The sequence below is a fragment of the Sphaerodactylus townsendi genome, linkage group LG03 (genome assembly GCF_021028975.2).
Source record: "Sphaerodactylus townsendi isolate TG3544 linkage group LG03, MPM_Stown_v2.3, whole genome shotgun sequence".
Lineage (NCBI taxonomy): Eukaryota > Metazoa > Chordata > Lepidosauria > Squamata > Sphaerodactylidae > Sphaerodactylus > Sphaerodactylus townsendi.
In genome coordinates, this window is record NC_059427.1 from 20,455,492 (window position 1) to 20,525,152 (window position 69,661).

Genomic DNA, 69,661 nt, shown 5'->3' on the forward strand with positions numbered 1-69,661 from the left:
ACCAAAGTTAGAGATCGAACCTCTTCTCCCTCTACTGGGCAGATTTGGTTTTGGGAAAGGCCCAACTATGTCAATGCACCTACCCTCTGGAATCACTGCCTCTCCCATGATGGGGAGGGGCTGTAACGGGGTGCCTTTGCCTTGCACCCACTCTTGCCCACTCTCTGCTGACAGATGGGACCAGGAGTTGCAATGGCCATGCCCCCACATCCTGTGTGCTAACTAGCTAGGCCAGTAGAAGTTCAACAAAGAAGCCTCTGTCTAGATGCTTGTTGGGATACCTAGATGATGCCCTGCACACATGGGATGTCATGTATAGCCAACTTTCTTCATAAGTCTCCTCCTCCTCCTCCTCCCTCCCTCTCCTCCCCCCCCCCCCCTCATGCCAACCTATAGCCTTGTCCGCACTACCGGCTGCCTGATGGCATCCCCGGGTTACCTGTCTGCCCTGGGTGGCAAACAAAGTCTATACAACCTTCCCCTGCTTCCAGACAACTCTGTCTGCCGACAGGGCCCCTCAGAGAATTTGCACCTCTTGATCTATAGCCACATTTGGCGAAGAGTGTTCCAGACTCAGGATCACACTTGAACCTCTTTCAAGAAACCGCTTCTGGTGCACTCCCAGATCATTCCACTTATCTGCCTCCTCTGAGCTAAAGCTATCCTCAAGCGCCCTCTAGTTCTTGCCTTTCCCTGGAAACTCCTCAGCTTCCTGCTGCACCTGGGGAGCTGCCCCCTCTACTCTGTTACCTCTGTCTCCCCAGTCTGCACACTCACCAGGAACCCAAGACAGATACTACTTCCTTGCCAGAAAAGATCCCACAGCTCTCCCAGCTGTGGTCAGGGGGGGGGAGAACTGCCACCTCTCACTGCTTTTGTGCTTTGTAGGATAATTCCCACCCCTCAGTTTTCTGAGATGGGTTTTGCCCTCTCCTTCCTGGAGTTATCCTAGGCTCCCCCTTCCCCTGCCAATTTACCTGGGGTCCCAACCTCCCCTAGCAGGTGGAGTCCTGGTCTCCTCAGAGACCCCCTTTTCCCTTCTGAATTCCACCCACTCAGGGTCCTGGCTGCTGGTTACCACATTTACTGAGTACTGGCCTCCCAGAAGGTCCAGCCAATCAACACAGGGGTAGAGGCTGGTCCTTCATAACTCCCATTTCCATGAGGAGCTCCACTCAACCCTCTCCATTCCACAGGCATCCGTGCCACAGGGAACAGCTCAGGGGGCTCCCACTCACAATCCCCTGGGATTTTAAAATGATAATGTTGGGCATAATATCAGAGTCTGACACCAGAATCAGCTCGCACTAGGGTAACAGAGGAACCTGTGTCAGCAGTACAGTACAGTAAACCTTTATTAGGCATAAAACCTGTGTCAGCATATCCAAGAACCAGCTGGTCCCTCAGCCGCACTGGCTCCACATAGTCACTCCCAGGCTTCTGCAGGTCTCCATTGTGGGTAAAGAGGCACTCCATATGGTTTGCCTCACAGCCACCCGGCTCCTTTACCTTTGGGCTGGTTGGTGCTTTTTTGGAGGTGGTTTGGAGGTGTTACTTTGCAACTCGTGGGCACGCCCGTAAATGGTCGTGAAGTGTCCCTCACAGATAAAGCTATTTCCTAACCTGAGGCTTCGGTTCCAATTAGCTTGAATCTGGGGCTTTCACCCAACCTCTGCCTGAGCAGCAGCCCTTCCTGCTTTGGTTTGAGACTCTGCCTTTCCCACCCCTTCTGGAGACTCCTTTCTCCCTTCCCTTCCCAACTGGGAAGTCCTCCAGTCCAACCCCTCCTGTTCAGCACCAACTCATCCAAGAATGTTCTGAGGCCTCAGTAGCATTTTTTGGCCTCTTGTGTCCTTTACCAGAACATTTCCAGCTCCTTTGGGGAGTTTGGAATAGAGTTGGTCTAGCACCAGTAACTGGAATAATGATTCAAAGTCCCCTGCTTTGGCTGCTTCCAACCCATCTCCTCCCCATCCTCTACCTCCATTTTCACCACATATTCAGAATACTGTTTTGCATTGCTGAGGGGATAAGACCCGAGAGATTGCTTTTCTCGAAAGTGGTCAGCCCCCAGTTTGAACCTCCTTTAAGCACAGTAGCTTTGAGAATCTTTAAAAGTTACTTCCTCCCATCCACCATTGAGACATGCTATGATAGATGGCAGCCAGAGCTCCCTACTGTTAGAATGTTACAGAGGTAGGACATGTACTGGGCCTCTGCAATTCCCCTCTACTGCATAGCTGCAAGTTTTCAAAATTTGCAAGATATATGGAGGGTCCTCCTCCCTGTACTGGGTCTGCAAAGTCTTTGAGGGGTAACTTGTTTATTTTCCTGCTGCTTTCTTCCTGCAGACGCTTACACATCTCGAGGTCATGCTTCCTCTCTGTTCCCTGCTCTGCATCTTCTCCCTTTCTCTCCAGCATCTTTTCCTCCACTCATGGCTCTCTCCTGGGCTACTCTGTCTTCCTGTCTCTTTGCACCTCACTGCGTTGCTCCTCCTGGATCTCTCAGCCTCCTGGAGTTCTATCTCTCTTTTCTCTGCCTGCTCAGTAGCCCCTCTAACTTTTCCAGTTCTAACTCCTGGATCCGGACTGCATCCTTTGGGCTGGGGCTTGTTCTTGGAGTGGTGAGGGAGCTGAAGCTGCCACCCTGCCTGCTATCATCAACTTACTTTTAGCAGGAGAGCCTTCGTCTCATACTACAGGACTTGTTCTCTACAGGATATATTCCTGCTTCTGGCAGTTCCTCCTGAAGCTGTTGCTTGGTCATCATTTTTAGAATTCTCACATGCTCCTCTAAGCTCCATCCCCTATAGCTAACAAGCTGTTCTGACCCTACTCCAGTTGGACCCGGAAAAAAAATAAAACTTCCGTTGCTCTCTCTGTGTGTGTCGTTTGCCCAATTCCAAGTTCCCTGTTTGTTTTTAAATCACCAGTTCTCTGTTTGTTCTCACATCCCACCACTGCCACTCAAATTGTGGCGTGAAACGAGCTGTGGACTGCTTTTGGCTGGCAGGCCCTATTTCACACTCTGCACACCCCCAGGAGTTACTGACTTTTCCTGGGGAGACTGGCTAATCTTCTCTTTGGGTATGCTGCCACCACCTGACTCAAGGTTGAGGGACTGCCTGCTGGGGAGAGATCAGGATTTCCCAGCTGCCCTTCCCACTGCACTGAGGCCCCTGGCCTCCCAGTTTCCCCATGGTTCCCCTCTCCTGGGTCTCCACAGGGTAGACTGGAGATCCTTTGGAGGAGAAAAGCTGCTCAGCCTTCCTCTACCTCCTGGTTACATAGCGTGTCCAAGAGCAGTAGGGCATAAGTGGTACAGAGAACTTTTTTTTCCTCCACAGCTAAGGTTTTAAAAAGTATTTATTACAAGGAAAATGGGATTGCCTACATATGTTTTAGCACACACCAGATTTAGCAAAGGGTATACAAACATAAAAGGAGATAAAACGTAAATCCTCTTTTCCTATCACTATCACATACCCTGGCTAAAAGGATGGTAGAAAGCAGTGGTAGGTCCTTAAAGCTTTCAAAATGTTGCCATTGGCAAAGAGCTCACATTACCTGGGCTGGAGCACATGGTCCAAGAAAAAATGGCTGCCGCCTACCTAGTTCAGGCAAGAGCTCTGGCTCCTCCAGAGAGACCTTGGAGCCAAGAGACCTCGCCCCTCTCTTCCCCTTGCAGATTTAACTCAGATCCCAGACCCCACCCTCCTTTGACCAGGTCAGGCTGGGTCAAGATATCATTTCCCCCTAGGTCAGGTAGCATTTCCTGATGCTTCTCTGGGCTTTCTAAGTCCTCCAAATCTCTGGTACCTGGTTGGAGAAGGAGAGGATGAAAGAAAAAGGAAACGAAAGGGGGGGGGAGGAGCCATTTCTCCACAGCTTCCTTTCCCCCTTACATAGAGAATTTACACTTGAAAGCCTTGTGTCAGATTTCACACCAATCCCTAGTGCTGATTGGAGGAGCATGACAAATGTTTGATTGGACACCCCACCCCCCTTTTGCCCCACCTGACTATGGGCCTGTGATGGGCACAACTCCGATTTCATCACTTCACTGATCAGTAGGCAGTTTTCCCTCAACTGATTAGCAAAGCCTGCCCACCGGAGGGCACACACTCACTTCCATTCATAGGCAGAATACCAAAATGATGTCAGTGGGTCTTGACTGGCAGAACAGAAGAAGACTACGGCCAGGTGCACATGGGAGGGGGGCTAATGGAGGGCTCCACCCTGCCCCCCACTGCCCTTCAACTCAGCCTGCCTTTGCCTTGGGGTGTCCAGGGGCTTTGACTTTGACAACTCATGGTCAGAGTGAATAAAAGTATCAGGCAAGCTGTGTCAAGCAATGCAGAAAATGGAATCATGCAAAATGAAAACGATGCTGTGAGATCAGGTTGGAACAGCATATGCCGTGACATAGACTGCAGTCCTGTTCTCTGTTAGCTTCAGAAGAAACATGGAGCAGAAAGGAGCATTTTGCAAAGGCCGCAACAGGGGACTCAACCAAACTTTCCAAAGGGAGGGAGAGGCTGAGGCAATGCGAACACACTCCCTCTCTCAGAGATCCCTTTACACCTGCCGCTCTCTCGTGGGCCCAGTCATTTTTAACTTGCACTAGTTTGTGTCAGAAGAACAGCTGGGGCTGATGAGAGGCCCATTTGTACACTAAGAGAAAGATTCTGCCAGATTTTGATAAGAGCATAAATTATTTTGGGTACGTGAACAAAATTTGATTGAATTTGCCTAACTGGCACTTCTGTTGAAGTTATAAGATCATCCCAGTTTTAACACAGTTTTTGTACTTTGTGGATTGTTGGTTAAAACTGGGATGATCCTATAGATTCAACAGAAGTGCCCATTAGGCAAATTAAGCTTTTTAACCATGCCATCTAGTTATGTTTCGTCAAAACATCAATCTACTATTTGCACAGGTAAAGTACTTTACTTAAACCCACTTTCAGCATCACACCATAAACACAAAAATGCATCCGACTATGACCACTTTCTAAAAATAGTTGGGGTACACCAGGAAAGGTGTCCCTTGGTACCATGGCAACTCTGCTCACTGGGCAGTTTACCTTTCACTCCCAATCACTGATCATTGCTCTGTAGGCCTGGTTCCCAAACAGATGTCTGAGCCCATAGCTTCCTTCCCTCCATTATGAGAGCTACTGTTGGACCAAAACAAGAGTCATGTTACCTAGCCTAACAGGGGTTATAAATTTATTAAAAGGGAATCTCCACCAGCTGCTAATAGTGTCACAGCACACATGTGGTTTTAAAATAGTGAAGGGGAATGAGCACTCAACTTGGCAGTGTGAGAGGCGGCTAGGAGGGGATTTTTTAGACTATGTATACGGGGAAGGGATTGGCAAGGAGCGTTCCGCAGAGTAATGCAGGAGTCCAAATTGAGTTTCAAAATATTAATATAAATTTGGTTTAAAAAGCATACATACAGCAAGGCATAAGAGCACATATATACAAGTTCCTAGTATATAGAAAGGTTGGAAAAGTAGGTGGGAGGATAGAGAGGGAGTTGGGAAGCAACAGGGTGATCAATGCGTTACCTAACGATCTTGCTGGAGCATTTTACAAAGCAGTATTAGAAGGCAGGGATTCCACGCCAGCACAGAAACCCAGTAGGAAGACAATATGGAAGTGTCTCCTACACTGACCAGACCAAAGGGAGGCACAGGCTACGAAGCTAAGGTGTTGCAGGAGTGAACTAGGTTTTTTATAAGGTAGATCGTTCTCTTAGGTGGAGAAAAGGAACCACCCTCGTAATCTGCACTAAGTTTCACATCTGTGCTGGGTTTGGGGTGCAGAGCTAATTAATCAGCTCATCTATAGCTAAGTCCAGGACAATGGGGCCAAATTACATTGTTAGGCTAAACGAGAAAACGCTGCAAGGCTTCCATGCAGATTAACTCTTTAGAGCCACTGCCCAAGTTATTCAGATTTAGCTGATACATTGGATCAGGACAAGGTGAGTGGTTTAGGAAAATCATAAAAATGGGTGGGAGAAATGCAGAGAAGCAACCATTTGTTGCTGACCTGGTTGCCAGAAGAAAAAGGGAAATGTAGCATCTGATATTACTGTGTCTTTCCATATTCTTTGTATTAACAGTATATTTGCAAGGTGTGGTAATCAAACATGCCCTTAAACAAGATGAGACCTCCAGGTAATGCAGGAGTAACTCATCCCCTTGATTAGATCTTTTGAAGCAAACCTTTGACCTTTGGCTTGCTGCCAAGTGGACATGCTGCTACCTACACAGAGAGGTGTTGTGACAACTGGCTTCTGCCAATATGATTTTAAAGAAAATATATTGCACTAATATATATGGGGGTGATCAGGGCCATAACAGTTACCTCCATTCAAATATACACAGCCACAACTTTGGGCTATTTACTAACTCAGTCTTTAATGGGAGAAGACTGGGGGGGGGGAATGGAGGGGCAGCCCGGAGTTTTTTGGAGAAAGAGAGAGATACAAATGAGAAATATGGGTGACTTTACTTCCATACTCTACTTCCTGTTTTTAAACAGTCCTCTGTGAGAGGATCCATCTGTTGCCGCAATTTTGTATTTCCCAACATTTCAGACAGATTATTTGCAATTACTTCTCCCCCACAAATTATTAACACATTAGGGGTTTTTCCCCAGTTCTGTCAATAAACGTCTGTTGGCCTATTTTACCTGAACTGCTGTTTCTGAATAAAAACTTTTTGTAAAACTGAAGTGCTTTCCCTGAACAGTCTGAGGGGTCCTGACACTGAGCGCCCTTGGCCCAGCCACACATTCTCAACCTAGCCTGCTTCACTGAGTGGTTGGTTAAGAGGTTAAAGACGATAGGGGAAGAAGGGGAGCTGCTTTGGGTGCCCATCAGGGAGAAAAGCAGGGGAAGGCATTTGTTATCAGTCTGCTTTTGCCTACAGCTGGCCTGCAAAAAGCATCCGTCTGGCGTTGCTTCATCCAGTATTGCTGCAACATTTTGAAACGAGCCAGAACTGCTCACCCAGTGTTCAAATTACTGCTAAATTTGGCAAGCGGGGGCTGGTGAGAAGAGCAAGTGAGCAAACCTTGAGTAAACAATCCTCTTTAAATCCAGCCCCCGCTTGCCAAATTGGTCTTCCACCCTCCATGCTTTTGCCATTTGATGGATAAAACAAACATTTACTGTGTTTTCATCTCTGGAGGTTACTTCTTTGCACTGAAGCACGCAGATGCTCTGGGGAAGAAAGTGTGAATCAGTCATCTCCGAGACAGAGCAACAAACCATGACATTGGGTAACCCTTGTCTGTTAGCAGAAGGGTGCTCAGAAATACAGAACCCATCACAAACAGCAAAAAAAATATTTCCTGCCTCCTCTGAGCTGAAAAACAACAAATAAGCACAGGAAATCCCTCACCATAATAAATGCAAAGTTCAAACTTGTTCACAGCTCAGCCTATTTTGTCAATATGCTACCTTATCTTGATGCAGTGGGGCCTATAGCCTGCTCCTTTTCCCTTCTCAACAAAGGGCTCCTGAGGTGAGGACCTGCCATGAATCCCCTCATTTTCAGAGCCAGAGAGGTTTCTTGGTCTCGTTCACAGGTCTTGGCAGCTACACCTCTGGGATGTCATCAGCCCTGAACACCGGATGCTGCTTAAAACACCACCGGCTGGAAACACCTGTGAATTTTAAAGCAGTTATATATATTCCCATGTTTCTGAGCTTCTAAGTAACTGCTAGCATTATTTCTGTGGGTCCCAGTTCAAATTTCCCTTCCTCGCCCCCCTCACATTCCTTCCTTTTCTCATGAGTCATGAAAAGGAAGTATCTGTTTTGTCCCTGAAATTACATACCTAGGGCAGTGATGGCGAACCTTTTCAAGACCGAGTGCCGAAACTGCAACCCAAAACCCACTTATTTATTGCAAAGTGCCAACACAGCAATTTAACCAGAATACTGAGGTTTTAGTTTAGAAAAAATGATTGGCTCCGAGGCGTGCGTTACTCAGGAGTAAGCTTGGTGGTAGTCGGTGGCTTTGCTTTGAAGCAACTGTGCAAACTCTTCCAACGGGTGAACCAATGACCTTAGGAGGGTTTAATTTGAGAAGCAAGCCCCATTGCTGTAGCAACCAAGCTTAATTCTAGGTGAAGGATCACGCTTTTAGTTCTCTGCATGAAAATCAGTGGGCTCTAAATAGCACTTAACAGGGTTATCTACACCGTTTCCCCTAAACTAGTTCTTTAGCCTTTTAATGCTAATAATCGAGCCTAAAGCAGCTTGCGCTTCAGTCTAGGATGTGGGGGGGGGGCTGACTGCCTTGTGCTGGGGCTCCACAGAGAGGGCTCTGAGTGCCACCTATGGCACCCATGCCATAGGTTCGCCACCACTGACCTAGGGCATATCCTACTTGGGGACTTGCAGCCTGGGCAGATAGAAATTTAGATCAAGTATATTTGCTCCTCCTCGCGCACCCTACTGGAACCTTTTTCCTGAGAAGTAGATACAGAGAAATGGGATCTTGCCTGACTTGGATGGCTCCGGCAGATCTCCTGTCAGATCTCTGAAGGTTGGCCCTGGTGAGTATCTAGATGGGAGATCCCCAAGGAACTCTTGTGGGCTGCTGCCACAGAGGCAGTAATTCAAGGTGATGCTTCTGAACATCTCCCCATAAGTCACCTGCAGTCTGGCAGCCCCGTCCACTATCAGCCATCTTGCTCAACATCATCCATCTTGAAAGCAACCCAGTGAGTTTCAGCCAGCCAATGTTGGAATAAGAAAACCAAGATGAAGCTGAGGGTCGGGGAGAAACTGTAAGTGGAGCCAATGTAACCCCTGTGTAAGAATGGGATGACCCAGGAAGGGGTGGAGTCTGAAAAGAAGCAGAAGGCTGCAGGAACCTATGAGGCTGGGGCAGCTTAAGGCTACCAGGCTGGGACCTTGATTGATTTTATTAAGCCCTTAACACCATGTTTAAGGTAACTGCAATGTTGTGGGGAACGAGTGGGAAGGGAGTTTATTATTATTATTTTGTTATATTGCAAATGTTAGAATTTATTGTTTCAGGGTTTTTGTGTATGTAAACGGTGAGAGTTTTCTGGGAACCTTCATCATCTTGAAGCCCGTTCACCAAGCCTCTGAAGTCTTCAAAAACCAACCACCAGCAAAGAAGAATTGGACTTGGCAATATCAGTAGACTGTAAATATAATAAGGACTTGAAAAATGCAAACTTAACAGGACTGTGAAGTGTAAATGTTACATGTTTTAAAAGTGTTATTTGTTAAGAGAAGTAAACTGTTTTGTTTTAAATTGAGTTCTTTGCAAGTCCTTCCAAGTATTGCCCCACAGAACCCACAGAAAGAGGTCACACAAACAAAATACCTGGGGGAAAAACCCGCAGAACCTTGAAGCCATCCTGAGGGCTGCAGTGGTGCTTTTAAAGCAAGTTTTATAGTCAAGGTGATGGAGAAAATGCTGGCACAATAGGGGGGGGGGCATTTGGAAAAGGCTAAAAGTGCATTTGCAGTTTCCAAAAGTCAGGGGTGGAGATTTAGCAGCACCACTGATGGTGTCTGTTTTGCAGAAACCATCCCTCTTTTCCACCCACTCCCAGCTTTAGCAGCCCTTGTGAATTGCTGGGCAGGCAGCATCTTCCTCCCACCCACTAGTCCTCCTCTGGCCTCTCAGCAGTGCAGAGGAGAATCCGAGAGTTCCGTCCCAAAAGGCTTCGCCCGAATAGGACCCCGCAGCCTCCACAGAGATGCAAGCCCCGGGCGCCCAGCATGCAAACAGATATTTGCATAGCTGAGCCCGGAGAGAGGTGATTGGACAAGAGCAAGGCGCGCAGGGCGAGTGGTTGGGCGGAGAGCCGCAGTATAAAAGGAGTCGCTGCCCCCATTGCAGCCAGTCTGAGGCGGAGGGCGGCTGAGCGCGGTGGGGCTCTTTGGCTGCAAAGGGCGCTTTTCGAGGCTTGCGGCGGCGCCCCTGCGAGAGGCAGGAGGTCTGTCCCTCCTTCACCTTCCCGAGGCTGGACGGCACTGGGCGTCGCTCTCGCCCGCTCTCTCTCTCTCTCTGATCCCCCCCCCCCCAGCCTGTCTCTGAAGCGTGCAAACTTCCCCCTTCCCTTCTGAACTTTGGCCGCTGGGCCAGATAGGCTAAGGGGGCTGGTGGCCCCTGTTGTTGGCCCAGGGTTCCCTCCTCGGGCGGCCAGGGAGTCGCTCCTGGGGGCCTTCCAGGCGCCTTTCTGGGGGGGGGGGTTGCCTTGGGGCAGCTGGGCGCGCAGATCAGGAACACACACACACACCCCCTTGAGTTTGGCCCACAGCAAACCCGCTAACCCCCACCCCAATGAGCGGCTTCCCCTCTAATCTGAGGAGGGGTGAATTTCAGGCCACCCCGCTGCCCCCTCTGGGAAGGCAGGGAAGGCGCGGGCGGAGTCGCTTGACTAGGCGCCAACAAGTTCAGCGGGGCGTATTGTCGAAAGCAGTGAGTGTGCCACGTCAGTTTCGTTTATTGCGAAGTCGAAGTTCCGATGCTGTCCATCGAGCAATGGCGGCCCCCCGGCAGTCCCTTGCTCGGGTTTCCCGCAGGAGTGAGTACAACCTTCCCGTGTCGTCGTCCCCCCCCCCTTCCTCCCCGGTCACTGAGGCTGGAATGTGGGGCCGCTTTCAAAGTCGACGGGGGAAACCCCGACGGGGCGGGCGGACTGTCATGAGCGCTTGTGCTGCTGCCTGCTTGGGCTCCGCGCCGCCGCCTTTCAGCGCGGAGCTCCTTCTGCCGCTTCTCTGCCCAGTCAAGAAATGGGGCGAGCGAGGGTGGCGCTGGTTTCGGCGGGTCACACGGCGTCGTCCTCCTCTGCGTGTGGGAAGTGTGTGTCTGTGTGTGTAATTGGGGTCCCGCGACGAGGCTGAAGCAAGGAGCGAGGCAGGGGCGCTGGAGCTGGACGGGAGGTCTCGCTGGCAGCCACGGGAGAGCGCCACGGCTGCAGACAGTGGCGAAGAAGGACTTCCTTGCTGGGGCAAAGCAGATTCAAGGAGGGGGGCTGAGCAACCCCATCCCTTTGGCTTTTGAAGACGGGCTATTTGAGGAGGGGTGCTGAGCCGCGAGTTACTTAACACCAGAGAATCTGCTCTCGGGAGGGGGCCAGGAGCGAGTAAGGAAAGGCGAGCGGACCTGGCGGCGGGGAAGGGTTCACCCAGAGCTTGGGTGTTGCTGTTGCCTGCAGTAACTTGGCGGCGAGTCACCAGCTGGGCTGGTTTCCGAGCGAACTCGGGCAGAGCAGAGGAACCAATCGAAAGTCCCGGGGGCTGGATTCGAGTCCAGCAGCACCTAAGAGCGCGACCAGATTCTCGGTGTCTTCTCTTGAAAAGCCATCCCCGGAAGATCTTGTGGGTCCCTGAAATGCCACTGGCCTCCAATGTAGCTCCTTTATTTTATTTATTTATTTATTTTTCAAACTTTTATCCCGCCCAACCCCCAAAGGGCTCCGGGCGGTGGACAACATAAAAATTCAAACACAATAAGCATAAAATCAATATATAAATTAATCACTAAATAACATATTTAAAATGCGGCAAATCAATACATGATACAGCAATGCCCGCAAAGTCCCTCTTAGACCTTCCCGAGGGGGAAAGAAAAAGAGTGTATCCCCATAGATGGAATGGACTCCACCTATAAGACAGTGTAAAGGAGGGAGAGGGGGGGGCACTTTCAAAGTATTGACACCCTGGGAAGCCCGGGCGGAACAACTCCGTTTTACAGGCCCTGTGGAACTCACCAAGGTCCCACAGGGCCCGGATTGCTGGAGGAAGAGTGTTCCACCAGGCAGGGGCCAGGGCCGTAAAGGTCCTGGCCCGAGTGGAGGCCAGCCGCATTTTTGCAGATCAACAACAGGACGTTCAGATTTCCTGTAGAGCTTTTCCTTTTCAGTTTCCGTCTTAGAACTCCGCTGCGTCTGAGCCCCGCTCCGTAGTCACTTTCCTTCTGACTCAGTGTGCACAGAAGCGTTTTCAAGCAAACAGGCCTGCCTGTCTCGATGCCAGTCCTCCTGTGATAAACAAGACATGACGTGCTTTCTACTAGGAATGAGATGAGGGAGAGATGTTTGTTTCAGGGCAAGATAAGACTGCTGGATGACTAGGCTGAAGGGCAAGGCGTTGTATCAGATTGTACATATTGCGCATGCTCAGTAGGCTAATAGATAACTCCTAGGTTCAGAAGGAGATGACCCAGAAAGGGGTGGAGACTGAAAGCAGTAGGAGGCTGCAAAACTCATGAAGTTGGAGGAAGCGAGGCTACCAGGCTGGGACCTTGATTAATTTATTTTATCAGCTCTTAACGCCTTGTTGAAGGCAACTGCAATGTTGTTGGGAACTAGTGGGAAGGGAGTTGTTTATTTTTTGCTATATTGTAAATGTTAGAATTTATTGTTTCAGGGCTTTCTGTGTGTGTAGTTGATGGGAGTTCTTTTGGGGACCTTCATCATCTCGAATCCGGTTCACCAAAACACTGGAGTCTTCATGAGCCAACCACCAGCAGGAAGAATTGGACTTGGCCTTATCAGGCTTTAATTAGAAAGACTTGGAAATGAAACTTGAACAGGACCTTGACGTGTTACGTTAAACATGAATGTTTCATAAGTTTCATTTGTTAAGGAAAAGTAAATCATTTTTTTTAAAAATTGGTTGTTGCAAACTCCTTCCAAAGTCTGCCGCACAGAACCCACAACCAGAGGTTACAAATACATACACAATAATACAGAGAGGGCGAAGCGAATTCGGGAGACGGGAATAAACATGCAGTAAATATATACCTGCTGTTTCCGCGGAGTCTGCCCATGTGGGGACGGCCCCCTTTTTTGCAAGTAAAGCTACTTAAAACTCTCTTCTGTTGGCTTGGTTTGATATTCCGTAAGGAAATATTGGGCACGGCATTCGAGTCCACCTGCCTGCAGCTTGGCTGCCTGGCTCCACGGTTTGTGCAAAGGTCGGGCGGGGAGATATGCGGTTCTTGGCAGCCGGTCTGGGTCGGCAGGGGCTGCATGGAAGTCAGGTGTTCTCTGCCTGCCCTCGGAGGTGGGATCGGCTAGACCACAGGTGTCAAACTTGCGGACCTCCAGATGTTACGGACTGCTTTTCCCATCAGGAGATGATGGGAACTATAGCACATAACATCTGGAGGACCGTTAGTTTGACATCTATGGGCTAGAGCACAGGTGTCAAACTTGCGGCCCTCCAGATGTTATGGACTACAGTTCCCATCCCCCCCCCCCCACCCCCCGCCCCCCCCCCCCCCCCCCCCCCCCCCTCCCCCCCCCCCCCCCCGCTCGCGCGCCCCCCCCCCCCCCCGCGCGCCCCCCCCCCCCACCCCGCCCCCCCCCCGGGCCCCCCCCCCCCCACACCCCCCCCCCCCCCCACCCCCCCCCCCCCCCACCCCCCCCCCCCCCCACCCCCCCCCCCCCCCACCCCCCCCCCCCCCCACCCCCCCCCCCCCCCACCCCCCCCCCCCCCCACCCCCCCCCCCCCCCACCCCCCCCCCCCCCCACCCCCCCCCCCCCCCACCCCCCCCCCCCCCCACCCCCCCCCCCCCCCACCCCCCCCCCCCCCCACCCCCCCCCCCCCCCACCCCCCCCCCCCCCCACCCCCCCCCCCCCCCACCCCCCCCCCCCCCCACCCCCCCCCCCCCCCACCCCCCCCCCCCCCCACCCCCCCCCCCCCCCACCCCCCCCCCCCCCCACCCCCCCCCCCCCCCACCCCCCCCCCCCCCCACCCCCCCCCCCCCCCACCCCCCCCCCCCCCCACCCCCCCCCCCCCCCACCCCCCCCCCCCCCCACCCCCCCCCCCCCCCACCCCCCCCCCCCCCCACCCCCCCCCCCCCCCACCCCCCCCCCCCCCCACCCCCCCCCCCCCCCACCCCCCCCCCCCCCCACCCCCCCCCCCCCCCACCCCCCCCCCCCCCCACCCCCCCCCCCCCCCACCCCCCCCCCCCCCCACCCCCCCCCCCCCCCACCCCCCCCCCCCCCCACCCCCCCCCCCCCCCACCCCCCCCCCCCCCCACCCCCCCCCCCCCCCACCCCCCCCCCCCCCCACCCCCCCCCCCCCCCACCCCCCCCCCCCCCCACCCCCCCCCCCCCCCACCCCCCCCCCCCCCCACCCCCCCCCCCCCCCACCCCCCCCCCCCCCCACCCCCCCCCCCCCCCACCCCCCCCCCCCCCCACCCCCCCCCCCCCCCACCCCCCCCCCCCCCCACCCCCCCCCCCCCCCACCCCCCCCCCCCCCCACCCCCCCCCCCCCCCACCCCCCCCCCCCCCCACCCCCCCCCCCCCCCACCCCCCCCCCCCCCCACCCCCCCCCCCCCCCACCCCCCCCCCCCCCCACCCCCCCCCCCCCCCACCCCCCCCCCCCCCCACCCCCCCCCCCCCCCACCCCCCCCCCCCCCCACCCCCCCCCCCCCCCACCCCCCCCCCCCCCCACCCCCCCCCCCCCCCACCCCCCCCCCCCCCCACCCCCCCCCCCCCCCACCCCCCCCCCCCCCCACCCCCCCCCCCCCCCACCCCCCCCCCCCCCCACCCCCCCCCCCCCCCACCCCCCCCCCCCCCCACCCCCCCCCCCCCCCACCCCCCCCCCCCCCCACCCCCCCCCCCCCCCACCCCCCCCCCCCCCCACCCCCCCCCCCCCCCACCCCCCCCCCCCCCCACCCCCCCCCCCCCCCACCCCCCCCCCCCCCCACCCCCCCCCCCCCCCACCCCCCCCCCCCCCCACCCCCCCCCCCCCCCACCCCCCCCCCCCCCCACCCCCCCCCCCCCCCACCCCCCCCCCCCCCCACCCCCCCCCCCCCCCACCCCCCCCCCCCCCCACCCCCCCCCCCCCCCACCCCCCCCCCCCCCCACCCCCCCCCCCCCCCACCCCCCCCCCCCCCCACCCCCCCCCCCCCCCACCCCCCCCCCCCCCCACCCCCCCCCCCCCCCACCCCCCCCCCCCCCCACCCCCCCCCCCCCCCACCCCCCCCCCCCCCCACCCCCCCCCCCCCCCACCCCCCCCCCCCCCCACCCCCCCCCCCCCCCACCCCCCCCCCCCCCCACCCCCCCCCCCCCCCACCCCCCCCCCCCCCCACCCCCCCCCCCCCCCACCCCCCCCCCCCCCCACCCCCCCCCCCCCCCACCCCCCCCCCCCCCCACCCCCCCCCCCCCCCACCCCCCCCCCCCCCCACCCCCCCCCCCCCCCACCCCCCCCCCCCCCCACCCCCCCCCCCCCCCACCCCCCCCCCCCCCCACCCCCCCCCCCCCCCACCCCCCCCCCCCCCCACCCCCCCCCCCCCCCACCCCCCCCCCCCCCCACCCCCCCCCCCCCCCACCCCCCCCCCCCCCCACCCCCCCCCCCCCCCACCCCCCCCCCCCCCCACCCCCCCCCCCCCCCACCCCCCCCCCCCCCCACCCCCCCCCCCCCCCACCCCCCCCCCCCCCCACCCCCCCCCCCCCCCACCCCCCCCCCCCCCCACCCCCCCCCCCCCCCACCCCCCCCCCCCCCCACCCCCCCCCCCCCCCACCCCCCCCCCCCCCCACCCCCCCCCCCCCCCACCCCCCCCCCCCCCCACCCCCCCCCCCCCCCACCCCCCCCCCCCCCCACCCCCCCCCCCCCCCACCCCCCCCCCCCCCCACCCCCCCCCCCCCCCACCCCCCCCCCCCCCCACCCCCCCCCCCCCCCACCCCCCCCCCCCCCCACCCCCCCCCCCCCCCACCCCCCCCCCCCCCCACCCCCCCCCCCCCCCACCCCCCCCCCCCCCCACCCCCCCCCCCCCCCACCCCCCCCCCCCCCCACCCCCCCCCCCCCCCACCCCCCCCCCCCCCCACCCCCCCCCCCCCCCACCCCCCCCCCCCCCCACCCCCCCCCCCCCCCACCCCCCCCCCCCCCCACCCCCCCCCCCCCCCACCCCCCCCCCCCCCCACCCCCCCCCCCCCCCACCCCCCCCCCCCCCCACCCCCCCCCCCCCCCACCCCCCCCCCCCCCCACCCCCCCCCCCCCCCACCCCCCCCCCCCCCCACCCCCCCCCCCCCCCACCCCCCCCCCCCCCCACCCCCCCCCCCCCCCACCCCCCCCCCCCCCCACCCCCCCCCCCCCCCACCCCCCCCCCCCCCCACCCCCCCCCCCCCCCACCCCCCCCCCCCCCCACCCCCCCCCCCCCCCACCCCCCCCCCCCCCCACCCCCCCCCCCCCCCACCCCCCCCCCCCCCCACCCCCCCCCCCCCCCACCCCCCCCCCCCCCCACCCCCCCCCCCCCCCACCCCCCCCCCCCCCCACCCCCCCCCCCCCCCACCCCCCCCCCCCCCCACCCCCCCCCCCCCCCACCCCCCCCCCCCCCCACCCCCCCCCCCCCCCACCCCCCCCCCCCCCCACCCCCCCCCCCCCCCACCCCCCCCCCCCCCCACCCCCCCCCCCCCCCACCCCCCCCCCCCCCCACCCCCCCCCCCCCCCACCCCCCCCCCCCCCCACCCCCCCCCCCCCCCACCCCCCCCCCCCCCCACCCCCCCCCCCCCCCACCCCCCCCCCCCCCCACCCCCCCCCCCCCCCACCCCCCCCCCCCCCCACCCCCCCCCCCCCCCACCCCCCCCCCCCCCCACCCCCCCCCCCCCCCACCCCCCCCCCCCCCCACCCCCCCCCCCCCCCACCCCCCCCCCCCCCCACCCCCCCCCCCCCCCACCCCCCCCCCCCCCCACCCCCCCCCCCCCCCACCCCCCCCCCCCCCCACCCCCCCCCCCCCCCACCCCCCCCCCCCCCCACCCCCCCCCCCCCCCACCCCCCCCCCCCCCCACCCCCCCCCCCCCCCACCCCCCCCCCCCCCCACCCCCCCCCCCCCCCACCCCCCCCCCCCCCCACCCCCCCCCCCCCCCACCCCCCCCCCCCCCCACCCCCCCCCCCCCCCACCCCCCCCCCCCCCCACCCCCCCCCCCCCCCACCCCCCCCCCCCCCCACCCCCCCCCCCCCCCACCCCCCCCCCCCCCCACCCCCCCCCCCCCCCACCCCCCCCCCCCCCCACCCCCCCCCCCCCCCACCCCCCCCCCCCCCCACCCCCCCCCCCCCCCACCCCCCCCCCCCCCCACCCCCCCCCCCCCCCACCCCCCCCCCCCCCCACCCCCCCCCCCCCCCACCCCCCCCCCCCCCCACCCCCCCCCCCCCCCACCCCCCCCCCCCCCCACCCCCCCCCCCCCCCACCCCCCCCCCCCCCCACCCCCCCCCCCCCCCACCCCCCCCCCCCCCCACCCCCCCCCCCCCCCACCCCCCCCCCCCCCCACCCCCCCCCCCCCCCACCCCCCCCCCCCCCCACCCCCCCCCCCCCCCACCCCCCCCCCCCCCCACCCCCCCCCCCCCCCACCCCCCCCCCCCCCCACCCCCCCCCCCCCCCACCCCCCCCCCCCCCCACCCCCCCCCCCCCCCACCCCCCCCCCCCCCCACCCCCCCCCCCCCCCACCCCCCCCCCCCCCCACCCCCCCCCCCCCCCACCCCCCCCCCCCCCCACCCCCCCCCCCCCCCACCCCCCCCCCCCCCCACCCCCCCCCCCCCCCACCCCCCCCCCCCCCCACCCCCCCCCCCCCCCACCCCCCCCCCCCCCCACCCCCCCCCCCCCCCACCCCCCCCCCCCCCCACCCCCCCCCCCCCCCACCCCCCCCCCCCCCCACCCCCCCCCCCCCCCACCCCCCCCCCCCCCCACCCCCCCCCCCCCCCACCCCCCCCCCCCCCCACCCCCCCCCCCCCCCACCCCCCCCCCCCCCCACCCCCCCCCCCCCCCACCCCCCCCCCCCCCCACCCCCCCCCCCCCCCACCCCCCCCCCCCCCCACCCCCCCCCCCCCCCACCCCCCCCCCCCCCCACCCCCCCCCCCCCCCACCCCCCCCCCCCCCCACCCCCCCCCCCCCCCACCCCCCCCCCCCCCCACCCCCCCCCCCCCCCACCCCCCCCCCCCCCCACCCCCCCCCCCCCCCACCCCCCCCCCCCCCCACCCCCCCCCCCCCCCACCCCCCCCCCCCCCCACCCCCCCCCCCCCCCACCCCCCCCCCCCCCCACCCCCCCCCCCCCCCACCCCCCCCCCCCCCCACCCCCCCCCCCCCCCACCCCCCCCCCCCCCCACCCCCCCCCCCCCCCACCCCCCCCCCCCCCCACCCCCCCCCCCCCCCACCCCCCCCCCCCCCCACCCCCCCCCCCCCCCACCCCCCCCCCCCCCCACCCCCCCCCCCCCCCACCCCCCCCCCCCCCCACCCCCCCCCCCCCCCACCCCCCCCCCCCCCCACCCCCCCCCCCCCCCACCCCCCCCCCCCCCCACCCCCCCCCCCCCCCACCCCCCCCCCCCCCCACCCCCCCCCCCCCCCACCCCCCCCCCCCCCCACCCCCCCCCCCCCCCACCCCCCCCCCCCCCCACCCCCCCCCCCCCCCACCCCCCCCCCCCCCCACCCCCCCCCCCCCCCACCCCCCCCCCCCCCCACCCCCCCCCCCCCCCACCCCCCCCCCCCCCCACCCCCCCCCCCCCCCACCCCCCCCCCCCCCCACCCCCCCCCCCCCCCACCCCCCCCCCCCCCCACCCCCCCCCCCCCCCACCCCCCCCCCCCCCCACCCCCCCCCCCCCCCACCCCCCCCCCCCCCCACCCCCCCCCCCCCCCACCCCCCCCCCCCCCCACCCCCCCCCCCCCCCACCCCCCCCCCCCCCCACCCCCCCCCCCCCCCACCCCCCCCCCCCCCCACCCCCCCCCCCCCCCACCCCCCCCCCCCCCCACCCCCCCCCCCCCCCACCCCCCCCCCCCCCCACCCCCCCCCCCCCCCACCCCCCCCCCCCCCCACCCCCCCCCCCCCCCACCCCCCCCCCCCCCCACCCCCCCCCCCCCCCACCCCCCCCCCCCCCCACCCCCCCCCCCCCCCACCCCCCCCCCCCCCCACCCCCCCCCCCCCCCACCCCCCCCCCCCCCCACCCCCCCCCCCCCCCACCCCCCCCCCCCCCCACCCCCCCCCCCCCCCACCCCCCCCCCCCCCCACCCCCCCCCCCCCCCACCCCCCCCCCCCCCCACCCCCCCCCCCCCCCACCCCCCCCCCCCCCCACCCCCCCCCCCCCCCACCCCCCCCCCCCCCCACCCCCCCCCCCCCCCACCCCCCCCCCCCCCCACCCCCCCCCCCCCCCACCCCCCCCCCCCCCCACCCCCCCCCCCCCCCACCCCCCCCCCCCCCCACCCCCCCCCCCCCCCACCCCCCCCCCCCCCCACCCCCCCCCCCCCCCACCCCCCCCCCCCCCCACCCCCCCCCCCCCCCACCCCCCCCCCCCCCCACCCCCCCCCCCCCCCACCCCCCCCCCCCCCCACCCCCCCCCCCCCCCACCCCCCCCCCCCCCCACCCCCCCCCCCCCCCACCCCCCCCCCCCCCCACCCCCCCCCCCCCCCACCCCCCCCCCCCCCCACCCCCCCCCCCCCCCACCCCCCCCCCCCCCCACCCCCCCCCCCCCCCACCCCCCCCCCCCCCCACCCCCCCCCCCCCCCACCCCCCCCCCCCCCCACCCCCCCCCCCCCCCACCCCCCCCCCCCCCCACCCCCCCCCCCCCCCACCCCCCCCCCCCCCCACCCCCCCCCCCCCCCACCCCCCCCCCCCCCCACCCCCCCCCCCCCCCACCCCCCCCCCCCCCCACCCCCCCCCCCCCCCACCCCCCCCCCCCCCCACCCCCCCCCCCCCCCACCCCCCCCCCCCCCCACCCCCCCCCCCCCCCACCCCCCCCCCCCCCCACCCCCCCCCCCCCCCACCCCCCCCCCCCCCCACCCCCCCCCCCCCCCACCCCCCCCCCCCCCCACCCCCCCCCCCCCCCACCCCCCCCCCCCCCCACCCCCCCCCCCCCCCACCCCCCCCCCCCCCCACCCCCCCCCCCCCCCACCCCCCCCCCCCCCCACCCCCCCCCCCCCCCACCCCCCCCCCCCCCCACCCCCCCCCCCCCCCACCCCCCCCCCCCCCCACCCCCCCCCCCCCCCACCCCCCCCCCCCCCCACCCCCCCCCCCCCCCACCCCCCCCCCCCCCCACCCCCCCCCCCCCCCACCCCCCCCCCCCCCCACCCCCCCCCCCCCCCACCCCCCCCCCCCCCCACCCCCCCCCCCCCCCACCCCCCCCCCCCCCCACCCCCCCCCCCCCCCACCCCCCCCCCCCCCCACCCCCCCCCCCCCCCACCCCCCCCCCCCCCCACCCCCCCCCCCCCCCACCCCCCCCCCCCCCCACCCCCCCCCCCCCCCACCCCCCCCCCCCCCCACCCCCCCCCCCCCCCACCCCCCCCCCCCCCCACCCCCCCCCCCCCCCACCCCCCCCCCCCCCCACCCCCCCCCCCCCCCACCCCCCCCCCCCCCCACCCCCCCCCCCCCCCACCCCCCCCCCCCCCCACCCCCCCCCCCCCCCACCCCCCCCCCCCCCCACCCCCCCCCCCCCCCACCCCCCCCCCCCCCCACCCCCCCCCCCCCCCACCCCCCCCCCCCCCCACCCCCCCCCCCCCCCACCCCCCCCCCCCCCCACCCCCCCCCCCCCCCACCCCCCCCCCCCCCCACCCCCCCCCCCCCCCACCCCCCCCCCCCCCCACCCCCCCCCCCCCCCACCCCCCCCCCCCCCCACCCCCCCCCCCCCCCACCCCCCCCCCCCCCCACCCCCCCCCCCCCCCACCCCCCCCCCCCCCCACCCCCCCCCCCCCCCACCCCCCCCCCCCCCCACCCCCCCCCCCCCCCACCCCCCCCCCCCCCCACCCCCCCCCCCCCCCACCCCCCCCCCCCCCCACCCCCCCCCCCCCCCACCCCCCCCCCCCCCCACCCCCCCCCCCCCCCACCCCCCCCCCCCCCCACCCCCCCCCCCCCCCACCCCCCCCCCCCCCCACCCCCCCCCCCCCCCACCCCCCCCCCCCCCCACCCCCCCCCCCCCCCACCCCCCCCCCCCCCCACCCCCCCCCCCCCCCACCCCCCCCCCCCCCCACCCCCCCCCCCCCCCACCCCCCCCCCCCCCCACCCCCCCCCCCCCCCACCCCCCCCCCCCCCCACCCCCCCCCCCCCCCACCCCCCCCCCCCCCCACCCCCCCCCCCCCCCACCCCCCCCCCCCCCCACCCCCCCCCCCCCCCACCCCCCCCCCCCCCCACCCCCCCCCCCCCCCACCCCCCCCCCCCCCCACCCCCCCCCCCCCCCACCCCCCCCCCCCCCCACCCCCCCCCCCCCCCACCCCCCCCCCCCCCCACCCCCCCCCCCCCCCACCCCCCCCCCCCCCCACCCCCCCCCCCCCCCACCCCCCCCCCCCCCCACCCCCCCCCCCCCCCACCCCCCCCCCCCCCCACCCCCCCCCCCCCCCACCCCCCCCCCCCCCCACCCCCCCCCCCCCCCACCCCCCCCCCCCCCCACCCCCCCCCCCCCCCACCCCCCCCCCCCCCCACCCCCCCCCCCCCCCACCCCCCCCCCCCCCCACCCCCCCCCCCCCCCACCCCCCCCCCCCCCCACCCCCCCCCCCCCCCACCCCCCCCCCCCCCCACCCCCCCCCCCCCCCACCCCCCCCCCCCCCCACCCCCCCCCCCCCCCACCCCCCCCCCCCCCCACCCCCCCCCCCCCCCACCCCCCCCCCCCCCCACCCCCCCCCCCCCCCACCCCCCCCCCCCCCCACCCCCCCCCCCCCCCACCCCCCCCCCCCCCCACCCCCCCCCCCCCCCACCCCCCCCCCCCCCCACCCCCCCCCCCCCCCACCCCCCCCCCCCCCCACCCCCCCCCCCCCCCACCCCCCCCCCCCCCCACCCCCCCCCCCCCCCACCCCCCCCCCCCCCCACCCCCCCCCCCCCCCACCCCCCCCCCCCCCCACCCCCCCCCCCCCCCACCCCCCCCCCCCCCCACCCCCCCCCCCCCCCACCCCCCCCCCCCCCCACCCCCCCCCCCCCCCACCCCCCCCCCCCCCCACCCCCCCCCCCCCCCACCCCCCCCCCCCCCCACCCCCCCCCCCCCCCACCCCCCCCCCCCCCCACCCCCCCCCCCCCCCACCCCCCCCCCCCCCCACCCCCCCCCCCCCCCACCCCCCCCCCCCCCCACCCCCCCCCCCCCCCACCCCCCCCCCCCCCCACCCCCCCCCCCCCCCACCCCCCCCCCCCCCCACCCCCCCCCCCCCCCACCCCCCCCCCCCCCCACCCCCCCCCCCCCCCACCCCCCCCCCCCCCCACCCCCCCCCCCCCCCACCCCCCCCCCCCCCCACCCCCCCCCCCCCCCACCCCCCCCCCCCCCCACCCCCCCCCCCCCCCACCCCCCCCCCCCCCCACCCCCCCCCCCCCCCACCCCCCCCCCCCCCCACCCCCCCCCCCCCCCACCCCCCCCCCCCCCCACCCCCCCCCCCCCCCACCCCCCCCCCCCCCCACCCCCCCCCCCCCCCACCCCCCCCCCCCCCCACCCCCCCCCCCCCCCACCCCCCCCCCCCCCCACCCCCCCCCCCCCCCACCCCCCCCCCCCCCCACCCCCCCCCCCCCCCACCCCCCCCCCCCCCCACCCCCCCCCCCCCCCACCCCCCCCCCCCCCCACCCCCCCCCCCCCCCACCCCCCCCCCCCCCCACCCCCCCCCCCCCCCACCCCCCCCCCCCCCCACCCCCCCCCCCCCCCACCCCCCCCCCCCCCCACCCCCCCCCCCCCCCACCCCCCCCCCCCCCCACCCCCCCCCCCCCCCACCCCCCCCCCCCCCCACCCCCCCCCCCCCCCACCCCCCCCCCCCCCCACCCCCCCCCCCCCCCACCCCCCCCCCCCCCCACCCCCCCCCCCCCCCACCCCCCCCCCCCCCCACCCCCCCCCCCCCCCACCCCCCCCCCCCCCCACCCCCCCCCCCCCCCACCCCCCCCCCCCCCCACCCCCCCCCCCCCCCACCCCCCCCCCCCCCCACCCCCCCCCCCCCCCACCCCCCCCCCCCCCCACCCCCCCCCCCCCCCACCCCCCCCCCCCCCCACCCCCCCCCCCCCCCACCCCCCCCCCCCCCCACCCCCCCCCCCCCCCACCCCCCCCCCCCCCCACCCCCCCCCCCCCCCACCCCCCCCCCCCCCCACCCCCCCCCCCCCCCACCCCCCCCCCCCCCCACCCCCCCCCCCCCCCACCCCCCCCCCCCCCCACCCCCCCCCCCCCCCACCCCCCCCCCCCCCCACCCCCCCCCCCCCCCACCCCCCCCCCCCCCCACCCCCCCCCCCCCCCACCCCCCCCCCCCCCCACCCCCCCCCCCCCCCACCCCCCCCCCCCCCCACCCCCCCCCCCCCCCACCCCCCCCCCCCCCCACCCATGGGTATGTTGCTGTATTTTTGTTTTGTTTTTTATCATTATTAATTTATATACCGCCCTCCCCCTGAGGGCTCAGGGCGGTTCACAACAAGGTTAAAACATACATTGCCCTAAATATGATAAGATACGCATGAAATATATGAATTCTATTTTCTTGCAATGTTTTCAGTGGCATGAGTGTTATAAGATACCCAATCTCCTGAACAGCTCTGATGTGCTCTTTTGTGAAACTGTTGCAAATTTTATGCTGGAAATTAGTAATTTTAACTGTATTTCTTAACCTTGTTTTGTTTTAAAATTTTGTCCTGTTTTATATGCCAATAAAGGCTTGTGTTAAAACATACATTAAAACATAATTTAAATACCAATTACATAAAAACAGAACCCATTTAAAAATGTGGATGGCATCTGGCTACCCCCCTCCCCCCTTGTGCCCACGGGAGGCCAGATGACCTGGTAGATGTATTTTTAACCAGGCTGGCCAACTGTGTGAGAATGAAGAAGATTCTGACACGTTCAATGTATCCATAAATCTTAATATAATATCCGCATCTTTATTCTTGGCTCACATCCTGAAAAATGCTTTAAGAAGCCCTGATACTTGTCATTCAGTGTGATTTTCTTTTGGTGCTGATCAGACCCTTTGATCTGAATAAAATTAATTCTTTAATTTTAAATTGTTTTGATTTTTTTTCTTATTGTCTACGACTTGATATCTTGGCTTTACCAAATTCCTGTCTTTGATAGAGGCTGATTGGAACCTAGGTCCTGTCTCTCATTAATGTGATTGGGATCTGAAAGCAAGTTTTAAATAAAAGGACAGATTTCATTGTCTTCTATTGAGACTGGTTGAAATCTGAATTGGGACATATTAACAGGACAGATTTCATTGTCTTCCATTGAGACTGGTTGAAATCTGAATTGGGACATATTAAAAGGAAAGATTTCATTGTCTTCCATTGAGACTGTTTGGAATCTAAGGTCTGTGCTGACATTGGGATCAAGGATGTAGGTAAGTGGGGGTTCCTGGGTTTAACCCCCCCAAAGCATTTGTTTTTTTTATTTTAAGTGTGTTTTTCAGTTTTTGGGCTGCAGGGGGCGCAGTTTTAGGCTAGCAGCACCAACATTTCAGAGATTTTTTGGTAGACTCTCCTGATGATACCACCTAGCTCAGAGGCTTGGTTCAGGGGGTCCACAAAGTTGCTGGACTCCCTGTGTTGGGTGTTCTCCCATCCCCCATTGTTTCCACAATGGGAGCTAATAGGAGATGTGGGTTGTATATATCAGGGTCCATAACTTTGGAACTCTGAACCAAACTCCCACCAAACCTGGGTAGTACTAATCATGAGTCTTCAAAAGACACTCCTGAAAGTTTGATGTGCTGCTAGCTTAATAATTGCAACTCTGACAGCAGGCACCCCCCAAATCCCCCCAGATTCTCCTTTTAAATCCATCCCCTTCGGCATGGATTTAAAGGGAGAATCTGAGGTCCCCAGTTTAAACATTGAAAGTGATGCTGTTTCAGGGTGGGGAAGAATCCACCCACAAACAGCATCACTTTCAATGTTGTTTGAAGTGGGGACCCCAGATTCTTCCTTTAAGGTGGATTTAAAAGGAAAATCTGGGCTCCCTAGTTTAAACGCCATTGAAAATGATGCTGTTTGGGGGTGGATTCCAGCATCACAGCAGTCACCCATGGGTGTGTGTGTGTGTGCGCGTGCACGCACGCACCGGGCTCCATTTTCCCTAGCTACGCCTCTGCCAGGAGGGAAGGGCAGAAGGAACTGCCGGCTGCCGGTTGGGAGCCCAGCCGGTGGGGGCGGGGCAGACGGGGCAGGGGAGTCTGTCATCCCTGGCCTTTATCTGCTTTTATAAGCACTGATGCCAGCGCAGGGCTTGGGGAGGCATGGGCATGCCCCCAAGGGTGGGTGGGAGCGTGCCCCCCTGAACCCACCTCATAAAAAAAATCTATACCTACATCCCTGGTTAGGATTCAACCCCCCTAAGTACAAAAATCTGCCATGGCTGCAGGTTCTAATGTAAAGAAAATGGTATGTCCTGTTTTCTTTGAACCAGGGAGCAGCAGTGGCGTAGGAGGTAAGAGCTCGTGTATCTAATCTGGAGGAACTGGGTTTGATTCCCAGCTCTGCCGCCTGAGCTGTGGAGGCTGATCTGGGGAATTCAGATTAGCCTGGACACTCCCACACACGCCAGCTGAGTGACCTTGGGATAGTCACAGCTTCTCGGAGCTCTCTCAGCCCCACCCACCTCACAGGGTGTTTGTTGGGGGGGGGGGGGGGAAGGGCAAGAAGATTGTAAGCCCCTTTGAGTCTCCTGCAGGAGAGAAAGGGGGGATATAAATCCAAACTCTTCTTCTTCTTCTTCTTCTTCTTCTTCTTCTTCTTCTTCTTCTTCTTCTTCTTCTTCTTCTTCTTCTTTTAGGCAATCAGATAGAAGAACTTAAAGAAGGTGGAGGGAAATTTTCAAGGATAGAACACAACTAGGAAAGATAGCCTATTTCTTTTGAAAGGAAGTATAAGCTGCTAAACAGATTAAGTGTTTACTTCACATTTTCTAATAATTATTAATATCTCTAATGAGCTAGAGGAACCCTCTATTATTGTTCGATGCATCTAATTTTTGATTAAAGTTTCTTGTATGACGAAATTACTGAAGAGACCTGTACCAAATTCTTTCATACTCAGCAGTCAGCAAATAATCTTATGATCTTGGAAGCCAGGAGCTATTGTTTCTTCCGCAAGTGCACCAACCTTTTGGTGAAGGAATTTAACGCTGCATAATTGTGAGATGGGCTACAGACACAGATTGCTCATATTTAGCTTACAGTCCATACATACCCAATGACCACAGAGTGCTCATTTGGCAACTCTGGGACGGGAGACTGAAGAAGTGCATCTGCCTTCCTCATTTTTGTTACTCAGATGTAGAACTCTGCATTTATTCTTGCCTGCTTTTCCAGCAAGTTCAGGTCTCGTTGGAATTCTGGTGCGTTTGCTATTCTTCCCAATTTGGCATCCTGTTTGAAAGGGAAACTTCCCCTTCCCCTTTCTTTTTCAGTGTTTGCCAATTTTTCTGCAAGCCTGTTGTGGTAGGTGCGCAAACTTAGCAAGACAATCTTCCCTCTGTGGAAATGGCGCCAATCTTCAGATTTAATTAAGAGCTACAGTCACCAGAACTAGGTACAGAGCAAAAAGGCTAAATCAGACGATATCTTTGTCCAAAGGCTATTTTGGTGTTATATCAGTTTCATGCTCTATTTGGGGCTGGGAGAGATGAAAGAGTCGCTGAAGAGATCTCCTCTTGGTCCGAAACCTCTGGATCAAAGGATAGTTTTTAAAAGGTTGACAGACTGTGAGATTGGTTATAGTTATACAGACAGAATGGGGGGGGGGGATAAAGGATGAAAGATGGTCTACTCTAAACTATTGTTTGCAGATTTTTGTAAAACCTTTTGTACCGTTCTGGAAATCTACTTTTAACTTCCAGATTGATGTTGACAGTTGCTTTTCTCTTCTTTTCTCTTTATATTTCTAGATGTTGCAGTTTTTATTCTATTTTACTGTAATTTAAAAAAAAAAGAAATTGTGAGAGCAGAGGAGTGACTCCTGTCCAAAGCTGAATTTACAGTCCTTGTGACTTTTCACATTTAACTTGGAAAGGTGAGGGCTGAGGTTAGCACCAAGAAGATCTCCTTAGCCTCTGTCTTTCTGGGGTACCACCAGCCCCACTCAAAAATGCCTGGGGAAAAGAAAAAGGGAGAGAGAGACCCAAGGAAGAGGGCTGGAGGAAAAGATTTATTCCCTTTTACCTTCTGTAGAAAATTCTGATGGATGAGTGTGGAGAAAGGCCTAATTTAGCCTAACAGCAGGCATGTTTAAAAAGTTTGGTTCTTATATTAAAACATTGTTTTTGGTTTTCTTTAGCCTTCCCAGGGAGTAGCTGAATAAGTTCATTGGCTGAAGGCCAATGCAACTCAGCTGTGACTACTGATCAAAATGTTACATTCCAACAATCCATTGAAGTCAGTGGCACCTGAGTATTGCATGCTGGGAGAAAAGAGCTCTCTGGATGTAGAGGTGTGCAGTTATGTTAGACTCACAGAGGTGTGCAGTTATGTTAGACTCATGATCCCCAGACTGTGAGTCAAGTTACAGATTGTTTACAGTTCAGCTAGAACTTGAAATGTGAAACAAATGAACTGGAACTAAAAGAGTTACTTAGTTTAGTGTGCACGGTAACAAACTCAAGCTTCAGATGCATTATTTTGCTTTTGCTTGTTTCTTGAGGATTATTTTACTTCTCAATAAATGAAAGATTTTTTAAAAATGGCTCTGAGTGCTTTGTGTCAACCAAATCAGAATCCACGCAGTAGCAGAGAGTTCCTCCTGCTCTACAATGAGGAATCCCATTTCCCATTGGTATAAGCCTACAAGTTTAGTTTTTGTAAAAAAAAGGTAGGATAGATATAAGAAAAGATAGTTGTATAAAATATACACCCACAGCATTTAAACTCCAAGTCAAAACAATATTGAAATTATTTGTTATATTTGGCATGTAAATCTTTTGATGTTTCTAATTGTTGCCAGTTTGATTTGTAGATAACCTTATATTTTTGTATTTTTTTTGGTATTTTTATCACATTTTACAGTTTTTGCATTATATATGTGTGTTGTTTGTACACACACACCTTTGGGTATTTCGATGCTTCTGTTAATCATTTTTGAGTCCTCTGGTACTTTGTACCTGTTGCTTTTGTCACATAGAGGTTTCCTCCCCTTCTTTATTCATTCATTCATTCATTCATTCATTCATTCATTCATTCATTCGTTTGTTTGTTTTTGGACTTCTATCCTGCCTTCTCCTGAAGGGCTCAGCATGGCAACCATGTCTCAAACATAAATAAATAAATATCACCATGTCTCAAACATAAATAAATAAACATCACAATAAAACATCGTAAATACATTAAAATAGTTAAAAATTATTTAAATCCTTGTTTCTCTGGGGAAACTGAGTCACGTACCCTTTCCTGCATTCCCAATACTATGAGGAAGGCTTTGTGGGGAGAAATGGGAAAAGTCATACTACAGGAGTTTTCCTTTGAGCCCCATTCCTTTCCCCCAAACCCAGTTTACAGCTTAGGTGTGGCGCCCTTTCAATTTTTAGGCCAATCAATGAAGCTGCACTGAATAAGGAACTGGGGCACTTGCAAGCTTTGGACCCCATGAGGCATATGGGGTCAAGACTCCAAGAACTGCACCCTACAAATGGAAATACATGCTGGTTCTACCACCAGGATCTTCAAAATCAGGAGTCCCAAGAAATTTTATGCATTTGTAAAGCTAAAATGTCCTAAAGAAGTAACTAGAGCAGCTGCATCCCTTCTGTATCTGGAAAGGCCATTAATGGGCGTTTCCCCACTTACCTTTGCTGCCCTTTGCTGCGTGCTACTCTCAGCGCGCAGCATCTCTGGCGCGCACCTGGGCGTCCCCACGACTCATCAAAAGGCGCCGTTTCAAGGAGCGCCAGGGATGCCACGCACTGAGGGGGCGCTAGAGCGGCAGCGTCAGGGCGGCTGCGTTGTCGCCACCCCTGTAGTGGGGAGTGCCGGGGGACCCCACGCTACTTGAGAAGAGTAGCGCAGAGCTTAAGGTAAGCGGGGAAAGGGCCACAGATAACCCCAGATTCTGGGACCTGTTCCCTGCAAGGTGACATGGGTTGCTGCCCAGTCCAAACACTGGTTTTGGCATCAAGACTTTCTATTTGGGCTGCCCCCACAGCCGATGTAGGCTAACTTTAGGAAGGCTATGTTAACCCACTAACAACACAGTACATTTTTTTCACATGTACTTAATGTACACTGAACATGAGTCAGCAATGTGATGCCATAGCTAAAAAGGCTAGTGCAATTTTGGGCCATATCAACAGAAGTGCAGCATCCAGATTATGCAAAGTGATGGTGTCACTTTATTCTGCTCTGGTTCGACCTCACCTAGAGTCATGTGTTCAGTTTGGGCACCAAAATTTAAGAAGGATATAGACAAGCTGGAACTGTCCAGAGGAGGGCAACTGAGATGCTGAGGGGGCGAGGGACTACGTTCAAGCAGCTTTATAGTGTTGGTGTACCTTTGGGGAACCCAGACAATTATTATTATCCTTCAGAAGAGCGACAATGGATACATCCTTGCGTTGGCTGCTTATCTCTCACTAGAGAACCTGACCTGGATAACCAGGTTTGATTCCACACTCCTCCATGTGAAGTCTGCTGGGTGAACTTGCCAGATTGTGCCCTGCAAGGTGACATAAACTGGTGGCCAATGCAAATACCGGTTCTAGCACATGTGTTTCAAAGCCAGCCTTAAAGTTGTGTAACTCCCCAGAAGCAATATGCCTACTGCCGTGTTTCCCCGAAAATAAGACCTACGCCGAACATAAGCCCTATCATGAGTCAGGTGCCTCCAGGAATCTCATTTATGTCCATTGCTAAGGTGCATCAAAAAAGGAATTGGGTGGAATTCCTTCTGCACCCTTTGCATTCTGCAAAGAAGGGATTCCTTCTGCACCCAAGAATAAGCGTTGGCGCATCCAAGATGTTACAGACTTTGCCCTACAAGGTGATATACTTTGCTTGTTCTGAATAATGATTCTGGAACCAAGAGGTTCAAAGTCTGAAATGAATATACTGTGTCACATAGTGTTAGGTGAGGTTTGTATTCTTTCCCCCTGCCCCAAGTTGTATGTAACTGAAGTTTCAACTCTTGGCCTCTTTACATTTTGGATTTGTGATTACTGGCCTCTGAAATTCAAAGCTGCAGCTTCTGGGGATTTAAACTGGAGTTGTGTCCCCTCCTTTTAGTTGGCATTATTCCTCTTTCTTCTGTAAGGGAGTTTTCACTCCCAAGTACTGTAGTGGACTTCTCTGCTCACAGCTATGGGTGGGAGAGGAGATACTCAGGCTTTGGATACTGTCGCCCTGTTTTTGTGTTAATGTACTGATCCCCAGGCTGGGATTCAAGTTACAGAGTCCTGTTTGGTTTTTTGAAGCAGTCGAGGCGAGAGGTGTTTCCAGGAGGCAGGGCCATTCAGGGCAGAGATCAGGTCTGCAGAGGGCGAGTGAGCAGTGTTGTCTGGTTGAAAGTCAGGTTTCATTCCGATGAATGGTGGCAGTTCAGTGTTTGCTGTGCTTTTCATGACCACACCCTTCAGTAGTCCTGCTCCCAAGGCAGTCCTAAAATAACTCATGCTTGCTGACTTGCTTGCAGCTCTGTTCTCAGCTTCTTCCAGTTCTGTCAGAGATGTAGGTGACCTTGGAGCACCACCCTTACTTTTGTCTGCTGGCTCAAGGGGGGGGGGGAGGGGATCTGATTCCATGCCCAGCTGTTGCTGCATCTTATTACATACTCTCCTGTCCTTTATATTCAGAAATAAGGAAAAGGTTTTTGGAGCCAATACTACCTAGGACAGCTTTTTTGTCCGATGACGAGAAACTGATTTTCTTATTATCTGATATTGATTCCTATGTTTCTTACAAGATGGCTCTCTTTGCCCTGGCGGCCAGGAAATTACGAGCAAAGTATTTAAAGCGCTGTTTGAACGGATGTTCTAAAGTACTGGAGGTTAACTTAGACGAGCTGAAGAAGCTGCAAAAACATCTGACGTGGAAAGTATTTGATGGGGCATTTTAATTCAGAGATTGCGAATACAAATAATTTATATTTTAATGTAAAAACTAATTTAAATTATTGTTTTAACTAAGTTACTGTTTTAACTGCATGTATCTCTGCATTGTTATAGCCAATGGCTCAAACAATAAATACTTGACTGACTGACAGACTAGTCAGTATTCATTAATACGCACACACACACAAAATAGATCCAATAGAACAGTGGTGGCGAACCTATGGCACGGGTGCCAGAGGTGGCACTCAGAGCCCTGTCTATGGGCACGCGCAAACAGAGTTTGTCGTGGGGGGTGGTGGAAAACCCCACTGATTTTCATGGGAAAAACTAAAGCATGATCCTTTACCTGGGAGTAAGCTCAGTTGCTGGCAATGGGGCTTGCTTCTGAGTAAACCCTCCTAGGGTTGTGATTCATCCATTCGAAGCGTTGCACGGTTGCTTCACCAAGCTTACTCCCAAGTAACGCGCCTCGGAGCCTCTTTCTAAACTAAAACCTCAGTATTCAGGTTAAATTGCCGTGTTGGCACTTTGCGATAAATAAGTGGGTTTTGGGTTGCCGTTTGGGCACTCGGTCTCAAAAAGGTTCGCCATCACTGCAATAGAACCATGCTCAAAACTGGGACCCTTGTAATATAGCTTGTAAGACCCTTTGAGTCTCCTACAGGAGAGAAAGGGGGGATATCAATCCAACTCTTCTTTTTCTTCCAAATGAAAGGGAAATCTACACTGGGATGTTACTGGCATTCTGAAGACAACTCACTCAGTCCTAGATGACCTTCACCATAATGGTGCCACAAGCCAGTGTCCAAATGGAACGCCTGGAATTGCAACTGATCTCCAGATGAACAAGATCCAAAATTGAAGAAAAGGGCTCCTTTACAGGATGGACTCTGCTTAAGGTCCCTCCCCAAATCCAGCCTTCCCCAGCTGTCCCCCCAACCCCTTTCCAGGTATTTTCCAACCTAGACCCAGCAACCTCCAGGTGCCACTCATTGAGAGGTTTGAAGATCCAAGGTCACTTGTCCCTTCCATTTCTGCTGGTAAAGGGCTACATCAGGGTAACTAAGGAAGTTTCCATTTCAAAATCCAGGGGAGACCAGATCAAAAGGGTTCTATGCTAATCAACGTTAGTATCTAAAACAAGGGTCCCCATTGTGTTGCCTGTGGATGTCATGGCAGCCCCCAAGGTTTTTAGAAGAAGGTGGGGCCAGATGGAGCTTTTGCCCAGCGAGGCTTCTGATTAACTACAGAAGATTTGATTGGCTGCACAGATTTTTTTAAAAAATGTTGCTTTGACAACTGCAGCCACCACAGCATAAGAATATACATTATGGTACTGAAGGTAAGCTGTGGCAGCCATTTTGTGGCTGGCAATATTTCCTGTGGCAGCCATTTTGTTGCTGAGCCTGCATTCTCAAAGAGGTTGGGGACCCCGATCGAAAAATTTCCCTACAGGGAAAATACTGGAACTGGCCAAAGGATGGAAAAGTATGGAGAGATGGGTTCTTCCAGAAAGTCCCTAGAACATCTCCTTTGCAACGGTTGTGACCAATCCCTTTCTTAAGAAAACAGCTGCCCATCACAGCCACACACACACACCCCTCATGAGACTTCCCCACTTCCCTTCCACCACCATGAAGGAGCCCACAGGGGCACTGGGATGTGCCTGGGCTCTGCTGGGCACTCTGGCCCTGCCCCCAGTGGGGCCATGCTGGTCAGAGGTGGAGACTTAAAGGGGCTGTGGCGGGTGGTGGGCCTAGGGTGGCGGGGTGGGGGGGGAAGTAACCTGTAGAAGTGACCAGCAAGCGTGAATGGCAGGCATTTGTAACCTCTATCTGTGGGTTCTGTGGGGCAGAACTTGGAATGAGTTTGCAACAACAAAATTTAAAAACAAAACGGTTTACTTTCTTAACATATAACATCAACATTTAACATCACATTTCAAGGTCCTGTTCAGGTTGCATTTTCAAGTCCTTATATTTACAGTCAACTGATACTGCCAAGTCCAATTCTTCTTTGCAAGTGGGTTGGCTCCTGAAGACTCCAATGGCTTGATGAACAGGATTCAACATGATGAAGGTTTCCAGGAGAACTCTCACCCATTACAAACATAAAAAAACCCTTAACAAGGTGTTATGGGCCGATACCCATGGTGGCGAACCTTTGGCACTCCAGATGTTATGGACTACAATTCCAATTGACTACAAATCCAATTGGTCATGCTGGCAGGTGCTGATGGGAATTGTAGTCCATAACATCTGGAGTGCCAAAGGTTCGCCACCACTGGCTTATACCAATCAAGGTCCGAGTCTGGTAGCCTTGTCTCCTCCAACTACATGAGCTCGGCAGCCTCCTGCTCCACCCCTTTCTGGGTCAACCCATTCTGAGCATGGGGGTTACACATGCAGGGAGGTAGAGGTAAAGGTGGTAGGAAAGAGGTGACCGGCCTGCATGTACCTTACAATTATCCTCATGTGGAAACAGTGCTAATGCATAGATCCATACAGTATTATACAGAAACAAAATAGAATTGTGTGTACTAGGAACTTAACCTTCCTTGCAGAGGGAAGAAATTGGACCCCCTTCGGGAATATCTCAAGCATAGCCAGTGACGTCAGGGCCAGACCTGGTGGGAGGGCAGAGGCCCCAGGCTTTGGGCACGGAGGAGGAAGTGGCAGCAGATGTGGGAGACTGAATGGTCTAGCAGAGATGGTTTGGTTATGGTGCACATGCACCGCATTCCCTCGAATAGGTTGCAGCTAAGACGTGGGAGGAAGGGAGAGGAAACCTCTGGGTCTCAGAGGTGAGTCACAGCCCTTGGCAAGGCAGAAGCTGCAGCTATTAGTTGGGTGAGAGCAAAGGGGAGGAAAGGCTGAAGGTTCCTGAGATGTGCAAAGATGTCAGGTTCCGTGAAGTGGCAGACAGATCCCCGAATAGCCTTCCTTGGCCTTGCTAATCTCCCTCCTTCCCCCAACCAAGGCACTCTTTAGTCTTCCATCAGCATGATTTTCCAATCTTTGTCTTCCCCCCCCCCCCCCCCCATCCAGGACCACATGTTGACAATGACCGTGCTTGGCTTCACTCACTCTATTTTATCACAAATAACCAAGTTAGAAACTTTTAACAAGGTTCCCTGCCAACACTTCAGATCTGCTCCCAGACACTGTACGTTTCTGATCACTCTGGAAGTCAAGAGCTGAACTCCTAATTCCGTCAGATGTTCTGACCCCCCAAAACTAGGCTGACCAGACGTCCCGCTTTTGGCGGGACAGTCCCGCCTTAAAACAATTTGTCTCGCGTTCCGCGGGTTTTTTCAAGTGTCCCGATTTTTGGAAGGCTGCCGCACTGCCTTCTGGGGCGCAAGGCAGTGCAGCAGCCTCCCGCACACGGCCGCAGGAGTGCACGACCTTCTGGGGTGCTCCCGTTTCCCACCCTGTGACAGGAGGGGAAACGGGAGCGTCCCAGAAGGAAGTGCGCTCCTGCGGCTGCGCGCACATGCTGCCGCCCACCTACCCGCCCACCTGCCCGCCCATCCCAGTTCACAAAGGTGACCATCTGGTCACCTTACCCAAAACTCCACCCACTTGCAGCCTGTCACTCACAAATTCAGGTTCTGTGAGGAATTTACCATTTACAGCCAGGTTTTCTGCCTCTGCATTCAGGTGGGATCCATCACAATATACTATAATTTAAACAATACATTTAAAATTCAAATTAGAAAATAAATATAATGCTAAGGATAACAGGTCAGGGAGGGGTGGGGAGGAAAACAAAGGCCAAGCTACTGAAACAAAAACCAAGTTACTGAAAAAAACAGAAAAAATGGTAGGAATAGTGAGGCCATCGGAGATGCAGCTATGGTGTTAGTGAGCCATTCATCAGTGGCCGTTTTGCCACTAACCTTTAGTTGCGGGGCACTTGCGGCAAATAATCCAGGGGCCTGCTGCGTTCCCCATTACCTCAGCGGCAGCAACGCAGCGACCCCGATACTGCCGCTCTCTTTCCTTCTTTGCGCGCATTATTTTAGTTCCTGTTTTGTTGATCACCTTTTAAAAAACCCCGCACTGAGCGCGGGGGCGCGCAGGGGAGTGGGGAAGCCCGGGGGTGACTCCGGGTTTAAGTTTCCCGCCGTTGCTGGTGACATAGAGCCCTCTGTCCAATTAGGCAATGGCGGGGTGTGCGCTATGCGCGCAGTCTGGGTTTTAATTTTTTCTTTTTAATGCCGAAACACTTCTCCACGTCGTTCCGATACACTAGTCCAAAAAAAGCCTTCCCAGGGCAAGAATGCAACAAGAAGAAAGAGGGGAGAGGGCGAGGTGAATGTCCGGAGCCAGAACGCTAATAGAGGCAATTCGTTCTCCGCTGCCTTCTGATCCCCCATTAATTAGGTTTTTTTCTCCAAAGCCATGACGGGAATTCTGGCTGCTGATAAGTGGGGAAACGACCAGTGACTCAAAAGCAAAAGATTCACTTGGTTTGCAAATAGAATGAAAAAGGGGACAATAAAAATCAGAACAGAAGTTGAACAGCATCTGACAGCACCTAAAATCAAAACAAGAAAGATACAATTTCAGAGTGTTTGACAGTGATGACAAACAAATCTTATCAATACGCACTGTTGATCACTGGGGTATGATCAAGACAAAAGGTTGACCCCATTCCATGCAAATTCTGTACCTGCACCTAGCCTACCTAAATTGTGCATTTGCCCTATTACCTGCATAATTTTATTAGCATTATTTTACATCCCCAGTACAGCCGGAGGTACAGGGTCAGCTCAAGGTTTTTGGCAGCAAGCTTTCATCCCTCAAGAAATGGAGAGGGGAACCTGTGAGGGAAACGGCCATTCCTATGGTTCCACTTACCAACTATGTGGCAGAATTCAGGCTGCCTACTCAGCAACTGGGTCTCCTTCCCCCATCCTTTATTTTGTGCACAAAATTCTATTATGGCTTTGCATGCAAGTCCCTTCCCAAACAAGCAGCTTATTACCCTTCTAGAGGTAATGGGACACTCATATTGTAAGGAAAGTTTTGACATCTACCACAATTGAGTGCCTTGAACAGACGAATTTTATGCTTGCAGTTTGTAGACTGTTCTGCAAATAGAAGACAAAGGTGATAAATTGAAGCCCTTGAGATCAAGGATGCTCGCTCATGAAAACTCTGAGGTTGAATTCACAAAGAGCTTTACTGTATTGTCAAAGGCTTTCATGGCCGGAATCACCTGGGTGCTGTGTGGTTTCCGGGCTGTATGGCCGTGTTCTATATATACTCCACTTGCTTTCCCAACATCAGATCCTCTGAAGATGCCAGCCACAGATGCAGGCGAAACGTCAGGAGAGAATGCTGCTAGAACACGGCCATACAGCCCGGAAACCACACAGCACCCAAAAGAGCGTTACTGTTTGGCAGCCAAACTGGCATGGGCTTTTGTGGTGTATCCTCTACCTATCAATTTTTTTCAGGTTTTTCCTCCTTTTACTAGGATCATTCCCAAGTCTGGTTTGATAATGTTTTTTTCTTGAAATATGTAATTAAAGTGGACAAAACTGTGTAATTTTTTAAAGATCTCACCTCCATCGGCACTATTTTCCTTTTCTTCGTTCTCGCATCACCAGAGGTTTAACCATTTCCCCTTATATTATCACAAAAAGAAGGACTAGTCTCAGGGATGGCTAACCTATGGAGCTCCAGATGTTCATGGACTACAATTCCAATCAGCCCCTGTCCGCATGGCCAATTGGCAGCATGGCAGGGACTGGGAAATCGTAGTCCGTGAACATCTGGAGTGCCATAAGTTGGTCACCCCTGGACTAGCGACTCACTATCTCATTTAAAACAATAGCTGGATTCAGGGGTAGTAGGTTATGCCGATATATTGTAATAATAATACTGAATTTTGGTACTTTAGCATTTGTTAATTCAAGAAAAAAGACCTCTGGGGTACAGGGGGGTGGCGGCCACAGGAGATTGAGAAGCGAAGCATAGAAAAGGGATGCTCAGTTGCCATTTTGAATGTCTCCGCAACAGCAGCAAGAAGCAAATGAGGAGGTTCATGAAGACTTCTGGCCGTGTGGAAACAATTTGAGCTCTGGCACCCATGAGGAGCCCAAAGTGGTCAAAAGTTCTCCCCATTTCCCGGAAGCCACGAGGGTTTGATTTTCTATCTTCTGCTGATATTCCACGCCTTGACTCTACTTCATTATCAAGACGGCTAATGGGGGAGGGGGTGGGAGATCTTATGTGGGTTTTAGGAGAGAGGAAACTTTTGCCTCCCCCTCTCCCAAAACTTACCATTTTTTCCTGGCAGGGAAGCCTTAGTTGTTTCCGTGGGCCTGGAGGATATACCAGGTGGGGGCACGGCAGCCTCAGGAAAAGGAAGATCTGAAAGGAGATAAGGAAGAGATGGGGATGAGCATTCAACACTCACAGTCATTATTCATTTCAGGTAACCCTGAAGTGCTTGATTGGCCAGAACTGTGAGTGGCAGAAGTCTGTGCCACAATGGCTGACAAAGGAAGGACTTTGCAGGAATGATTAAGGCTGCAATCCTAAGGACACTTCCCAGGGAACTAAGCCCCATGGAATAATATAGGACTTACTCCTTGGAATTGTTCCCAAATCCTGCTTGAGGATCGGTAGGTTGCTTCATTAACACTACTGTCTTTGATCCATATGAAGTCTTGTAGCATTATGGTAGATAACCTCTGTGGTTCAGTCCTTGTGTTCCCCTGATCCTAACAAAGGATAAATAAAAGCCCCTCCCATCATAACAATCAACAGTGAGTTTCAAGATTGACCTTGCTGTATATAGGTCTGTAGGGGTGAGCCCGCGAACCCAGCAGAACCGCAGATAGAGCGCATGGAATGCCTGTGCCAGCTGCGGCCTTCTGGGCGCACACGCTCCCCCACCCACCCACCCTCGGTCCCCCGTGAGTCACAGGTCATGAACTACCTGGCTCACGGTCACCAGGTGTCCCAGACAAAGGGACAAAGGGGCTCCTGCCCCCAGGTATGGATTAGACCCAGACGCGGACGCTTCCTCCTGCACGTAGCAGCCTGATGAGATCATGCATCACATGATGCTCTCCCGCTCTCCCGCTTTCCTGCCTGTTTACCTCCTTTACACGCCCCCAGAGAAACCCTAATAAAAGGTGCCAGGGACTAGCACACGGCAGAGTTGCCAGGTCCACGGACCACGCTTCCTGCTGCTGGCTCTCTCCACCAGATGATATCACCGCGTCTCGCCTCTTCCTGGTGACCCTCGCGGGCCGACTTCATAGGTCTCCATCTAGTAATGAACATTCTTTCTGTGTCTGCACTATTATCACAACTTACCCATGGTAGTATCATGGTAGTTAAGCTGCGCCCTACGGTTCAGTCCTTGTGTTTTCATGATCCTAACCGAGGATAAATAAAACCCCCTCCCATCATCACAATCAACAGTGAGTTTCAAGACTGGCCTGCCTGTATATAGGTCTGTCTCAGCACTTGAACTAGTGGTGAACTTTCTTTCTGTGCCTGCACCATTATCACAACTTACCCTGCACAGTTACATTGATTTCAGCTAAGCAATGGCTGCCCAAGAAGTCTATGACTCTGTAGAGACCATCTTCGGTAGTTCCTGCATTCCACACGGTGAAATTTGCGTTGAACAGAGAAATGGATGCGGTCTTTTCAGATAAACCATTAGATGTCCCACGTGCGTGCAAAATTTGTTCTACCCACTTCTTTGTCTCAGGATCGTATTTCTTCACCAATTCTCCCGAGCTAGATGCATGAAATGGGAGAGCGAGTGACTTATTGCCGCCTGTATATACTTCCATGTTCAAAACGTTGCAAAAGTTCATGCCTATTGAAAACAAATGGTCAGTGTGAAAGACATCACTCAACTACTGGGGTGAAGACAATGTTAGGTGTTCACCGCATGATGATTGCGAGGAAGTCTAGTTAAGACTTGAAGTGCAGATGGATGTCATTGCAACTGATTCAAGATTTAATTAGTTGCCAGGGACACAGCCCCAGTTCAGAAGCCAGATCAAGACAGAAACAAGGCCAGAGCAAGAGTGAGCAAGTGTTTATCCCAGGGGCATAATGCCCATTGGGCATGGGGGGCATCAAAATGCAGGGTTCATTTTTGGATATTTTTAGTGGTTTTCCATTTTTGGCCTGCAGGGGGCGCAGTTTTTAGGCTAGTGGCACCAAAATGTCAGCGTATCATCAGGAGACTGTCCTTATGCTACCCCCCAAGATTGGTGAGGTTTGGTTCAGGGAGTCCAAAGTTATGGACTCCCAAAGGGGGTGCCCCATCCCCCATTGTTTCCAATGGGAGCTAATAGGAGATGGGAGGTACAGTTTTGGGGGTCCATAACTTTGGCCCCCGGAACCAAACTGCACCAAACCTGGGGGGCATCATTAGGGAAGTCTCCTAATGAGACCATGAAAGTTTTGAGACTGTGCCTTCAGAAATGTCCCCCCCCCCCCCCCCCCAGCCTGCAACCCCTGTTGACAGCAATGCAGAAAACTCAATGCAGAACAAAGATTCTTGGGCAAATTTCTGGGATGTTCCTGCAAGGGGCACATTTTTGGATGTATCGGCACCAAAATTTCCAGGTATCATCTGGAAACTGTCCTGATGGGACTCCCCAAGTTTGGTGCAGTTTTGTTCAGGGGGTCCAAAGTTATTGGACCCTCTAAAGGGTAGCCCCATCTCCTTAGCAAAGAATAAGATGGACTGGCTCAATAAAGGGAGCCATAGCTCTCAGTTTGTATAACCTGAGCAAAGGCTGTGTGTGTGAAGAGAGACACTAGAAAATAACCTTATGAATTAGGAAGAAGAAGAGTTTGGATTTATACCCCCACTTTTCTCTCCTGTAAGGAGACTCAAGGTGGCTTACAAACTCCTTTCCCTTCCTTTCTGCACTACAGACCCCTTGTAATATAGAGCTTTGCTGACTTTCAATTTCTTAATAGCTCTTTGGACCTCTGCTAATGAAAAGGGCTTGTTCAATGATTCTCTACCTTCATCAGGGAGTTTCTGGATGTTTTGATTTCTTAAATATTCTACAAGATTGCTTCTGCTTTGGAATATAAATATGCGTAATATTTCCTAAATATGTCTTTAATTTCCTCAGGATGGGTGTTCTGCCCCCCCAAGTGACTCTGTTGGAGGTGCCCTGTTCTCGGCGGGGACAGAAAGGTCGAGACATGAGCCAGTTTTAGCAGTTCTAATAATGGCTCTATTCACAGAGAGAGACAAGACTATAACTCCTCCCTTGCTCTAACTAATGGGGTTACTTGCTTGTCTTCAGGTGATGATAGGAGCTGTAGACTGTGCCCCTTTCTGGCTGCTTTCAGATGGATCACTGTCTCTTGCTTCCTCACGGCTCTGTTGGTCTTGGTCTTTCCTCTAGCTGCTGATGAACTTGGCTTGCTCTCTTGAGACCAGGGGTCTGCAACCTGCGGCTCTCCAGATGTTCATCGACTACAATTCCCATCAGCCCCGCCAGCATATTAAGTTAGAAACTTGCATGATATGACTTTATTTTTTTCCATTTAAAAAAAGCCCCCACCCCTCCCTTTTTTGCAAGGCAAGTTGCCTGCTGGAGAACTGGGTTCAGCTCTTCCCTTCCAGCTTCCCGCATCCAGCCTGATATTATGTTCTGGTTGGTGGGGGCAAGAGAGGCTGAGGGATTGCAGCCTGCCCCAGCCTTCTTGGTGATTTGCTAAAAGTGAGCTGCCTCCTGGCCTGGCGTCTTTCCAGTAGTCCTTTGTTTTTAGAAGACGAAGAAGAGTTTGGATTTATATCCCCCCTTTTTCTCCTGTAGGAGACTCAAAGGGGCTTACAATCTCCTTTCTCCCCCCCCCCCCCACAACAAACACCCTGTGAGGTGAGAGGGACTGAGAGAGCTCCGTAGAGCTGTGACTAGCCCAAGGTCACCCAGCTGGTGTTTGTGGGAGTGCCCAGGCTAATCTGAATTCCCCAGATAAGCCCCCACAGCTCAAGCAGCAGAGCAGGGAATCAAACCCAGTTCCTCCAGATTAGAGTGCTTCTGCTCTTAACCACTACGTCACTGCTTTGAACTTTCAAAGGTTTTCCTGGGCATAAAATGACCTAATTATTCTGACAACATCCCTGTAAGGTAAGCCGGTATGGAAAATGCTACTTTCCAGCCGTCTCTGCCCCATTGGCCTCTTTCTCCACCCCCTCCCCTCACATATATGACAGTTTTCTGCCTTGGCTTCATCACCTCCCTTGGATTGAAGGGCACCCCCTCCACGTTCTCCCCTGCCACGGGTGATGGTTAGAAATGTTGTCACTGGCCACAATGGGGAAAATGATGCTTAGACAAAATGGCCCTTAGTCTGGTCTGGCAAGGCAGCTGCTGGCTTATCATTGCACTTCCAAGATTGGAGAATCGCCCCTGTTGAATTTTTTTGCTTGCCTTGCTGATGGTAAGGCATAAGAATCCAGAAAGAATGAGGGTATTCCTGTTTGCAGGTGGATCTTTTAAACTGGGGAGGGGGGATTTGATGTATTAAAATCTTAATAGGGCAAGGGACAGCTTCTTCTGTGTTCACGATCCCCTCTGTGGCTTTCCCCTCCATCCAAGTCCTGAGCTCATTTACTGAGAAAACATCCCCCACCCCCAATGTGGAGATGAAACATCATGCTATTTAGTAAACCATCCGAAAGAGCACAGCTATTTGAGTGAGCTTTGGAGTTGTTTGGAGCTCTGAATCAGGCCAGATGCTTAATAAAGAGTTCTGAGGGGTAGGAAAGTTGGTGTTATGTTGAGTGTGGCGAGAGGACCTTGAAAGGTGGATTCTAGAGTGTAGTATCTGTGTTGTGCAGTAAATACAGGTATGTTGTGAGAGAATCCTTAAGATATGCACTCCTGATGTTTTAACTGAAATGTTTATTCATTCAAGAATGGTTTCCACCGTATAAAGACAGTGCAGGCTTGTGACTTTATTACAAGAGACGTTATTTTGTAAAGACGGTGAGTTCATGTTAGTAAGTGCCTTATATTGTCAGTATTAAAATTTGGCAACTACTGACTTGAAATTTGCCCCTGTCCTTTCCCTCCCTCCTTTTCTTCCTGGCTCTGTACTGTGTTTCCAATGCTGGGGGGGGGGGGGGCAATTGGGGGGGCCGGATTTAACACCATAAAACATTTTCACAGCGGTAATAAACCAGTTTGAAAGCATTTAAAGTCATATGACACTTAAAACACTTTAAAGGGTAATAACAGCTACTAAACATTCTGCCCGCCACCCAAAGCCTGCCTCTCTTGCGTACCGCCTGGCTTTACCTTCTTCTGACTGCCGCCCGGGCTCCCAGGGTGCCTGCGACGAGGCGAGGGTGAGAGCCGCCACCCAACACAGCCTCGACACCCACCGCCAGTCCATCTTCACGCCGCGAAACTCTGCAAACTCTTTACAGGCGAGAGGGAAGAAGGGAGAGAAACTTCTGCCGCCCGAGCAAAAATCTCGGCGACTCACGTCGCTTCCTAAACGGAATGTGGCAGAGGTTTGGGCAACTTCCGATCAAAGTGGGCAGGGGCTTGATGGGCGGGGCTTGATGGGCAGGAGCTTGATGGGAGGCCGGAATGTTTTTATAAGGCGCGACCGGGCTGGCACAGGCCGGCAGCCAGGCAGGCAGGCGGCGGCGAAGGCTTCAAACCTCTACGCAGTCGTAGAATGGCTGTGGTTTGACAGCCTTTTCCACCCCGACCGCTGGTGTAACACGCGTTGTATGCAGAGAAGAGAAATAGTATCATAAAATCAGTGAGTTGGAAGAGACCCCCAGGGCCATCAAGCCCACCCCCTGCCGTGCAGGAATGCAGAATCAAAGACTCTTGACATGTGATCATCCAGCCTCAGTTTAAAAACCCCCCAAAGAAGGAGACTCTGCCAATCTCCGAAGCAGTGAATCCCACAGCCCTGATAGTCAGAAAGTTCTTCCTAATGTTTAGGTGGAATCTCTTTTCGCGCACCTTGGATCCAGGACTCCGTGTCCTAGTCTCTGAGGTAGCAGAAAACAAGTTTGCTCCCTCTTCAACATGACATCCCTTCAAATATTTAAGCATAGCTGTCATGCCCCCCCCCTTGACCTTTGCTTCTCCAGACTAAACATCCCCAGCTCCCCAAGCCTCTCTTCATAGGGCAGTGATGGCGAACCTTTTCAAGACCGAGTGCCCAAATTGCAACCCAAAACCCATTTATTTATCGCAAAGTGCCAACACGCCAATTTAACCCGAATACTGAGGTTTTAGTTTAGAAAAAACGGGTGGCTCCAAGGCGTGTGTTACTTAGGAGTAAGCTTGGTAGTAGTCAGTGGCTTTGCTTTGAAGCAACCATGCAACTCTTCCAACGGGTGAATCACAATCCTAGGAGGGTTTACTCAGAAGCAAGCCCCATTGCCAGCATCTGAGCTTACTCCTAGGTAAAGGATCATGCTTTAATTATTATCATGAAAATCAGTGGAGTTTAATAGCGGTTAACAGGGTTACCTACACTGCTTCCCCAAAACTGGGTCTTAGGTTTAATGCTAATAATTGATCCCAGCGGCCCAGGCCAGCCTAGATGGGGGGGGGGGGGCAACTCTGTTTGCGCATGCCCACAGAGAGGACTCTGAGTGCCACCTCTGGCACCTGTGCCATAGGTTCGCCACCACTGTCAGAGGGATTCCAGACCTTTTACTATTTTGGTTGCCCTTCTCTGGACACGTTCCATCTTGCCAATATTCTTCTTAAATTGTGCTGCCCAGTACTGAACGCAGTACACTAGGCGAGGTCTGACCAATGCAGAATACAGTGGTACAATTACTTCCCTCGATCTAGACACTATACTCTTTTTGATGCATCCCAGAACTGCATGGGCTTTCTTGGCTGCCATATCACACTGCTGACATGTTCAGTTTGTAGTCTACTGAGACTCCCAGATCCCTTTCACATGTAGTGTTGTCAAGCCAGGTGTCACCCATCCTATAGCTGTGCATTTCACTATTTCTGCCTAAGTGTAGTATCTTAGAACATAAGAAAGAGCATGCTGGATCAGACCAGAGTCCATCTAGTCCAGCACTCTGCTACTCGCAGTGGCCCACCAGGTGCCTTTGGGAGCTCACATGCAGGAGGTGAAAGCAATGGCCTTCTGCTGCTGCTGCTCCCGATCACCTGCTGGTCTGCTAAGGCATTTGCAATCTCAGATCAAGGAGGGTCAAGACTAGAGTGGCAAGAGAGGGACCTAGGGATTTACACCTTTATCATGCTGGATTTACACCTTTACTCTATCATCCCTTTGATGTTAGACTGATACTCTCAGGGACTTCCTCCTTCTTCTCGAGACTTCTCCATCTTACTTTTACCATGCCTAGAAGGAGGATGGATGCTCCACACATCCGTCTCCATCCAGCTAGATGAGGATAGATTAGTGAACCTATCTCTCTACCTTTCTATCCAGAATGGAGTTCATTAATAAACACTCTTTTTATTAGATTAGTAACTACAACTGACTCCGAGTTTCTTTTGTGCAAGCTTGCCATACATTGGGATCCTTCATGGCTTTTGCTGTGCTCTAAGCCACCTGTGCTCTCTGCTAACTATAATTAGGAATAAACTCCAAATACAAGGAGCTCTTATTCCAACAATAGGTACATTTAGTCTGGAGAAGTGAAGATGGGGGAGGGGAACATGATAGCTATGTTTAAATATTTGAAGGGATACCATGTTGAAGAGGGAGCAAGCTTGTTTTCTGCTGCTTCAGAGACTAGGACACGGAGTACTGGATCCAAGGTGAAAGAAAAGAGATTCCGCCTAAACGTTAGGAAGAACAGGGCTGTTCGACAGTGGAATTCACGCTGCCTCGGAGTGTGGTGGAGTCTCCTTCTTTGGAGGTTTTTAACAGAGGCTGGATGAACATATATCGGGAGTGCTTTGATTGTGTATTCCTGCAAGGCAGGGGGTTGGACTTGATGGCCCTTGTGGTCTCTTCCAACGCTGTGATTCTATGATTCTGTTCTAAGAGAGCTTTGATGTGCTGTTGTGGGTTTCCTGGGCTGGCAGGTTCAGCCCCTACAGCAGCGATGGCGAACCTTTTCGAGACCGAGTGCCCAAATTGCAACCCAAAACCCACTTATTTATCGCAAAGTGCCAACACGGTAATTTAACCTGAATACTGAGGTTTTCGTTTAGAAAAAACAGTTGGCTCCAAGGCGTGCGTTACTCAGGAGTAAGCTTGGTGGTAGTCGATGGCTTTGCTTTGAAGCAACCGTGCAACTCTTCCAACGGGTGAATCACGACCCTAGGAGGGTTTACTCAGAAGCAAGCCCCATTGCCAGCAACCGAGGTTACTTCCAGGTAAAGGACCACGCTTTAGTTTAACAGTGCTTAACAGGGTTACCTACACTACTTCCCCAAAACTAGGTCTTAGGTTTAATGCTAATAATTGAGCCCAGCGGCCCAGGCCAGCCTAGATGTGGGGGGGGGGGCACTCTGTTTGCACGTGCCCACAGAGAGGGCTCTGAGTGCCACCTCTGGCTCCGTGTGGAGCCGCCTCTCCGGTTTGGTAGATCGTTGGGGCCATGGAAAACAGGTCCAAATGGCTCTTTGGGTGGTAAAGGTTGCCAACCCCTGACGTAGACACTAGATATATGTTCTTTGTTACACTCTGCACGTGCTCAGTCGCCATGTAATAGTCTAAACGGTAAGCTGGCTGTTGAAGCTAGCTAGCTAGAAAGATGTCTATTGTTTTTCTTCCAAGTTACCCTTCCCTGTAGTAAGTAAACTTTATTTCAGTAAAGCAACTGTCTCTGCCTTCTTAAGGTGTTAACTCTGCTTTATAAGTTCCTTTCCAACCCAACACTTTGCCTCGGACCCTGCCCCCCTCTTTCTCTGCCCTTTCCTTTCCCTGCTGCCTGGCTGTTCTGCCTGTGCCCTCCAAGGCCTTCTCATTGCCTTGCCCTGCACCAACCAACATGATGTTCCTCTGTTTGAAAGGAAAACTTGCCCTTTCCCCTTTTTTTCAACGTTTGCCAATTTTTCCGTGAGCCTGTTGCGATAGGTACCCAAAATCTGCAAAACAGTCTTCACTCTTGGAAATGGTGCCAATCTTTAAGTTAAGAGCTACAGTCACCAGATTTAAGTTAAGAGCTACAGTCACCAGAACTAGGTGCAGCGCAAAATGGTTAAATCAGACAATATCTTTGTCCAAAGCCTATTTTGGCATCACATCAGTTTCATGCTTTATTTGGGGCCTGGAGAGCTGAGAGAAGAATATGAGAGGGAACACAAATGGTGGCAAAAGAGAAGCAAGTTCCCCCCCCCCCCACCCCCCCCCCCCCAACTTCCCCCCCCCCCCCCCCCCCCCCCCCCCCACCCCCCCCCCCCCCCACCCCCCCCCCCCCCCACCCCCCCCCCCCCCCACCCCCCCCCCCCCCCACCCCCCCCCCCCCCCACCCCCCCCCCCCCCCACCCCCCCCCCCCCCCACCCCCCCCCCCCCCCACCCCCCCCCCCCCCCACCCCCCCCCCCCCCCACCCCCCCCCCCCCCCACCCCCCCCCCCCCCCACCCCCCCCCCCCCCCACCCCCCCCCCCCCCCACCCCCCCCCCCCCCCACCCCCCCCCCCCCCCACCCCCCCCCCCCCCCACCCCCCCCCCCCCCCACCCCCCCCCCCCCCCACCCCCCCCCCCCCCCACCCCCCCCCCCCCCCACCCCCCCCCCCCCCCACCCCCCCCCCCCCCCACCCCCCCCCCCCCCCACCCCCCCCCCCCCCCACCCCCCCCCCCCCCCACCCCCCCCCCCCCCCACCCCCCCCCCCCCCCACCCCCCCCCCCCCCCACCCCCCCCCCCCCCCACCCCCCCCCCCCCCCACCCCCCCCCCCCCCCACCCCCCCCCCCCCCCACCCCCCCCCCCCCCCACCCCCCCCCCCCCCCACCCCCCCCCCCCCCCACCCCCCCCCCCCCCCACCCCCCCCCCCCCCCACCCCCCCCCCCCCCCACCCCCCCCCCCCCCCACCCCCCCCCCCCCCCACCCCCCCCCCCCCCCACCCCCCCCCCCCCCCACCCCCCCCCCCCCCCACCCCCCCCCCCCCCCACCCCCCCCCCCCCCCACCCCCCCCCCCCCCCACCCCCCCCCCCCCCCACCCCCCCCCCCCCCCACCCCCCCCCCCCCCCACCCCCCCCCCCCCCCACCCCCCCCCCCCCCCACCCCCCCCCCCCCCCACCCCCCCCCCCCCCCACCCCCCCCCCCCCCCACCCCCCCCCCCCCCCACCCCCCCCCCCCCCCACCCCCCCCCCCCCCCACCCCCCCCCCCCCCCACCCCCCCCCCCCCCCACCCCCCCCCCCCCCCACCCCCCCCCCCCCCCACCCCCCCCCCCCCCCACCCCCCCCCCCCCCCACCCCCCCCCCCCCCCACCCCCCCCCCCCCCCACCCCCCCCCCCCCCCACCCCCCCCCCCCCCCACCCCCCCCCCCCCCCACCCCCCCCCCCCCCCACCCCCCCCCCCCCCCACCCCCCCCCCCCCCCACCCCCCCCCCCCCCCACCCCCCCCCCCCCCCACCCCCCCCCCCCCCCACCCCCCCCCCCCCCCACCCCCCCCCCCCCCCACCCCCCCCCCCCCCCACCCCCCCCCCCCCCCACCCCCCCCCCCCCCCACCCCCCCCCCCCCCCACCCCCCCCCCCCCCCACCCCCCCCCCCCCCCACCCCCCCCCCCCCCCACCCCCCCCCCCCCCCACCCCCCCCCCCCCCCACCCCCCCCCCCCCCCACCCCCCCCCCCCCCCACCCCCCCCCCCCCCCACCCCCCCCCCCCCCCACCCCCCCCCCCCCCCACCCCCCCCCCCCCCCACCCCCCCCCCCCCCCACCCCCCCCCCCCCCCACCCCCCCCCCCCCCCACCCCCCCCCCCCCCCACCCCCCCCCCCCCCCACCCCCCCCCCCCCCCACCCCCCCCCCCCCCCACCCCCCCCCCCCCCCACCCCCCCCCCCCCCCACCCCCCCCCCCCCCCACCCCCCCCCCCCCCCACCCCCCCCCCCCCCCACCCCCCCCCCCCCCCACCCCCCCCCCCCCCCACCCCCCCCCCCCCCCACCCCCCCCCCCCCCCACCCCCCCCCCCCCCCACCCCCCCCCCCCCCCACCCCCCCCCCCCCCCACCCCCCCCCCCCCCCACCCCCCCCCCCCCCCACCCCCCCCCCCCCCCACCCCCCCCCCCCCCCACCCCCCCCCCCCCCCACCCCCCCCCCCCCCCACCCCCCCCCCCCCCCACCCCCCCCCCCCCCCACCCCCCCCCCCCCCCACCCCCCCCCCCCCCCACCCCCCCCCCCCCCCACCCCCCCCCCCCCCCACCCCCCCCCCCCCCCACCCCCCCCCCCCCCCACCCCCCCCCCCCCCCACCCCCCCCCCCCCCCACCCCCCCCCCCCCCCACCCCCCCCCCCCCCCACCCCCCCCCCCCCCCACCCCCCCCCCCCCCCACCCCCCCCCCCCCCCACCCCCCCCCCCCCCCACCCCCCCCCCCCCCCACCCCCCCCCCCCCCCACCCCCCCCCCCCCCCACCCCCCCCCCCCCCCACCCCCCCCCCCCCCCACCCCCCCCCCCCCCCACCCCCCCCCCCCCCCACCCCCCCCCCCCCCCACCCCCCCCCCCCCCCACCCCCCCCCCCCCCCACCCCCCCCCCCCCCCACCCCCCCCCCCCCCCACCCCCCCCCCCCCCCACCCCCCCCCCCCCCCACCCCCCCCCCCCCCCACCCCCCCCCCCCCCCACCCCCCCCCCCCCCCACCCCCCCCCCCCCCCACCCCCCCCCCCCCCCACCCCCCCCCCCCCCCACCCCCCCCCCCCCCCACCCCCCCCCCCCCCCACCCCCCCCCCCCCCCACCCCCCCCCCCCCCCACCCCCCCCCCCCCCCACCCCCCCCCCCCCCCACCCCCCCCCCCCCCCACCCCCCCCCCCCCCCACCCCCCCCCCCCCCCACCCCCCCCCCCCCCCACCCCCCCCCCCCCCCACCCCCCCCCCCCCCCACCCCCCCCCCCCCCCACCCCCCCCCCCCCCCACCCCCCCCCCCCCCCACCCCCCCCCCCCCCCACCCCCCCCCCCCCCCACCCCCCCCCCCCCCCACCCCCCCCCCCCCCCACCCCCCCCCCCCCCCACCCCCCCCCCCCCCCACCCCCCCCCCCCCCCACCCCCCCCCCCCCCCACCCCCCCCCCCCCCCACCCCCCCCCCCCCCCACCCCCCCCCCCCCCCACCCCCCCCCCCCCCCACCCCCCCCCCCCCCCACCCCCCCCCCCCCCCACCCCCCCCCCCCCCCACCCCCCCCCCCCCCCACCCCCCCCCCCCCCCACCCCCCCCCCCCCCCACCCCCCCCCCCCCCCACCCCCCCCCCCCCCCACCCCCCCCCCCCCCCACCCCCCCCCCCCCCCACCCCCCCCCCCCCCCACCCCCCCCCCCCCCCACCCCCCCCCCCCCCCACCCCCCCCCCCCCCCACCCCCCCCCCCCCCCACCCCCCCCCCCCCCCACCCCCCCCCCCCCCCACCCCCCCCCCCCCCCACCCCCCCCCCCCCCCACCCCCCCCCCCCCCCACCCCCCCCCCCCCCCACCCCCCCCCCCCCCCACCCCCCCCCCCCCCCACCCCCCCCCCCCCCCACCCCCCCCCCCCCCCACCCCCCCCCCCCCCCACCCCCCCCCCCCCCCACCCCCCCCCCCCCCCACCCCCCCCCCCCCCCACCCCCCCCCCCCCCCACCCCCCCCCCCCCCCACCCCCCCCCCCCCCCACCCCCCCCCCCCCCCACCCCCCCCCCCCCCCACCCCCCCCCCCCCCCACCCCCCCCCCCCCCCACCCCCCCCCCCCCCCACCCCCCCCCCCCCCCACCCCCCCCCCCCCCCACCCCCCCCCCCCCCCACCCCCCCCCCCCCCCACCCCCCCCCCCCCCCACCCCCCCCCCCCCCCACCCCCCCCCCCCCCCACCCCCCCCCCCCCCCACCCCCCCCCCCCCCCACCCCCCCCCCCCCCCACCCCCCCCCCCCCCCACCCCCCCCCCCCCCCACCCCCCCCCCCCCCCACCCCCCCCCCCCCCCACCCCCCCCCCCCCCCACCCCCCCCCCCCCCCACCCCCCCCCCCCCCCACCCCCCCCCCCCCCCACCCCCCCCCCCCCCCACCCCCCCCCCCCCCCACCCCCCCCCCCCCCCACCCCCCCCCCCCCCCACCCCCCCCCCCCCCCACCCCCCCCCCCCCCCACCCCCCCCCCCCCCCACCCCCCCCCCCCCCCACCCCCCCCCCCCCCCACCCCCCCCCCCCCCCACCCCCCCCCCCCCCCACCCCCCCCCCCCCCCACCCCCCCCCCCCCCCACCCCCCCCCCCCCCCACCCCCCCCCCCCCCCACCCCCCCCCCCCCCCACCCCCCCCCCCCCCCACCCCCCCCCCCCCCCACCCCCCCCCCCCCCCACCCCCCCCCCCCCCCACCCCCCCCCCCCCCCACCCCCCCCCCCCCCCACCCCCCCCCCCCCCCACCCCCCCCCCCCCCCACCCCCCCCCCCCCCCACCCCCCCCCCCCCCCACCCCCCCCCCCCCCCACCCCCCCCCCCCCCCACCCCCCCCCCCCCCCACCCCCCCCCCCCCCCACCCCCCCCCCCCCCCACCCCCCCCCCCCCCCACCCCCCCCCCCCCCCACCCCCCCCCCCCCCCACCCCCCCCCCCCCCCACCCCCCCCCCCCCCCACCCCCCCCCCCCCCCACCCCCCCCCCCCCCCACCCCCCCCCCCCCCCACCCCCCCCCCCCCCCACCCCCCCCCCCCCCCACCCCCCCCCCCCCCCACCCCCCCCCCCCCCCACCCCCCCCCCCCCCCACCCCCCCCCCCCCCCACCCCCCCCCCCCCCCACCCCCCCCCCCCCCCACCCCCCCCCCCCCCCACCCCCCCCCCCCCCCACCCCCCCCCCCCCCCACCCCCCCCCCCCCCCACCCCCCCCCCCCCCCACCCCCCCCCCCCCCCACCCCCCCCCCCCCCCACCCCCCCCCCCCCCCACCCCCCCCCCCCCCCACCCCCCCCCCCCCCCACCCCCCCCCCCCCCCACCCCCCCCCCCCCCCACCCCCCCCCCCCCCCACCCCCCCCCCCCCCCACCCCCCCCCCCCCCCACCCCCCCCCCCCCCCACCCCCCCCCCCCCCCACCCCCCCCCCCCCCCACCCCCCCCCCCCCCCACCCCCCCCCCCCCCCACCCCCCCCCCCCCCCACCCCCCCCCCCCCCCACCCCCCCCCCCCCCCACCCCCCCCCCCCCCCACCCCCCCCCCCCCCCACCCCCCCCCCCCCCCACCCCCCCCCCCCCCCACCCCCCCCCCCCCCCACCCCCCCCCCCCCCCACCCCCCCCCCCCCCCACCCCCCCCCCCCCCCACCCCCCCCCCCCCCCACCCCCCCCCCCCCCCACCCCCCCCCCCCCCCACCCCCCCCCCCCCCCACCCCCCCCCCCCCCCACCCCCCCCCCCCCCCACCCCCCCCCCCCCCCACCCCCCCCCCCCCCCACCCCCCCCCCCCCCCACCCCCCCCCCCCCCCACCCCCCCCCCCCCCCACCCCCCCCCCCCCCCACCCCCCCCCCCCCCCACCCCCCCCCCCCCCCACCCCCCCCCCCCCCCACCCCCCCCCCCCCCCACCCCCCCCCCCCCCCACCCCCCCCCCCCCCCACCCCCCCCCCCCCCCACCCCCCCCCCCCCCCACCCCCCCCCCCCCCCACCCCCCCCCCCCCCCACCCCCCCCCCCCCCCACCCCCCCCCCCCCCCACCCCCCCCCCCCCCCACCCCCCCCCCCCCCCACCCCCCCCCCCCCCCACCCCCCCCCCCCCCCACCCCCCCCCCCCCCCACCCCCCCCCCCCCCCACCCCCCCCCCCCCCCACCCCCCCCCCCCCCCACCCCCCCCCCCCCCCACCCCCCCCCCCCCCCACCCCCCCCCCCCCCCACCCCCCCCCCCCCCCACCCCCCCCCCCCCCCACCCCCCCCCCCCCCCACCCCCCCCCCCCCCCACCCCCCCCCCCCCCCACCCCCCCCCCCCCCCACCCCCCCCCCCCCCCACCCCCCCCCCCCCCCACCCCCCCCCCCCCCCACCCCCCCCCCCCCCCACCCCCCCCCCCCCCCACCCCCCCCCCCCCCCACCCCCCCCCCCCCCCACCCCCCCCCCCCCCCACCCCCCCCCCCCCCCACCCCCCCCCCCCCCCACCCCCCCCCCCCCCCACCCCCCCCCCCCCCCACCCCCCCCCCCCCCCACCCCCCCCCCCCCCCACCCCCCCCCCCCCCCACCCCCCCCCCCCCCCACCCCCCCCCCCCCCCACCCCCCCCCCCCCCCACCCCCCCCCCCCCCCACCCCCCCCCCCCCCCACCCCCCCCCCCCCCCACCCCCCCCCCCCCCCACCCCCCCCCCCCCCCACCCCCCCCCCCCCCCACCCCCCCCCCCCCCCACCCCCCCCCCCCCCCACCCCCCCCCCCCCCCACCCCCCCCCCCCCCCACCCCCCCCCCCCCCCACCCCCCCCCCCCCCCACCCCCCCCCCCCCCCACCCCCCCCCCCCCCCACCCCCCCCCCCCCCCACCCCCCCCCCCCCCCACCCCCCCCCCCCCCCACCCCCCCCCCCCCCCACCCCCCCCCCCCCCCACCCCCCCCCCCCCCCACCCCCCCCCCCCCCCACCCCCCCCCCCCCCCACCCCCCCCCCCCCCCACCCCCCCCCCCCCCCACCCCCCCCCCCCCCCACCCCCCCCCCCCCCCACCCCCCCCCCCCCCCACCCCCCCCCCCCCCCACCCCCCCCCCCCCCCACCCCCCCCCCCCCCCACCCCCCCCCCCCCCCACCCCCCCCCCCCCCCACCCCCCCCCCCCCCCACCCCCCCCCCCCCCCACCCCCCCCCCCCCCCACCCCCCCCCCCCCCCACCCCCCCCCCCCCCCACCCCCCCCCCCCCCCACCCCCCCCCCCCCCCACCCCCCCCCCCCCCCACCCCCCCCCCCCCCCACCCCCCCCCCCCCCCACCCCCCCCCCCCCCCACCCCCCCCCCCCCCCACCCCCCCCCCCCCCCACCCCCCCCCCCCCCCACCCCCCCCCCCCCCCACCCCCCCCCCCCCCCACCCCCCCCCCCCCCCACCCCCCCCCCCCCCCACCCCCCCCCCCCCCCACCCCCCCCCCCCCCCACCCCCCCCCCCCCCCACCCCCCCCCCCCCCCACCCCCCCCCCCCCCCACCCCCCCCCCCCCCCACCCCCCCCCCCCCCCACCCCCCCCCCCCCCCACCCCCCCCCCCCCCCACCCCCCCCCCCCCCCACCCCCCCCCCCCCCCACCCCCCCCCCCCCCCACCCCCCCCCCCCCCCACCCCCCCCCCCCCCCACCCCCCCCCCCCCCCACCCCCCCCCCCCCCCACCCCCCCCCCCCCCCACCCCCCCCCCCCCCCACCCCCCCCCCCCCCCACCCCCCCCCCCCCCCACCCCCCCCCCCCCCCACCCCCCCCCCCCCCCACCCCCCCCCCCCCCCACCCCCCCCCCCCCCCACCCCCCCCCCCCCCCACCCCCCCCCCCCCCCACCCCCCCCCCCCCCCACCCCCCCCCCCCCCCACCCCCCCCCCCCCCCACCCCCCCCCCCCCCCACCCCCCCCCCCCCCCACCCCCCCCCCCCCCCACCCCCCCCCCCCCCCACCCCCCCCCCCCCCCACCCCCCCCCCCCCCCACCCCCCCCCCCCCCCACCCCCCCCCCCCCCCACCCCCCCCCCCCCCCACCCCCCCCCCCCCCCACCCCCCCCCCCCCCCACCCCCCCCCCCCCCCACCCCCCCCCCCCCCCACCCCCCCCCCCCCCCACCCCCCCCCCCCCCCACCCCCCCCCCCCCCCACCCCCCCCCCCCCCCACCCCCCCCCCCCCCCACCCCCCCCCCCCCCCACCCCCCCCCCCCCCCACCCCCCCCCCCCCCCACCCCCCCCCCCCCCCACCCCCCCCCCCCCCCACCCCCCCCCCCCCCCACCCCCCCCCCCCCCCACCCCCCCCCCCCCCCACCCCCCCCCCCCCCCACCCCCCCCCCCCCCCACCCCCCCCCCCCCCCACCCCCCCCCCCCCCCACCCCCCCCCCCCCCCACCCCCCCCCCCCCCCACCCCCCCCCCCCCCCACCCCCCCCCCCCCCCACCCCCCCCCCCCCCCACCCCCCCCCCCCCCCACCCCCCCCCCCCCCCACCCCCCCCCCCCCCCACCCCCCCCCCCCCCCACCCCCCCCCCCCCCCACCCCCCCCCCCCCCCACCCCCCCCCCCCCCCACCCCCCCCCCCCCCCACCCCCCCCCCCCCCCACCCCCCCCCCCCCCCACCCCCCCCCCCCCCCACCCCCCCCCCCCCCCACCCCCCCCCCCCCCCACCCCCCCCCCCCCCCACCCCCCCCCCCCCCCACCCCCCCCCCCCCCCACCCCCCCCCCCCCCCACCCCCCCCCCCCCCCACCCCCCCCCCCCCCCACCCCCCCCCCCCCCCACCCCCCCCCCCCCCCACCCCCCCCCCCCCCCACCCCCCCCCCCCCCCACCCCCCCCCCCCCCCACCCCCCCCCCCCCCCACCCCCCCCCCCCCCCACCCCCCCCCCCCCCCACCCCCCCCCCCCCCCACCCCCCCCCCCCCCCACCCCCCCCCCCCCCCACCCCCCCCCCCCCCCACCCCCCCCCCCCCCCACCCCCCCCCCCCCCCACCCCCCCCCCCCCCCACCCCCCCCCCCCCCCACCCCCCCCCCCCCCCACCCCCCCCCCCCCCCACCCCCCCCCCCCCCCACCCCCCCCCCCCCCCACCCCCCCCCCCCCCCACCCCCCCCCCCCCCCACCCCCCCCCCCCCCCACCCCCCCCCCCCCCCACCCCCCCCCCCCCCCACCCCCCCCCCCCCCCACCCCCCCCCCCCCCCACCCCCCCCCCCCCCCACCCCCCCCCCCCCCCACCCCCCCCCCCCCCCACCCCCCCCCCCCCCCACCCCCCCCCCCCCCCACCCCCCCCCCCCCCCACCCCCCCCCCCCCCCACCCCCCCCCCCCCCCACCCCCCCCCCCCCCCACCCCCCCCCCCCCCCACCCCCCCCCCCCCCCACCCCCCCCCCCCCCCACCCCCCCCCCCCCCCACCCCCCCCCCCCCCCACCCCCCCCCCCCCCCACCCCCCCCCCCCCCCACCCCCCCCCCCCCCCACCCCCCCCCCCCCCCACCCCCCCCCCCCCCCACCCCCCCCCCCCCCCACCCCCCCCCCCCCCCACCCCCCCCCCCCCCCACCCCCCCCCCCCCCCACCCCCCCCCCCCCCCACCCCCCCCCCCCCCCACCCCCCCCCCCCCCCACCCCCCCCCCCCCCCACCCCCCCCCCCCCCCACCCCCCCCCCCCCCCACCCCCCCCCCCCCCCACCCCCCCCCCCCCCCACCCCCCCCCCCCCCCACCCCCCCCCCCCCCCACCCCCCCCCCCCCCCACCCCCCCCCCCCCCCACCCCCCCCCCCCCCCACCCCCCCCCCCCCCCACCCCCCCCCCCCCCCACCCCCCCCCCCCCCCACCCCCCCCCCCCCCCACCCCCCCCCCCCCCCACCCCCCCCCCCCCCCACCCCCCCCCCCCCCCACCCCCCCCCCCCCCCACCCCCCCCCCCCCCCACCCCCCCCCCCCCCCACCCCCCCCCCCCCCCACCCCCCCCCCCCCCCACCCCCCCCCCCCCCCACCCCCCCCCCCCCCCACCCCCCCCCCCCCCCACCCCCCCCCCCCCCCACCCCCCCCCCCCCCCACCCCCCCCCCCCCCCACCCCCCCCCCCCCCCACCCCCCCCCCCCCCCACCCCCCCCCCCCCCCACCCCCCCCCCCCCCCACCCCCCCCCCCCCCCACCCCCCCCCCCCCCCACCCCCCCCCCCCCCCACCCCCCCCCCCCCCCACCCCCCCCCCCCCCCACCCCCCCCCCCCCCCACCCCCCCCCCCCCCCACCCCCCCCCCCCCCCACCCCCCCCCCCCCCCACCCCCCCCCCCCCCCACCCCCCCCCCCCCCCACCCCCCCCCCCCCCCACCCCCCCCCCCCCCCACCCCCCCCCCCCCCCACCCCCCCCCCCCCCCACCCCCCCCCCCCCCCACCCCCCCCCCCCCCCACCCCCCCCCCCCCCCACCCCCCCCCCCCCCCACCCCCCCCCCCCCCCACCCCCCCCCCCCCCCACCCCCCCCCCCCCCCACCCCCCCCCCCCCCCACCCCCCCCCCCCCCCACCCCCCCCCCCCCCCACCCCCCCCCCCCCCCACCCCCCCCCCCCCCCACCCCCCCCCCCCCCCACCCCCCCCCCCCCCCACCCCCCCCCCCCCCCACCCCCCCCCCCCCCCACCCCCCCCCCCCCCCACCCCCCCCCCCCCCCACCCCCCCCCCCCCCCACCCCCCCCCCCCCCCACCCCCCCCCCCCCCCACCCCCCCCCCCCCCCACCCCCCCCCCCCCCCACCCCCCCCCCCCCCCACCCCCCCCCCCCCCCACCCCCCCCCCCCCCCACCCCCCCCCCCCCCCACCCCCCCCCCCCCCCACCCCCCCCCCCCCCCACCCCCCCCCCCCCCCACCCCCCCCCCCCCCCACCCCCCCCCCCCCCCACCCCCCCCCCCCCCCACCCCCCCCCCCCCCCACCCCCCCCCCCCCCCACCCCCCCCCCCCCCCACCCCCCCCCCCCCCCACCCCCCCCCCCCCCCACCCCCCCCCCCCCCCACCCCCCCCCCCCCCCACCCCCCCCCCCCCCCACCCCCCCCCCCCCCCACCCCCCCCCCCCCCCACCCCCCCCCCCCCCCACCCCCCCCCCCCCCCACCCCCCCCCCCCCCCACCCCCCCCCCCCCCCACCCCCCCCCCCCCCCACCCCCCCCCCCCCCCACCCCCCCCCCCCCCCACCCCCCCCCCCCCCCACCCCCCCCCCCCCCCACCCCCCCCCCCCCCCACCCCCCCCCCCCCCCACCCCCCCCCCCCCCCACCCCCCCCCCCCCCCACCCCCCCCCCCCCCCACCCCCCCCCCCCCCCACCCCCCCCCCCCCCCACCCCCCCCCCCCCCCACCCCCCCCCCCCCCCACCCCCCCCCCCCCCCACCCCCCCCCCCCCCCACCCCCCCCCCCCCCCACCCCCCCCCCCCCCCACCCCCCCCCCCCCCCACCCCCCCCCCCCCCCACCCCCCCCCCCCCCCACCCCCCCCCCCCCCCACCCCCCCCCCCCCCCACCCCCCCCCCCCCCCACCCCCCCCCCCCCCCACCCCCCCCCCCCCCCACCCCCCCCCCCCCCCACCCCCCCCCCCCCCCACCCCCCCCCCCCCCCACCCCCCCCCCCCCCCACCCCCCCCCCCCCCCACCCCCCCCCCCCCCCACCCCCCCCCCCCCCCACCCCCCCCCCCCCCCACCCCCCCCCCCCCCCACCCCCCCCCCCCCCCACCCCCCCCCCCCCCCACCCCCCCCCCCCCCCACCCCCCCCCCCCCCCACCCCCCCCCCCCCCCACCCCCCCCCCCCCCCACCCCCCCCCCCCCCCACCCCCCCCCCCCCCCACCCCCCCCCCCCCCCACCCCCCCCCCCCCCCACCCCCCCCCCCCCCCACCCCCCCCCCCCCCCACCCCCCCCCCCCCCCACCCCCCCCCCCCCCCACCCCCCCCCCCCCCCACCCCCCCCCCCCCCCACCCCCCCCCCCCCCCACCCCCCCCCCCCCCCACCCCCCCCCCCCCCCACCCCCCCCCCCCCCCACCCCCCCCCCCCCCCACCCCCCCCCCCCCCCACCCCCCCCCCCCCCCACCCCCCCCCCCCCCCACCCCCCCCCCCCCCCACCCCCCCCCCCCCCCACCCCCCCCCCCCCCCACCCCCCCCCCCCCCCACCCCCCCCCCCCCCCACCCCCCCCCCCCCCCACCCCCCCCCCCCCCCACCCCCCCCCCCCCCCACCCCCCCCCCCCCCCACCCCCCCCCCCCCCCACCCCCCCCCCCCCCCACCCCCCCCCCCCCCCACCCCCCCCCCCCCCCACCCCCCCCCCCCCCCACCCCCCCCCCCCCCCACCCCCCCCCCCCCCCACCCCCCCCCCCCCCCACCCCCCCCCCCCCCCACCCCCCCCCCCCCCCACCCCCCCCCCCCCCCACCCCCCCCCCCCCCCACCCCCCCCCCCCCCCACCCCCCCCCCCCCCCACCCCCCCCCCCCCCCACCCCCCCCCCCCCCCACCCCCCCCCCCCCCCACCCCCCCCCCCCCCCACCCCCCCCCCCCCCCACCCCCCCCCCCCCCCACCCCCCCCCCCCCCCACCCCCCCCCCCCCCCACCCCCCCCCCCCCCCACCCCCCCCCCCCCCCACCCCCCCCCCCCCCCACCCCCCCCCCCCCCCACCCCCCCCCCCCCCCACCCCCCCCCCCCCCCACCCCCCCCCCCCCCCACCCCCCCCCCCCCCCACCCCCCCCCCCCCCCACCCCCCCCCCCCCCCACCCCCCCCCCCCCCCACCCCCCCCCCCCCCCACCCCCCCCCCCCCCCACCCCCCCCCCCCCCCACCCCCCCCCCCCCCCACCCCCCCCCCCCCCCACCCCCCCCCCCCCCCACCCCCCCCCCCCCCCACCCCCCCCCCCCCCCACCCCCCCCCCCCCCCACCCCCCCCCCCCCCCACCCCCCCCCCCCCCCACCCCCCCCCCCCCCCACCCCCCCCCCCCCCCACCCCCCCCCCCCCCCACCCCCCCCCCCCCCCACCCCCCCCCCCCCCCACCCCCCCCCCCCCCCACCCCCCCCCCCCCCCACCCCCCCCCCCCCCCACCCCCCCCCCCCCCCACCCCCCCCCCCCCCCACCCCCCCCCCCCCCCACCCCCCCCCCCCCCCACCCCCCCCCCCCCCCACCCCCCCCCCCCCCCACCCCCCCCCCCCCCCACCCCCCCCCCCCCCCACCCCCCCCCCCCCCCACCCCCCCCCCCCCCCACCCCCCCCCCCCCCCACCCCCCCCCCCCCCCACCCCCCCCCCCCCCCACCCCCCCCCCCCCCCACCCCCCCCCCCCCCCACCCCCCCCCCCCCCCACCCCCCCCCCCCCCCACCCCCCCCCCCCCCCACCCCCCCCCCCCCCCACCCCCCCCCCCCCCCACCCCCCCCCCCCCCCACCCCCCCCCCCCCCCACCCCCCCCCCCCCCCACCCCCCCCCCCCCCCACCCCCCCCCCCCCCCACCCCCCCCCCCCCCCACCCCCCCCCCCCCCCACCCCCCCCCCCCCCCACCCCCCCCCCCCCCCACCCCCCCCCCCCCCCACCCCCCCCCCCCCCCACCCCCCCCCCCCCCCACCCCCCCCCCCCCCCACCCCCCCCCCCCCCCACCCCCCCCCCCCCCCACCCCCCCCCCCCCCCACCCCCCCCCCCCCCCACCCCCCCCCCCCCCCACCCCCCCCCCCCCCCACCCCCCCCCCCCCCCACCCCCCCCCCCCCCCACCCCCCCCCCCCCCCACCCCCCCCCCCCCCCACCCCCCCCCCCCCCCACCCCCCCCCCCCCCCACCCCCCCCCCCCCCCACCCCCCCCCCCCCCCACCCCCCCCCCCCCCCACCCCCCCCCCCCCCCACCCCCCCCCCCCCCCACCCCCCCCCCCCCCCACCCCCCCCCCCCCCCACCCCCCCCCCCCCCCACCCCCCCCCCCCCCCACCCCCCCCCCCCCCCACCCCCCCCCCCCCCCACCCCCCCCCCCCCCCACCCCCCCCCCCCCCCACCCCCCCCCCCCCCCACCCCCCCCCCCCCCCACCCCCCCCCCCCCCCACCCCCCCCCCCCCCCACCCCCCCCCCCCCCCACCCCCCCCCCCCCCCACCCCCCCCCCCCCCCACCCCCCCCCCCCCCCACCCCCCCCCCCCCCCACCCCCCCCCCCCCCCACCCCCCCCCCCCCCCACCCCCCCCCCCCCCCACCCCCCCCCCCCCCCACCCCCCCCCCCCCCCACCCCCCCCCCCCCCCACCCCCCCCCCCCCCCACCCCCCCCCCCCCCCACCCCCCCCCCCCCCCACCCCCCCCCCCCCCCACCCCCCCCCCCCCCCACCCCCCCCCCCCCCCACCCCCCCCCCCCCCCACCCCCCCCCCCCCCCACCCCCCCCCCCCCCCACCCCCCCCCCCCCCCACCCCCCCCCCCCCCCACCCCCCCCCCCCCCCACCCCCCCCCCCCCCCACCCCCCCCCCCCCCCACCCCCCCCCCCCCCCACCCCCCCCCCCCCCCACCCCCCCCCCCCCCCACCCCCCCCCCCCCCCACCCCCCCCCCCCCCCACCCCCCCCCCCCCCCACCCCCCCCCCCCCCCACCCCCCCCCCCCCCCACCCCCCCCCCCCCCCACCCCCCCCCCCCCCCACCCCCCCCCCCCCCCACCCCCCCCCCCCCCCACCCCCCCCCCCCCCCACCCCCCCCCCCCCCCACCCCCCCCCCCCCCCACCCCCCCCCCCCCCCACCCCCCCCCCCCCCCACCCCCCCCCCCCCCCACCCCCCCCCCCCCCCACCCCCCCCCCCCCCCACCCCCCCCCCCCCCCACCCCCCCCCCCCCCCACCCCCCCCCCCCCCCACCCCCCCCCCCCCCCACCCCCCCCCCCCCCCACCCCCCCCCCCCCCCACCCCCCCCCCCCCCCACCCCCCCCCCCCCCCACCCCCCCCCCCCCCCACCCCCCCCCCCCCCCACCCCCCCCCCCCCCCACCCCCCCCCCCCCCCACCCCCCCCCCCCCCCACCCCCCCCCCCCCCCACCCCCCCCCCCCCCCACCCCCCCCCCCCCCCACCCCCCCCCCCCCCCACCCCCCCCCCCCCCCACCCCCCCCCCCCCCCACCCCCCCCCCCCCCCACCCCCCCCCCCCCCCACCCCCCCCCCCCCCCACCCCCCCCCCCCCCCACCCCCCCCCCCCCCCACCCCCCCCCCCCCCCACCCCCCCCCCCCCCCACCCCCCCCCCCCCCCACCCCCCCCCCCCCCCACCCCCCCCCCCCCCCACCCCCCCCCCCCCCCACCCCCCCCCCCCCCCACCCCCCCCCCCCCCCACCCCCCCCCCCCCCCACCCCCCCCCCCCCCCACCCCCCCCCCCCCCCACCCCCCCCCCCCCCCACCCCCCCCCCCCCCCACCCCCCCCCCCCCCCACCCCCCCCCCCCCCCACCCCCCCCCCCCCCCACCCCCCCCCCCCCCCACCCCCCCCCCCCCCCACCCCCCCCCCCCCCCACCCCCCCCCCCCCCCACCCCCCCCCCCCCCCACCCCCCCCCCCCCCCACCCCCCCCCCCCCCCACCCCCCCCCCCCCCCACCCCCCCCCCCCCCCACCCCCCCCCCCCCCCACCCCCCCCCCCCCCCACCCCCCCCCCCCCCCACCCCCCCCCCCCCCCACCCCCCCCCCCCCCCACCCCCCCCCCCCCCCACCCCCCCCCCCCCCCACCCCCCCCCCCCCCCACCCCCCCCCCCCCCCACCCCCCCCCCCCCCCACCCCCCCCCCCCCCCACCCCCCCCCCCCCCCACCCCCCCCCCCCCCCACCCCCCCCCCCCCCCACCCCCCCCCCCCCCCACCCCCCCCCCCCCCCACCCCCCCCCCCCCCCACCCCCCCCCCCCCCCACCCCCCCCCCCCCCCACCCCCCCCCCCCCCCACCCCCCCCCCCCCCCACCCCCCCCCCCCCCCACCCCCCCCCCCCCCCACCCCCCCCCCCCCCCACCCCCCCCCCCCCCCACCCCCCCCCCCCCCCACCCCCCCCCCCCCCCACCCCCCCCCCCCCCCACCCCCCCCCCCCCCCACCCCCCCCCCCCCCCACCCCCCCCCCCCCCCACCCCCCCCCCCCCCCACCCCCCCCCCCCCCCACCCCCCCCCCCCCCCACCCCCCCCCCCCCCCACCCCCCCCCCCCCCCACCCCCCCCCCCCCCCACCCCCCCCCCCCCCCACCCCCCCCCCCCCCCACCCCCCCCCCCCCCCACCCCCCCCCCCCCCCACCCCCCCCCCCCCCCACCCCCCCCCCCCCCCACCCCCCCCCCCCCCCACCCCCCCCCCCCCCCACCCCCCCCCCCCCCCACCCCCCCCCCCCCCCACCCCCCCCCCCCCCCACCCCCCCCCCCCCCCACCCCCCCCCCCCCCCACCCCCCCCCCCCCCCACCCCCCCCCCCCCCCACCCCCCCCCCCCCCCACCCCCCCCCCCCCCCACCCCCCCCCCCCCCCACCCCCCCCCCCCCCCACCCCCCCCCCCCCCCACCCCCCCCCCCCCCCACCCCCCCCCCCCCCCACCCCCCCCCCCCCCCACCCCCCCCCCCCCCCACCCCCCCCCCCCCCCACCCCCCCCCCCCCCCACCCCCCCCCCCCCCCACCCCCCCCCCCCCCCACCCCCCCCCCCCCCCACCCCCCCCCCCCCCCACCCCCCCCCCCCCCCACCCCCCCCCCCCCCCACCCCCCCCCCCCCCCACCCCCCCCCCCCCCCACCCCCCCCCCCCCCCACCCCCCCCCCCCCCCACCCCCCCCCCCCCCCACCCCCCCCCCCCCCCACCCCCCCCCCCCCCCACCCCCCCCCCCCCCCACCCCCCCCCCCCCCCACCCCCCCCCCCCCCCACCCCCCCCCCCCCCCACCCCCCCCCCCCCCCACCCCCCCCCCCCCCCACCCCCCCCCCCCCCCACCCCCCCCCCCCCCCACCCCCCCCCCCCCCCACCCCCCCCCCCCCCCACCCCCCCCCCCCCCCACCCCCCCCCCCCCCCACCCCCCCCCCCCCCCACCCCCCCCCCCCCCCACCCCCCCCCCCCCCCACCCCCCCCCCCCCCCACCCCCCCCCCCCCCCACCCCCCCCCCCCCCCACCCCCCCCCCCCCCCACCCCCCCCCCCCCCCACCCCCCCCCCCCCCCACCCCCCCCCCCCCCCACCCCCCCCCCCCCCCACCCCCCCCCCCCCCCACCCCCCCCCCCCCCCACCCCCCCCCCCCCCCACCCCCCCCCCCCCCCACCCCCCCCCCCCCCCACCCCCCCCCCCCCCCACCCCCCCCCCCCCCCACCCCCCCCCCCCCCCACCCCCCCCCCCCCCCACCCCCCCCCCCCCCCACCCCCCCCCCCCCCCACCCCCCCCCCCCCCCACCCCCCCCCCCCCCCACCCCCCCCCCCCCCCACCCCCCCCCCCCCCCACCCCCCCCCCCCCCCACCCCCCCCCCCCCCCACCCCCCCCCCCCCCCACCCCCCCCCCCCCCCACCCCCCCCCCCCCCCACCCCCCCCCCCCCCCACCCCCCCCCCCCCCCACCCCCCCCCCCCCCCACCCCCCCCCCCCCCCACCCCCCCCCCCCCCCACCCCCCCCCCCCCCCACCCCCCCCCCCCCCCACCCCCCCCCCCCCCCACCCCCCCCCCCCCCCACCCCCCCCCCCCCCCACCCCCCCCCCCCCCCACCCCCCCCCCCCCCCACCCCCCCCCCCCCCCACCCCCCCCCCCCCCCACCCCCCCCCCCCCCCACCCCCCCCCCCCCCCACCCCCCCCCCCCCCCACCCCCCCCCCCCCCCACCCCCCCCCCCCCCCACCCCCCCCCCCCCCCACCCCCCCCCCCCCCCACCCCCCCCCCCCCCCACCCCCCCCCCCCCCCACCCCCCCCCCCCCCCACCCCCCCCCCCCCCCACCCCCCCCCCCCCCCACCCCCCCCCCCCCCCACCCCCCCCCCCCCCCACCCCCCCCCCCCCCCACCCCCCCCCCCCCCCACCCCCCCCCCCCCCCACCCCCCCCCCCCCCCACCCCCCCCCCCCCCCACCCCCCCCCCCCCCCACCCCCCCCCCCCCCCACCCCCCCCCCCCCCCACCCCCCCCCCCCCCCACCCCCCCCCCCCCCCACCCCCCCCCCCCCCCACCCCCCCCCCCCCCCACCCCCCCCCCCCCCCACCCCCCCCCCCCCCCACCCCCCCCCCCCCCCACCCCCCCCCCCCCCCACCCCCCCCCCCCCCCACCCCCCCCCCCCCCCACCCCCCCCCCCCCCCACCCCCCCCCCCCCCCACCCCCCCCCCCCCCCACCCCCCCCCCCCCCCACCCCCCCCCCCCCCCACCCCCCCCCCCCCCCACCCCCCCCCCCCCCCACCCCCCCCCCCCCCCACCCCCCCCCCCCCCCACCCCCCCCCCCCCCCACCCCCCCCCCCCCCCACCCCCCCCCCCCCCCACCCCCCCCCCCCCCCACCCCCCCCCCCCCCCACCCCCCCCCCCCCCCACCCCCCCCCCCCCCCACCCCCCCCCCCCCCCACCCCCCCCCCCCCCCACCCCCCCCCCCCCCCACCCCCCCCCCCCCCCACCCCCCCCCCCCCCCACCCCCCCCCCCCCCCACCCCCCCCCCCCCCCACCCCCCCCCCCCCCCACCCCCCCCCCCCCCCACCCCCCCCCCCCCCCACCCCCCCCCCCCCCCACCCCCCCCCCCCCCCACCCCCCCCCCCCCCCACCCCCCCCCCCCCCCACCCCCCCCCCCCCCCACCCCCCCCCCCCCCCACCCCCCCCCCCCCCCACCCCCCCCCCCCCCCACCCCCCCCCCCCCCCACCCCCCCCCCCCCCCACCCCCCCCCCCCCCCACCCCCCCCCCCCCCCACCCCCCCCCCCCCCCACCCCCCCCCCCCCCCACCCCCCCCCCCCCCCACCCCCCCCCCCCCCCACCCCCCCCCCCCCCCACCCCCCCCCCCCCCCACCCCCCCCCCCCCCCACCCCCCCCCCCCCCCACCCCCCCCCCCCCCCACCCCCCCCCCCCCCCACCCCCCCCCCCCCCCACCCCCCCCCCCCCCCACCCCCCCCCCCCCCCACCCCCCCCCCCCCCCACCCCCCCCCCCCCCCACCCCCCCCCCCCCCCACCCCCCCCCCCCCCCACCCCCCCCCCCCCCCACCCCCCCCCCCCCCCACCCCCCCCCCCCCCCACCCCCCCCCCCCCCCACCCCCCCCCCCCCCCACCCCCCCCCCCCCCCACCCCCCCCCCCCCCCACCCCCCCCCCCCCCCACCCCCCCCCCCCCCCACCCCCCCCCCCCCCCACCCCCCCCCCCCCCCACCCCCCCCCCCCCCCACCCCCCCCCCCCCCCACCCCCCCCCCCCCCCACCCCCCCCCCCCCCCACCCCCCCCCCCCCCCACCCCCCCCCCCCCCCACCCCCCCCCCCCCCCACCCCCCCCCCCCCCCACCCCCCCCCCCCCCCACCCCCCCCCCCCCCCACCCCCCCCCCCCCCCACCCCCCCCCCCCCCCACCCCCCCCCCCCCCCACCCCCCCCCCCCCCCACCCCCCCCCCCCCCCACCCCCCCCCCCCCCCACCCCCCCCCCCCCCCACCCCCCCCCCCCCCCACCCCCCCCCCCCCCCACCCCCCCCCCCCCCCACCCCCCCCCCCCCCCACCCCCCCCCCCCCCCACCCCCCCCCCCCCCCACCCCCCCCCCCCCCCACCCCCCCCCCCCCCCACCCCCCCCCCCCCCCACCCCCCCCCCCCCCCACCCCCCCCCCCCCCCACCCCCCCCCCCCCCCACCCCCCCCCCCCCCCACCCCCCCCCCCCCCCACCCCCCCCCCCCCCCACCCCCCCCCCCCCCCACCCCCCCCCCCCCCCACCCCCCCCCCCCCCCACCCCCCCCCCCCCCCACCCCCCCCCCCCCCCACCCCCCCCCCCCCCCACCCCCCCCCCCCCCCACCCCCCCCCCCCCCCACCCCCCCCCCCCCCCACCCCCCCCCCCCCCCACCCCCCCCCCCCCCCACCCCCCCCCCCCCCCACCCCCCCCCCCCCCCACCCCCCCCCCCCCCCACCCCCCCCCCCCCCCACCCCCCCCCCCCCCCACCCCCCCCCCCCCCCACCCCCCCCCCCCCCCACCCCCCCCCCCCCCCACCCCCCCCCCCCCCCACCCCCCCCCCCCCCCACCCCCCCCCCCCCCCACCCCCCCCCCCCCCCACCCCCCCCCCCCCCCACCCCCCCCCCCCCCCACCCCCCCCCCCCCCCACCCCCCCCCCCCCCCACCCCCCCCCCCCCCCACCCCCCCCCCCCCCCACCCCCCCCCCCCCCCACCCCCCCCCCCCCCCACCCCCCCCCCCCCCCACCCCCCCCCCCCCCCACCCCCCCCCCCCCCCACCCCCCCCCCCCCCCACCCCCCCCCCCCCCCACCCCCCCCCCCCCCCACCCCCCCCCCCCCCCACCCCCCCCCCCCCCCACCCCCCCCCCCCCCCACCCCCCCCCCCCCCCACCCCCCCCCCCCCCCACCCCCCCCCCCCCCCACCCCCCCCCCCCCCCACCCCCCCCCCCCCCCACCCCCCCCCCCCCCCACCCCCCCCCCCCCCCACCCCCCCCCCCCCCCACCCCCCCCCCCCCCCACCCCCCCCCCCCCCCACCCCCCCCCCCCCCCACCCCCCCCCCCCCCCACCCCCCCCCCCCCCCACCCCCCCCCCCCCCCACCCCCCCCCCCCCCCACCCCCCCCCCCCCCCACCCCCCCCCCCCCCCACCCCCCCCCCCCCCCACCCCCCCCCCCCCCCACCCCCCCCCCCCCCCACCCCCCCCCCCCCCCACCCCCCCCCCCCCCCACCCCCCCCCCCCCCCACCCCCCCCCCCCCCCACCCCCCCCCCCCCCCACCCCCCCCCCCCCCCACCCCCCCCCCCCCCCACCCCCCCCCCCCCCCACCCCCCCCCCCCCCCACCCCCCCCCCCCCCCACCCCCCCCCCCCCCCACCCCCCCCCCCCCCCACCCCCCCCCCCCCCCACCCCCCCCCCCCCCCACCCCCCCCCCCCCCCACCCCCCCCCCCCCCCACCCCCCCCCCCCCCCACCCCCCCCCCCCCCCACCCCCCCCCCCCCCCACCCCCCCCCCCCCCCACCCCCCCCCCCCCCCACCCCCCCCCCCCCCCACCCCCCCCCCCCCCCACCCCCCCCCCCCCCCACCCCCCCCCCCCCCCACCCCCCCCCCCCCCCACCCCCCCCCCCCCCCACCCCCCCCCCCCCCCACCCCCCCCCCCCCCCACCCCCCCCCCCCCCCACCCCCCCCCCCCCCCACCCCCCCCCCCCCCCACCCCCCCCCCCCCCCACCCCCCCCCCCCCCCACCCCCCCCCCCCCCCACCCCCCCCCCCCCCCACCCCCCCCCCCCCCCACCCCCCCCCCCCCCCACCCCCCCCCCCCCCCACCCCCCCCCCCCCCCACCCCCCCCCCCCCCCACCCCCCCCCCCCCCCACCCCCCCCCCCCCCCACCCCCCCCCCCCCCCACCCCCCCCCCCCCCCACCCCCCCCCCCCCCCACCCCCCCCCCCCCCCACCCCCCCCCCCCCCCACCCCCCCCCCCCCCCACCCCCCCCCCCCCCCACCCCCCCCCCCCCCCACCCCCCCCCCCCCCCACCCCCCCCCCCCCCCACCCCCCCCCCCCCCCACCCCCCCCCCCCCCCACCCCCCCCCCCCCCCACCCCCCCCCCCCCCCACCCCCCCCCCCCCCCACCCCCCCCCCCCCCCACCCCCCCCCCCCCCCACCCCCCCCCCCCCCCACCCCCCCCCCCCCCCACCCCCCCCCCCCCCCACCCCCCCCCCCCCCCACCCCCCCCCCCCCCCACCCCCCCCCCCCCCCACCCCCCCCCCCCCCCACCCCCCCCCCCCCCCACCCCCCCCCCCCCCCACCCCCCCCCCCCCCCACCCCCCCCCCCCCCCACCCCCCCCCCCCCCCACCCCCCCCCCCCCCCACCCCCCCCCCCCCCCACCCCCCCCCCCCCCCACCCCCCCCCCCCCCCACCCCCCCCCCCCCCCACCCCCCCCCCCCCCCACCCCCCCCCCCCCCCACCCCCCCCCCCCCCCACCCCCCCCCCCCCCCACCCCCCCCCCCCCCCACCCCCCCCCCCCCCCACCCCCCCCCCCCCCCACCCCCCCCCCCCCCCACCCCCCCCCCCCCCCACCCCCCCCCCCCCCCACCCCCCCCCCCCCCCACCCCCCCCCCCCCCCACCCCCCCCCCCCCCCACCCCCCCCCCCCCCCACCCCCCCCCCCCCCCACCCCCCCCCCCCCCCACCCCCCCCCCCCCCCACCCCCCCCCCCCCCCACCCCCCCCCCCCCCCACCCCCCCCCCCCCCCACCCCCCCCCCCCCCCACCCCCCCCCCCCCCCACCCCCCCCCCCCCCCACCCCCCCCCCCCCCCACCCCCCCCCCCCCCCACCCCCCCCCCCCCCCACCCCCCCCCCCCCCCACCCCCCCCCCCCCCCACCCCCCCCCCCCCCCACCCCCCCCCCCCCCCACCCCCCCCCCCCCCCACCCCCCCCCCCCCCCACCCCCCCCCCCCCCCACCCCCCCCCCCCCCCACCCCCCCCCCCCCCCACCCCCCCCCCCCCCCACCCCCCCCCCCCCCCACCCCCCCCCCCCCCCACCCCCCCCCCCCCCCACCCCCCCCCCCCCCCACCCCCCCCCCCCCCCACCCCCCCCCCCCCCCACCCCCCCCCCCCCCCACCCCCCCCCCCCCCCACCCCCCCCCCCCCCCACCCCCCCCCCCCCCCACCCCCCCCCCCCCCCACCCCCCCCCCCCCCCACCCCCCCCCCCCCCCACCCCCCCCCCCCCCCACCCCCCCCCCCCCCCACCCCCCCCCCCCCCCACCCCCCCCCCCCCCCACCCCCCCCCCCCCCCACCCCCCCCCCCCCCCACCCCCCCCCCCCCCCACCCCCCCCCCCCCCCACCCCCCCCCCCCCCCACCCCCCCCCCCCCCCACCCCCCCCCCCCCCCACCCCCCCCCCCCCCCACCCCCCCCCCCCCCCACCCCCCCCCCCCCCCACCCCCCCCCCCCCCCACCCCCCCCCCCCCCCACCCCCCCCCCCCCCCACCCCCCCCCCCCCCCACCCCCCCCCCCCCCCACCCCCCCCCCCCCCCACCCCCCCCCCCCCCCACCCCCCCCCCCCCCCACCCCCCCCCCCCCCCACCCCCCCCCCCCCCCACCCCCCCCCCCCCCCACCCCCCCCCCCCCCCACCCCCCCCCCCCCCCACCCCCCCCCCCCCCCACCCCCCCCCCCCCCCACCCCCCCCCCCCCCCACCCCCCCCCCCCCCCACCCCCCCCCCCCCCCACCCCCCCCCCCCCCCACCCCCCCCCCCCCCCACCCCCCCCCCCCCCCACCCCCCCCCCCCCCCACCCCCCCCCCCCCCCACCCCCCCCCCCCCCCACCCCCCCCCCCCCCCACCCCCCCCCCCCCCCACCCCCCCCCCCCCCCACCCCCCCCCCCCCCCACCCCCCCCCCCCCCCACCCCCCCCCCCCCCCACCCCCCCCCCCCCCCACCCCCCCCCCCCCCCACCCCCCCCCCCCCCCACCCCCCCCCCCCCCCACCCCCCCCCCCCCCCACCCCCCCCCCCCCCCACCCCCCCCCCCCCCCACCCCCCCCCCCCCCCACCCCCCCCCCCCCCCACCCCCCCCCCCCCCCACCCCCCCCCCCCCCCACCCCCCCCCCCCCCCACCCCCCCCCCCCCCCACCCCCCCCCCCCCCCACCCCCCCCCCCCCCCACCCCCCCCCCCCCCCACCCCCCCCCCCCCCCACCCCCCCCCCCCCCCACCCCCCCCCCCCCCCACCCCCCCCCCCCCCCACCCCCCCCCCCCCCCACCCCCCCCCCCCCCCACCCCCCCCCCCCCCCACCCCCCCCCCCCCCCACCCCCCCCCCCCCCCACCCCCCCCCCCCCCCACCCCCCCCCCCCCCCACCCCCCCCCCCCCCCACCCCCCCCCCCCCCCACCCCCCCCCCCCCCCACCCCCCCCCCCCCCCACCCCCCCCCCCCCCCACCCCCCCCCCCCCCCACCCCCCCCCCCCCCCACCCCCCCCCCCCCCCACC

At 69.5% G+C, this 69,661-nt stretch overlaps 1 protein-coding gene across 1 annotated transcript; it reads right to left on the reverse strand.

Moving 5' to 3' along the window:
* Positions 1 to 34,562: 34,562 nt before the first annotated feature.
* Positions 34,563 to 42,493, reverse strand: LOC125429631. Its single transcript, XM_048490910.1, has 4 exons — positions 42,302 to 42,493; positions 38,530 to 38,838; positions 37,281 to 37,370; positions 34,563 to 35,526 (listed from the first exon to the last, which is right to left on the reverse strand). Exons 1-4 carry the CDS (start codon positions 42,396 to 42,398, stop codon positions 35,369 to 35,371), a joined length of 654 nt encoding a protein of 217 aa, XP_048346867.1. The 5' UTR covers positions 42,399 to 42,493; the 3' UTR covers positions 34,563 to 35,368.
* Between the last annotated feature and the right edge of the window lie 27,168 nt (positions 42,494 to 69,661).

What these genes read in the sequence shown, in the direction of transcription:
- LOC125429631 (XM_048490910.1), bottom strand. Translation starts at nt 42,398, where the DNA reads ATGGACTGGCGGTGGGTGTCGAGGCTGTGTTGGGTGGCGGCTCTCACC. An exon ending in CGGGCGGCAGTCAGAAGAAG is followed by an intron (nt 38,839 to 42,301) that starts GTAAAGCCAGGC and finishes TGTTTTCAATAG; the next exon opens with GCATGAACTTTTGCAACGTT. An exon ending in TTCCCTGCCAGGAAAAAATG is followed by an intron (nt 35,527 to 37,280) that starts GTAAGTTTTGGG and finishes TTTTGATTTTAG; the next exon opens with GTGCTGTCAGATGCTGTTCA.